Below are 62454 nucleotides of genomic sequence, written 5' to 3' on the forward strand. Positions count from 1 at the left end.
GCTTTCAGCTCCCAGGTCACAGCAGATAGCAGCGTGGCTCCTTGGGTGATGATCCTGCAACTTATTCAGGAGATTAAAGGGACAAGCCCACTCCAGCACTGAACCATGTAATCTGTGGTGATACGTTCAGTACAGTACTGAATGAATGTCACAACTATCATAACTGATGTCTTTTATATTGTGAATTTAACTTGAATTGATTTAGCTTTATTGTCACATGTACTCGCACATGAGTACGGTGAAAGGTTTACAAGTCACTACCATCTGAGGTACGCCATATCTCTGGGGAAATGGAAAAGATTCCATGGTACTGTTCATTATGGTCAATGCTATCCCTAAACCAGTATCAATAAAACAGAATACCTCATAAATCATCCCAAATTGTGGGATTGTGATGCTTTGAAATTGGACACTGCATTTTCTTCATTACAACACCAATGATACCTTAAAAGTGCTCCACAAAAAAAGGTGCTGTTTTATGGCACACTGGTAGTGTCCCTTGCCCTGAACTAGGTGGCCTGGATTCAAGTACTACCTGCCTGGAGGTATGTAATAACATCACTGAACAGTTTGGAAGATAAGAAATAGGTGCAGGAGTACATCATCTGGCCGTTCAAGGCTGCTCCATCATCCAATAAGATCAAGGCTGAATCTTTTCATGGATTCGCCTCCACTTACCCACCTGCTCACCATAACCCTTTACTGTTCAAAAATCTATCTTTGACTTAAAAACATTCAACGAGGTAGCCTCAACTGCTTCACTGGGCAGGGAATTCCACAGATTCACAATCCTCTGGTGGAGAAGTTCCTCCTAAATTCAGTCCTGAAATCCTTGTAGAGGGAGGAAGAGAGCTTCTTCAAGGAAGGCATCCTTGCAAGAGGATTCACAGTAGGTTAAAATATTCGAGTAAAAAGTGAGGTCTGCAGATGCTGGAGATCAGAGCTGAAAATGTGTTGCTGGTTAAAGCACAGCAGGTCAGGTAGCATCCAAGGAACAGGAAATTCGACGTTTCGGGCCAGAGCCCTTTCTGATGAAGGGCTCTGGCCCGAAACGTCGAATTTCCTGTTCCTTGGAAAGGGCTCTGGCCCGAAACGTTGAATTTCCTGTTCCTTGGATGCTGCCTGACCTGCTGTGCTTTAACCAGTAACACATTTTCAGCTCTGATCTCCAGTATCTGCAGACCTCACTTTTTACTCGAAGATTTTAACCTACTGCAAATCCTTTTGCAAGGATGCCTTCCTTGAAGAAGCTCTCTTCCTCCCTCTACAAGGATTTCAGTGAGCCTCTCTCTCACTGCACCCCCCAGGTCATCTCCTCTGCACAGAAGCTCTTCAGCCACGTTCTCAAACAGACTCGTTACCACAGCCACATCTCCTTCCTCAGCACCTGCCTACGGAACCGACTGATCCCACACAGACTCTGAACTACATTCCAACCAACAAAATTTGGACCCAACCAGGACAACCTGTACTTACAACAAATCCAAAGCCTCCAGCAACAGACTTCCCTCCAGATCCTCCGCTCCACCCTTGCAGCCATGCGTCGCTACCTACATTCCCTGCAATCAGCCCTACCCCAGCTCAGGACAACACTCTCACAGGCCTGCAAAGGACCTCTGCTGTTCTTCATCTACAGAAGAATCCACAGTCGATTCCCTTGAACTCAGCACCGCCCTCCTAACCTGCAATCCTCTTCCTGACCTCTCCGCCCCCACCCCACTCCGGCCTATCACCCTCACCTTGACCTCCTTCCACCTATCACATCTCCATCGCCCCTCCCCCGAGTCCCTCCTCCCTACCTTTTATCTTAGCCTGCCTGGCACCCTCTCCTCATTCCTGATGAAGGGCTCTGGCCCGAAACGTCGAATTTCCTGTTCCTTGGATGCTGCCTGACCTGCTGTGCTTTAACCAGCAACACATTTTCAGCTTCATTCCTGGATTTTGACCCAGCGTCACTGAATGTTATGGTGGCAAATGTAGCAAAATCACGCAAGAGGTCCAGCCAGGCCAATCTCAATGCCTGGAGAAACTCAGTTCCTGTTCCTGCAAGTCCCGTGTGTTGAGGGGAGATTCTCACTCAGCAGCTGTGAATTGGCAATTAAAGGGGGCTATTGCTTGCTAATAACTTTAATAACCTCCCTCGTTAATATGCAACTCCCTAACTTACCACCCTGTCAAGCAATCTAAATGGCTGAACTTCTTGACATGGAAGTCAGAGCAGGTATCTAGTGACTTCAGCTGTTACTTGCTTCAAATGAAATTCATGTTGGACACCAGGCATCAACATCTTAGGGCATGCGCCATGGACACGAGATACAAGAACCCCACATCCATGCAAATTGGCATACCACAAGTGCTAGCCTCTAAGTATGTTCAAGGTGTCTCTGCTCTGCCTTATCTTGCTTTGTTGTTCCTTGTCCCTCAGCCAGGAGCTCTCAAGAACAAGTATGTCCCTGCAGATGTATCTTATTCTAACCAGTTGTGTTAGTATACCTACAAATAATGACAGACTTGTAAAAGCTCTCGACATACTGTCAACCTATCCAAAAAAGTTTGATCTCCTGGGAGTCACAGATTTATATAATATGGAAACAGACTCTTCAGCCCAATACGTCCATGCCAACCAAGTTTCTTAAACTGAACTAGTCCAATTTGCCTGCTTTTGGCCTATATCCTTTTAAACATTTATGATTCATGTACCCGTCCAAGTACCTTGTCAATGTTGTAGGTTCTATTGCACAAGGCATGTGCTAGGTAAGATCAACGTTAGCAAGATCAGTCTTATTTGAGGACAGAGAGTTCATTCATCAGTCTAATAATGGTCAGGGAGAAGCTGTTCCTGAACCTGCTGGAATGTGTGTTCAGGCTTCTGAATCTTCTTCATGATCTGTCTAAGGCTCTTTCATCTGTATATCTTTGCTTACTGTGATCTGTCTGCACTGCTCACAAACAAAGCTTTTCACTGTACTTCAGTACATGGAACAATAAATCAATTAATCAATCATTCGATTGTATCCACCTCGACCATTTCTTCACACTTCTGTGTGAAGAAGTTGCCCCTCAGGTCCTAGTTAAATCTTTCCCCTCTCACCTTAAACCTATGCCCTCTAGTTTTGGACTCCTACGTTGAGAAAAAGACCTTGAGCTATTTACCTTATCCATGCGCCTTTTGATTTTATAAACTTCTATAAGGTCACACCCCCAGCCTCTGACATTCCCGGGAGAAAAAGTCCCAGCCTATCCAGCCTCTCCTTTTAACTCAGACCCTTCATTGAAGCTCAGACCTTTTTAAGGATGGTAAGAACACTGTGGTACAATTAAACTGGGAATAGAATTTAGTTCACATTCTCTCAGATCTGGGGAAAATCTTACCACATAAGCACACTTAAAAATATCCAAAGAAAGACAGAACTGGAATAGATAAAGAAATTAATCAATTGGTTACAACTTAAGTGCAAAACGGCCAAGAGAATCTCACCTTATCCACGTCTATGTTTTTTTTCAGAGGGAGGTCAATATTGGAGTCAGCAATCTGGAATTCCTTTGCGATCCCTGCATTGATTGGATAGCCAGCTATTCAAGAGCTTCTTCTATTCAAAAAGCTTCTGGGGTGCTTTTGCTTAAATGTGACTTCTACTTCATTGTTTTGATGAAAGGAGATTTCTTTTCACAGACAGTGCATTAATGCAAGTCATCGGCTACTTTTCTCTTTGCCTCCTCTTTTGAATACCTTTTTCTCCAGACCCAAAAGACCTTGTGTTTTAAAAGGAACTAATTTAGCCAGGTCTTCTTGAGTTAACAAAGGGTGAATTTATCAATGATTACATGTGAGAAGAATTAGTAATGCAACACATGTACACACAGATTAGAAATAAGAGCTGAGTTCATGAAGATAAAAGTTCAAGAAAACAGATAAATATGGATTGTCCTTTGAATTGTGTTCAAGAACCAGATAGTTGTATGTTCTTTCTGTTGCTCTTGAACTTCCTGTCTACATTTCAAAAACAACACCTTTTGGATTAACTATATAAAAAGTCTTAAATGTTTTGGATTCTAGAACAGTGGTAATAGCTTTGGGTTAGTAATCCAGGAACCCAGCCTAATGTTCTGGAGATGTGGGTTTGAATCCCAACATAGCAAATGGGGAAAGTTAAATTTAATTAAAACCTGGAGTAAAAACAAGCAATTGGCAAAATATGTATGTATTTTTGTACACAGTGAGGTGTTGAGATCTGAATTACACCAAAAGGATTTAAATTTTATGTACAAAATATTCGAGGAATTCCATAATACCGTCGACCATAAGACCATAAGGGAGGCACTGTGGCTCAGTGGTTAGCACTGTTGCCTCACAGCACCAGGGACCAGTTATCAATTCCAGCCTTGGGCAACAGTCTGTGTGGAGCTTGCACATTCTCCCTGTGTCTGCATGGGTTTCCTCTGATGGTCCAGTTTCCTCACACAATCTAAAGATGTGAATTGGTCATGCTAAATTGCCCATAGTATTCAGGGATGTGTAGGCTATGCATTAGTCAGAGGTAAATGTAGACTAATAGGGTAAGGGATTGGTTCTGTGTGGGTTACTCTTCAGTGGGTCAGTGTGGACTTGTTTGGCCGAATGGCTGGTTTCTGTACTGTTGGGATTCTATGGCCTATGTATCTGCTCCACCATTCAATCATGGCTGATATGTATCTCAACTCCATCCTTCTCCCTGTAACCCTTGATTCCCTTACTAATCAAGTACCTATCAATCTCTGTCCTAAATGCACACACTGACTTGGCCTTCACTGCCCTCCATGGTACTGAGTTTCACAGATCAACCACTCTCAGGCTGAAGATATTCTCCTTACCTCAGTTCTCAAGGGTCATCCCTCACTCAGAGATTGTGTCTTCGGATCCTAATCTTTCCTCCATAGCACAAACATCTTCTCCAAGTCTATTATATCCAGCCCCCTCAGTATTCTGTAAGTTTCAATTTGATTATCCCTCATTCTTCTATTCTCCATTGAGATCCAACCCAGAATCCTGAACCGCTCCACATATGACAAGTCCTTCATTCGGGGATCATTCTTGTAAACCTCCTCCAAAACCAGCACATCTTTCCTTAGTTAGAGGCCCACTCTACTCACAATATTCCAAATCAACTCTGATCAGAGCCTTATATAACCTCAGCAAAACATATCTGTACTTGTAGTCTAGCCCACTTGAACTAAATGCTGTCATTGCATGTTAGTTGTGGGAACCGTGGGCAAGATTCAGCAGAAGTCTTTACTGTATCAGTTGGTGTGTTAGGGAACGTAGAACATCACAGCGCAGCATAGGCCCTTTGGCCCTCAATGTTGTGCTGACCATTTGAAACCAATCTTAAGCCCATCTAACCTACACTATTCCATTCTCGTCCATATGCCTATCCAATGACCACTTAAATGCCCGTAAAGTTGGCGAGTCTACTAATGTTGCAGGAAATGCATTGCACACCCCTACTACTCTCTGAGTAAAGAACTACCTCTGACATCTGTCCTATGATTATCACCCCTCAGTTTAAAACTATGTCCCCTTGTGCTAGCCATCACCTTCCAAGGAGAAAGGGTCTCATCGTCCAAGCTATTTAACCCTCTGATTATCTTAGATGTCTCAATTAAGTCACCTCTAAACCTTCTTCTCTCCAACGAAAACAGCCTCATGTCCCTCAACCTTTCCTCGTAAGACCTTCCCTCCTTACCAGGCTACATCCTAGTAAATGTCTTCTGATCCCTTTCCAAAGCTTCCACATCCTTCCTATATTGGGGTGACCAGAACTGTACGCAATACTCCAAGTGGCTGCACCAGAGGTTTGTACAGCTGCAGCATGATCTCATGGTTCTGAAACTCAATCCCTCTACCAATAAAAACTAACACACCATAGGCCTTCTTAACAACCCCAGCAACCTGGGTGGCAACGTTCAAGGATCTATATACCTGGACACCAAGATTTCTCTGTTCATCTACACGACCAAGAATCTTACCATTAACCCAGTCCTCTGCATTTCTGTTACTCCTTCCAAAGTGAATCGCCTCACACTTTTCCACATTAAACATCATTTGCCACCTCTCAGCCCAGCTCTGCCACTTATCTATGTCTCTCTGTAACCTATAACATTCTTCATCATTATCCACAATTCTACCGACCTTAGTGTCATCCGCAAATTTACTAGCCCATCTTTCTATACACTCATTCAGGTCATTTATAAAAATTACAAACAACAATGGACCCAAAACAAATCCATTTCCACTACACCAGTGAACACCAAAATGAATATTTTCCATCAACCGCCACCCTCTATCTTCTTTCAACTAGCCAATATCAGATCCAAAACACTAAATCGCCCTCAATCCCATGCCTCCATGTTTTATGCAATAGCCTACTGTGGGGAACGTTATTAAACACCTCACTGAAATCCATATACACCACATCAATGTTGTATGATAATTAAATAACATGAGACATTGCAGGCCAGAGAAACAAAAGTGGAGGAGGTGGAGGAGGTGGAGGGCATGGGTGGTGTCCCGAATGTATGTGGGGAGTTCGTGGATGGGGTGGAATAGGTCAGTATCAAGGTATGTGGAGATGAGTTAGGTGGGGCAGGAACAGGCTGAGATGATGGATCAGTTGGGGTAATCAGGTTTGTGGATCTTGGGTAGGATGTAGAAAGCTGAAGGTGGGAGATCCCCTGAGGTGATGAGGTTGTGTATGGTCTGGGAGATCATAGTTTGGTGATGGGAGGTGAGGTCATGGTTGAAGGGCAAATAGGAAGAGGTGACTTTGAGTTGGCACCTGGCTTCAGTGGTGTACAAGTCAGTGTGTCAAACTACCATTGCACCTCCCCCCCACCCAAACTTGTTCACTGGTTTGATGTATCCACCTCTTGAATACACTCAATGTTTTGGCATCAACTGCTTCCTGAATTCCACAGGCTCACCTTTCTTTGGGTGAACAAATGTCTCCTCATCTCCGTCCTAAATGGTCCACCCCAAACCCTCAGACTGTGACCCCTGATTCTGAATGCACCCACCATCAGGAACATCCTCCCTGTCTGTCTAGTCCCGTTAGATTTTTATAAGTCTCGATGGGATTTCACCCCTCACTCAACTAAACTCAAGTGAAAATGATCCTAACCTGATCAATCTCTCCTCATCTATCAGTCCCGCCATCCTTGGGATCAGCCTGGCAAACCTTCGCTGTACTCCCTCGAGAGCAAGAGCATCCTTCCTCAGAAAATGAGGCCAAAACTGAACACAATATTCTAGGTGTGGTCTCACCAAGGCCCTGTATAACTGCAACAACATATCCCTGCTCCTGTATTCGAAACCTCTCACAATGAAGGCCAACATACCATTTGCCTACTTTACCACCTGGTGCACCTGCATGCTTACCTTCAGCGACTGGTGCACAAGGACACCCAGGTCCCGCTGCACACTCCCCTCTCCCAATTTACAGCCAATCAGGTAGCAATATTCCTTCTTGTTTTTGTTTCCAAAGTGAATATCCTCACATTTATCCAAATTATACTGCATCTGCCATTGATTTGCCCACTCACCCTTTCCAGATCATGCTGAGGGATCTCTGCATCCTCGTCATATTCTCCCTCCAACCCAACTTGATATCATCTGCAAAATTTGAGATGTTACATTTTGTTCCCTCACCCAAATCATTCATATATATTGTGACTAGCTGGGGACTCAGCAACAATCCCTATGGCTCCCCACTTGTTTCTGCCCGCCAATTTGAAAAGGACCCATTAATTTCTACTCTTTATTTCCTCTCTGCCAACCAGTTTTCTATCCATCTCAATACACTTTCCCAATTCCATATACTTTAATCTTGTGCAATAATCGCTTATGTAGGGTGCTTTCTAGAAGTTGAAATGTACCACATCAACTAGTTCCCCTTGCCAACTCTACTAGTTACATCTTCATATAACTCCAACATGGTTAATAAGGTTAGATCACTTGGAATCCAGGGAGATCCAGCCAAATGAATACAAAATTGGCTTGATGATAGGAGACAGAGGCCAGTGATAAAGGATTGTTGATGACCAGCGATGTGTCGCAAGGATCGATGCTGAGTCCACTGTTGTTTGTAAATTATATAAATGATTTGGAAGAGAATATAGAAGACATGGTTAGTTAGTTTGAGGAACAAACCAAAATTGGTGGGTTAGTGGACAGTGAAGAAGATTATTTAAGAGTACAGTGGGATTTTGATCAACTGGGCCAGTGGGCCAAGGAATGACAGGTGGAGTTTAATTTAATTAAATGTGAGGCACTGCATTTTGGTAAGATAAACTAGTGCAAGATGTACACAGTTAATGGTCAGGCCCTAGTGGATGTTTTGTCAAACAGACAGACCAAGGGATGCAGGTACATAGTTCCTTGAAGGTGGCATCACATGTGGTCAGGCTGGTGAAGAAGACTAGGAGAAAGTGAGGACTGCAGATGCTGGAGATCAGAGCTGAAAATGTGTTGCTGTAAAAGTGCAGCAGGTCAGGCAGCATCCAAGGAGCAGGAGAGTCGACGTTTCGGGCATGAGCCCTTCTAGCTGAAAATGTGTTGCTGGAAAAGGCTCATGCCCGAAACTTCAACTCTCCTGCTCCTTGGATGCTGCCTGACCTGCTACACTTTTCCAGCAACACATTTTCGGTGCTGGTGAAGAAGATGTTTGGAATGCATGTCTTCATTGGTCAAAGCATTGAATAGCTGAAAATGTGTTGCTGGAAAAGTGCAGCAGGTCAGGCAGCATCCAAGGAACAGGAAATTCGATGTTTTGGGCATAAGCCCTTCATCCTGATGAAGGGCTTATGCCCGAAACATCGATTCTCCTGCTCCTTGGATGCTGCCTGACCTGCTGCGCTTTTCCAGCAACACATTTTCAGCTCTGATCTCCAGCATCTGCAGACCTCACTTTCTCCTCAAAGCATTGAATATCAGAGTTGGAACATCATGTAAGAGCTATAAAATACATCGGTAAGGCTATATTTGGAGTACTGTATGCAATTTTGGTCACACCGCTATTGGAAGGATGGTATTAAACTGGAAAGAGTGAAAAAAAATTACAAAGTTGTTACCAAGACCGGAGGTTTTGAGTTATAAGGAGAGGCCAGATAGGTGGGGCCTTTCTTCCCAGGAATGTAAGAGATTGAGGGGTGACCTTAAGAGGTTTATATAATTTTGGGAGGCATAGATAAGGTGAATAAGCAAGGTTTTTTTTCCCCAGCGTAGGGGAGACCAAAACTAGAGGGCATAGGTTTAAAGTGAGAGGACAAAGATTTAAATGGGACCTGAAGAGTAACATTTTCACATAGAGGGTGGTGCGTGTATGGAACAAGCTGCCAGAGGAAGTGGTGGAAGCTGGTACAATTACAACAGTTAAAAGACATTTATACAAGTACATGAATAGGAAAGGTTTAGGGAGGTCTAGGCTAAATGAAGGCAAATGGAACCAGTTTACATTTTGAAACCTGGTTGGTATGGACCAGTTCAGCTGAAGGGTCTGTTCCTGTGCTGTGTGACTCTCTGACTGGGCTTGTTTTTCTCTGCTCAATAGCTCAATAATCCCATTCTCTTCTAGTAAATTTTTCAAACAACTTCTAATTATCTTTCAAAAGAATATGCAATTATCTTTTAAAATAATAAAACAATCATTATCCAGAGGTTTCTCCTTTTAACATCTTAATTTTTCTTATGATTATACCTTAAAACACATGCCTTCTCAGAATCATCTTACAGACCACCAGAAACAATTTCTAATTATTCATATTTATTTACTTGCATTCTTATATTCTTGAAGAACAACAGTGAGGGTATTCTATTAATAGGCTATTAAAAGGCTGTAACATTTTTTGGTGTCCTGCCTTCGTGAAAGCACTATAGAAACGCCACTCAACTTGCTTTCCTTCATTATCTGTCCATTATGTTTGATTACACATGTGATACGTGAGCAACTTGAATAAACAGGTCATTAACATGTTCTATTGGTAGAAGATTATAGCTCGTAAGAATTGAATGTTATAATTCATGAAATTAATACGTTACCCATAATCTAAAAGCAGGCAAGCTTTCTTCCCCACCTGCTTTGTTTTCATTTGTAAAAGTTGTGTAGAAAATGAATAAGGCACAATTAACATTAATTACCTAGCCCAGTCCTCAAGGCCTAGAAATTGGATCAGACCGGCATTGTTAATCGAGAGCTGGCAGGATTTAACGTGATCGTATTATTCAGGGCACCCAGAATAACACACAGAGCATGTTGAACATTAATCAGTTTCCAGCAGTCAGGAGGTGGAAGAAGCTGAACTCTAGTCACTCACTTATCCCTCACTCACAAGGCATTTCAACGCCAAATCTTAAGACAGAGTCACTTGATTATAATTAGATGTATGGCTTATGACATACTAGGAAGGACAAACGATTTTTTTTTAAGTTGGAGAAAAGGTAATCAATAAAAAATGTAAAGGCTGACCAGGTTAAGGCTCTACATCCAGAAAAGAGAATACCGAGGGGTGACCTGATTAGAACTCTTTAATATGATAATGTACTTTGCTAGGTTAAATGGGAAGAAGATGTGTCCACTTGTACAGGGGAGAACAAAGCCAGGGGCCACAAAACTAAAATAGCCACTTTGAATTCAATAAGAAATTCAGAAAAAACTCCTTTGCTTAGAGTGGGGAGCATTGCAACTCAGTACCACATGGAGCAGTCAAGACATATATTGATGTAGATAAAGGGGTGCTGAATACATTTATTTTTGTTCATTCACAGGATAAGGGTGAAATTAACTAGGCCAGCATTTATTGCTTATCATTAAGTGCCCTTGAGAAGTTGCTGGTGAGCAGCCTTCTTGAGCTGCTGCAGTTCTTATGGTGTGGGAATACTCACTGCACTGTGAGGGAGGGAGTTCCAGAATTTTGATCCAGCGATAGACAAGGAATGGGGATATATTTTCTAATCAGGATGGTGTGTGGCTTGGTGACATTTTACTGTATCTGCTGTCTATATCTTTCTGGATGGCATAAATTGTACAAACATATGTCACAGAAGTAGGCCATTCAGCCCCTTGAGCCTGCTCTACCATTCAATAAGATCATAGCTCAAATCCACATTCCCACCTATCCGAGATAACCTTTCAACCCCCTATGTTGACAAGAATCCATTCAGCTCTACCTTAAAAAAAATTCAAAGACTCTATTTAAATCATTTTTCAGGAAGAGAGATCCAAAGACCTGTGTTCTTCCAAGAAAGAAAATTCAATTTTTTTTTGTTTTAAATAGGCAGCCCCTGATTTTTAATTAGTGTCCCCACGTTTAGGACTCTCCAACATGAAAAACATGCTCTCCACGTCAACCCTTTCAGGATTTCAGTTCAGGATTTTATGTTTCAACCAAGCTGCAAGTGTGGCAGGTTCTGGGCAGGGGGGATGACAGACAGGGTCAGGGATTGACAGATGAGGGGACGGGTCATAGAGTCATAAATGGGGAGAAGGGACCAGGGATCTATGATTAACAAATGAAGGGGCAGATGTGGGAGAACGAAAGATGGGGACAGTGATTAACAGGTGAGGCAGGGTGGGGGTGGGGGGGCAGGTGGGGAGGAAGGTGGGGAGGAAGGTGGGACAAGGTCAGTGATTGAAAAGTGAGGAGGCAGATGTGGGAGAGGGAAAATGGGGATAATGATTGCCAGGTGAGGGGTCAAATGGGGGGGAGGTAGGGGAGACAGGGAGAGATTTGTAGGTTAGGAGCAGGTGTGAGGAGGGGACATGGGAGTCAGTGATTGACAGGTGGGGGAGCAGGTGTAGGAGAGGGGGAATGGGAACTGTGATTGACAGATGGGGGGTGAACAGGTGTGGGAGAGGGTGGCAGGGGACAGTGATTGGCAGGTGCGGACTGAGCCGATGGAGGGGAGATGGGGGCAACGGTTGACAGTGAGGAACAGGTGTGGGGGAGGGGAGATGGGGCAATGATTGAGAAGTGTGAGCAGGTTTGACGGGAGGGGGGAGATGGGGCAATGACTGACAAGTGAAAGGAAGCAGGTGTGGAGGAGGGGAGATGGTGTCAGTCATTGACAACTGCGGCGGTGAGCAGGTTTGGGGTTGAAGAGATGGGGACAATGATTGACATATAGGGATGAGCAGATGTGGTGGAGGGGAAATTGGAACAGTGATTGGCAGGTGGGGTGAGTAGGTGTGGGAGTGAGGGGAGACTGGAACAGTGATTGGCAGGTCGGGGTGAGTAGGTGTGGGAGTGAGGGGAGGCTGAAACAGTGATTGGCAGGTGGGGGTGAGTAGGTGTGGGAGTGAGGGGAGACTGGAACAGTGATTGGCAGGTCGGGGTGAGTAGGTGTGGGAGTGAGGGGAGACTGGAACAGTGATTGGCAGGTGGGGGTGAGTAGGTGTGGGAGTGAGGGGAGACTGAAACAGTAATTGGCAGGTGGGGGTGAGTAGGTGTGGGAGTGAAGGGAGGCTGGAACAGTGACTGGCAGGTGGGGGTGAGTAGGTGTGGGAGTGAGGGGAGGCTGGAACAGTGATTGGCAGGTGGGGGTGAGTAGGTGTGGGAGTGAGGGGAGGCTGGAACAGTGATTGGCAGGTGGGGGTGAGTAGGTGTGGGAGTGAGGGGAGGCTGGAACAGTGATTGGCAGGTGGGGGTGAGTAGGTGTGGGAGTGAGGGGAGGCTGGGACAGTGATTGGCAGGTGGGGGTGAGTAGGTGTGGGAGTGAGGGGAGGCTGGGACAGTGATTGGCAGGTGGGGGTGAGTAGGTGTGGGAGTGAGGGGAGGCTGGGACAGTGATTGGCTTGTGGGGGTGAGTAGGTGTGGGAGTGAGGGGAGGCTGGGACAGTGATTGGCAGGTGGGGGTGAGTAGGTGTGGGAGTGAGGGGAGGCTGGGACAGTGATTGGCAGGTGGGGGTGAGTAGGTGTGGGAGTGAGGCGAGGCTGGGACAGTGATTGGCAGGTGGGGGTGAGTAGGTGTGGGAGTGAGGGGAGGCTGGGACAGTGATTGGCTTGTGGGGGTGAGTAGGTGTGGGAGTGAGGGGAGGCTGGGACAGTGATTGGCAGGTGGGGGTGAGTAGGTGTGGGAGTGAGGGGAGGCTGGGACAGTGATTGGCAGGTGGGGGTGAGTAGGTGTGGGAGTGAGGCGAGGCTGGGACAGTGATTGGCAGGTGGGGGTGAGTAGGTGTGGGAGTGAGGGGAGGCTGGGACAGTGATTGGCAGGTGGGGGTGAGTAGGTGTGGGAGTGAGGCGAGGCTGGGACAGTGATTGGCAGGTGGGGGTGAGTAGGTGTGGGAGTGAGGGGAGGCTGGGACAGTGATTGGCAGGTGGGGGTGAGTAGGTGTGGGAGTGAGGGGAGGCTGGGACAGTGATTGGCAGGTGGGGGTGAGTAGGTGTGGGAGTGAGGGGAGGCTGGGACAGTGATTGGCAGGTGGGGGTGAGTAGGTGTGGGAGTGAGGGGAGGCTGGGACAGTGATTGGCAGGTGGGGGTGAGTAGGTGTGGGAGTGAGGGGAGGCTGGGACAGTGATTGGCAGGTGTATGGGGCTGGTGACTAGGGATAGAATCTGATGCGGCCAGCGTTGCCGGGGAGACGTTGTGATTGACAGGAGGCGGGAATGCACAGGTGCAGCTGAAAGTAACCATCGGGCTGCAGTGACGTCAGCGGGTATCCCCACCACTTGCCCAACCGCAGTGACGGCACTGCAGCCGCTCGGCTTGTTTCATCCTCTTCCTCCCCATAGGTCAGAGCAGGAAAGGCTACAGCTGACGCTGCTTTTCCAAATTCAGCAGCCAGTAAACAACCTTGGGCATTTGCAAGCAGCAGCAGCAGCAACAACAACAACATACCTTTGCAATGGCTTCAGGGTTGCTGGTAAGCATCTTTTCTCAATTTGCGCAGTGCTTCTGCATCAACCGGCTTGTTTGCTTCTGGTAGGTTCATCTTCAACAGCATTCGTACAGCGTTGACTGTTTGTACTGCCATTGAGTGTATTTGTATGGTACAGTTGTTTTTTTTACGATGTGCCAACACTGCACTGTTCGGTTTCTGTATTGAGTATTTATTTGAATCGCACATGGTCAGTATTCCTTTTGTCTTTACATTTTTTTTTCCCGAAAGGTCTTTTGGTATAGTGTTGAGTGACATTCCTAACATTTGCGAAAACATTATTCCACGACTGGTTCGCCATCCTGTTAAATTGCCAGTTATGCGTGGTGTGTAAATGCATTTTGAATTTTCACGTTTTAAGTGTGTGTGTTTTAAACAGTACAAAGTTTCAGTTTTCCCTTTCCCTCCTGTTCATAATTTCTTGGGGAGGGGGCGGGAGAATCCAACACTGGTTTCACGGTCCCAGCTCCGAATATTGTGACTGAGTCAGTGATTTGTATTAGTAGGTTTGACTCCACTTGGTAAATAACTTTTTCATGCCCTTAGTGATTTAGGGCAACATGGTGCAATTTGCCTCACTGTAGAATGATTCAGACGTGGACTTGCATTTAAAAATAGTTGGGAACTTCTGAAGGCAAGTTATGCTGCAATAATTGGCAGTATCAAAGGAGCATGTTTGACTTTACAATGTTGAACGGTCTTAGTTGAGCATGATGGCTCAGTGGTTAGCACTGCTGCCTCACAGTGCCAGGGTCTCTGGCAACTGTCTTTTTGGAGTGTGCACATTTTTCCCTGTGTCGGAGTGTGTTTCCTCCCACAATCCAAACATGCAGGTTAGGTTAGGCCATGCTAAATTGTCCACAGTGTTCAGGGATGTGTAGGTTAAGTGCAATCGTCAGGGGCAAACATAGTATACTAAGGTGAGGGAATAGGTCTTGGTGGGTTACTCTTCGGAGGGTCATTATGAACTTGTTGGGCCGAAGAGCCTGTTTCCACACTGTAGGGATTCTATAATAACAAGCATCTATGTTCTTGAGGTAATTTTAGAACTAGGTGTTTTGAGCCCTAAAATCAGACCTAGTTGCATTATGAGACACATCATTGAATCCCAATGTGCAGAAAGAGGCCATTTGGCCGATTTGACTGTGCACCAACCCTCTAAAGAGAAACCTATTCATTAGCAACCCAACCCAACCCCACCCCACCCTCCTGTAACCCTTCCTTTTCCATGGCCAATCCACCTAAGCCTGGAGACTACAGGACAATTTCCCATGGCCCAACCACACGTCTTTGGACTGTGGGAGGAAACTGGAGCACCCAGAAGAAACCAGCACAGACACTGGGAGAGTGTGTAAACTCTACAGTCAGCCAAGGCTGGAATCAAACCCTGTTCCATGATGCAGTGAGGCAGCTAACCACTGCCACCATGCTGCCATGTAGTTGTTGTAATATCTCATCAGGACCAATAGAACAATGTGTAATTTTTCCTTAAACAGCATTTCTTTTTATGTTGTGATTGAAAGCATACTGGAGTGACCATTGATCAAGGTACCCTAACACATTAACTCCAGTTTTCCTACTTCTCAGCTGAGATGTATTTTGTGTTATGAGGGATCTCTGGATAATGTTGAGTTGACATGTGAGAATTCAGGCCTCTTCCCATTCACGTTTGTCCCCCTCCTCTTTGAGAGCCCAAATTGACAACGCCATAATCTTTGCTCACTGCAAGTCAGAACATGATCATGGATATCAAAATATCTTCAGGGAGAGCTAACTGAATGAACCATGAAATAAACAGAAGTAGAACTCAATCAGATCCCGATCCCTAACCCTACTGATGAATCAGCCATTTATCACAAAAATCTGTTGTCTTCTGGATTAAAATTAATCAATTCACCAAATAATTGATAGGAAAAAGACACTTTGTTAAAGCTATTCATTTTAAAATCATCTGGTCAATTCATGACTTAATCAAATCAAGGAAAAAAGTAACTTATGCAGTATGTAATGAGTGCTGGTTGGATGGCAAGTGTACTGTGGTGAAGTTGTTGCCGTGGCGAATGTGGAGTTGATAAAGAATCAACTCTCTCTCTCTTATTCCTGATGAAGGGCTTATGCTCGAAACGTCGAATTCTCTATTCCTGAGATGCTGCCTGGCCTGCTGTGCTTTGACCAGCAACACATTTGCAGCAGTTGATAAAGAATCAGCCATGATTCTATTGATTGGCAGAGCAAACTCAAAGGGCCCATTAATAATGACTGACAGTCAGACTTTGTTTAAATTTTAAACCAGGCAGGTTGACTCTGATCAGAGCACTGCCCTAAAAAATGTACCAAGAAAAGCTGACTGTCATCTAGTTTAAGTTGACGTAGTTATACTGTGTATACAAGTTCCTTCTGTTTGCAACACAAATGGTATTCTTGAAAATTGATGGGAGCAAGATGAACAGCTTCGTCAAGAAGTTTTTTTTTAAATTCTCCAGTCCTGTACAACCAAACTTGTGTGTAGACAATTTTAGTTTTGATAGGCTTCTATCTTGAGATGGTGGTTTATGCTAACTGAGTTAAGTTCATCTAGTGTGACTCTGGAATCCTTCACTGCCATAACTGTCTTTTGTGTCTCTGCATCCAGAGGGTGGTCAACCTGTGGAGTTTGTTACCGCAGAATGCAATGAAGGCCAGGTCAGAGAATATGTTCAAGAAAAGAGATTTTTTTAATATACTAAAAGCTTCAATGAGTCTGTTGAGAAAGTGGGAATGTAGTGTTGAAATAAAGAATCAACCATAATAATATTGATTGTGAAGGCCCATATGGCCTTCCTTTTTTTCGTCATTTATGGGATGAGGGCAAGAACCAATTTACGCTGTGTGTCTGGAGTCAAATATAGGCCAGACCGCATAAGGATAGCAATTTCCTTCCTTGAAGAGCACTAGTGAATAATTGTCAATGGATTTATGGTCTTCATTTGAGATTTTGGTTTTTATTGTATTCAAATTCCACATTCTACTGTGGCAGATTTGAACCCAAGTCCCCAGAACATTTCCTGGGTCTCTGGATCACTGCTTCCTGGTTTGTGTTTCAGTGCTGAGGAGGATGGCATGTTGAGAAGGTGCCTGGCACAATATACTTCTGTTTTCTGAATCCTCCTCCTGGCCAGCTGTGGTTTTCATTTCAGCTTGCCACTTCTAATGGTCCTCAAACATTCATCACTGCAGAAGTCATCAGCTGTCTGGCAATTATCAGTGTCAATATCTGTTATCTTGGTATTTCGGGGGAAGATGTCCTTGCAGTGGAAAATGGACATCCAGAGGATCACAATCTAGTTGACAGTTTATTGCTCTCCAAAGGGTTGGTGCAGACTCTATGGGCCAAATGGCCTCCATCTGCACTGCAAGGATTCTATGATTCTAAGTGATTACAGCTGCAGATATAAGCTGGACCTTTTTTATTGTTTAATCCTGGAATGTGGATGTAATATGTTAGACCAGCATTTATTATCCATCTTCAATGTTCTTCAGGGGATGTTGACTATCTCTTAAGCCACTGTTGTCACTGGTGTAAAGGCAATCCACAGTGCTGTTGGGAGGGAGTTCAGGAATTTGTCAGTGACAGTAAAGGAACAATAATCTGTATGATGTGTGGTTTGGAGGAGAATTTGTGGGCAACGGGTGTTCCCATGTTATGGCTGCTCTTGTCTTTGTAGATAATTCTGGTGCGTTTGGGAGATTCTACCTAAAGAGCCGTAGTACATTTCTGAAGTGCATCATGTTGATGGTACACATTGTTGCTATTGTGCATTGATGGTGGAAGCAGTAACCAGTCAAATTCTCTTTTTTTTTTGTTGAAGGGTTTGTCGATTTTTATTTTAAGGGATTGTGTGACAAGCATCCAAACTCTGGGCTTCAAACCTACAGATGAAAAGTTTTTGGCACTGTACTGCTCGAGTTAGCTGACCTCAAAAAAAAAGTGCATTGCTGGGACTTGAACTCTGCCTCCAGTTTTCAAGACGAATTCTTTAACCCATTAACCTTGGTCAAGGATTTGAGGCTATGTTGTAGTAGCTCTCTTCTGAAATAGTTCCACTCGCCCCCATATTAGAAAGGCGTTTAAAAAGTTGCTATAAAGATGGTGTGCCTATGTCCAAGTCTGACTGGGAAACAGCACCTGCAAGAGCTGCAGTCAGGACTCTGAAACAAACAAGTTAAATCTTGAAATATCTGGTCATGAATGGATATCTCTGAATGACTTGATGAATGAGCAGTAACAATAATTGTGAGGTTCAATACTCTTGACATAGCTACCATTAGCAAGCAGATTAAGGACATGTTAAAGAACATGAAGGTTTGTTTTTCTGGAATGTGAAACCTTAAGGAAGTGGTAAATTTCATGGAGTTAGCTTTGCTATTAAAAACAAACATGTAAGAGACTCCATGAACCTCTAACTGGGTTCAGTGACTGGCTTGAAACACTCTAACTGTCACCTGCATCTGTACTTGTTCCCCCACCTTGAACTCCAAAGGCAAAGTGAAAGAAAGCTCAATTATTCTAAACTAGATGCAACTTTGGCATTGATACCATCCAGTCAAAGTTTGGACTTTGGTGATTTCATTGTCTGGGTAGGGGGAAACCAGTCCCTTAGTTTGAGAAGTGCCTGCAGGAAAACAAGATATGGAGTGCGATGTCCCATTCCAGTGGTGTGTGCCACCTTTCTCTGTATCTTGGGCTTGATCTTGTCATCACTAATGCACTTTATTGGCAACGAAACATGTTTTGAGATAGCTTGACATACTGGACAAAGAAGATTGGGGATTATATGTGCTATGCTTATGGCTAATGACTGTTGGATAGACAGCCAAATCATTTTTTCAGAATTGATGCTGGAGGTGGTCTCCAGGTCTTATGCCCGAAACGTCGATTCTCCTGCTCCTCGAAGGCTACCTAGCCTGCTATGCTTTTCCAGCATCACACTCTCCACTCTGATCTCGAGCTTCTGCAGACCTCATTTTCTCCTGGAGGTGATCCAACAGCTGTGACAAGCCAGAGACATTAAATTTTCTCCGCTTCTATCAAAAAAAAACTCCGAGGAATTTTGAAATCAAATCACAGTTCAGGGACAATGCTTCCACAAATCATCAATATCCAAAATAGATTGCAGTGATTTTTTTCAGTTATCACCTTATATGGCAAGAAATCCTCTGACACATGACAAAGTCACGAAATTGTTTTGTTTAAAGTGATACAAATAGTTGGACACAATTATATACAGACAGCCTTCCAAACCCAATAACAGCCACAGCTGAAGTTTCAAATTTGACAAATGGTGGGCAGAGAAGGCTGAGGAAGTTAAATCCTGACTAACATGCATGATACTAACAAGAAATCTCTGGGCTTTTAACGTGCAGGCCAATAATAAAGATCCAACATCGTACATCTATCTTCGAGACAAAAGCTGTCTCGACTCCCTCTTAAAAGTGCATTTTATAGAATTACTGTATAGTGGAATGAACATGCTGGGGAAATGTCCCACAGTGTGCAATGATCCAAAGATCAGCAAATTTTTTAACTGCAATCATGGAAAAACTAACTCTTTTATGATTTGACAGCCCCAAATGAAGATTGTTGTTTTTGGAGAATTGATGATGGATCCTTGGATCCATGCTGTACTTGTAAAATGCTGGCAAATTGGAGTTTCTTCAATATGTCTTCAGTACTTAGCCACAGTCCAGAAAGATTCATGGGCATCTCTCTTCACTAGAGTAACAATTGGTTGCTTATAGCATGGGAGGCACCATTGTACAAGTGTGGGACAAGGCAAGGAAGCAGACTTCCATGATCTGATAGGGATTGAACCCACATTGTTGGCATCAGCCTACACCACGTTGTATCTTGCCAACTGAGCAAACTGAACCTCCAACCTCACTCTGACGTACCCTCGGAGATGTGGTGATAATCGCAATTTAAAGAATGCGGTAAATTGCCATGTGATTGCTGCAATTCATAGTATTGCCCTTAATTGCTGGCAAAGTCTACAATAGGTCACTTGTTAATAGCCACTCACCAATTGCACACTCCCAGTGTGGTTTCTGCCCTGTTAGGGGGGCAACTGACACGATCCTCATTTGCACGACAACATAAGGGATTGTGCAAAGAACCAAACATCCTTTTGGAAATTGCAGTCATATAGCTCAAATGTTTTTGACTTAGTAAATCAAGCTGCTTCTTGGAATTTACAGATGACCAACTAAGTTTACAAGCACCATCCTTCCTGCATGCTACCTAAATAATTGTACACAATCATAGAATCCCTACAGTGTGGAAACTGGCCCTTTTGGCCCAACAAGTCCACACCGACCCTCCGAAGAGTAACCCATCCAGACTCCTTCCTCTTTTCCTATTTACCCCTGATTTAATGGACCTAACCTATACATCCTGGGCAATTTAGCATGGCCATTTCACCTAACCTGCACAAGTTTGGATTGAGAGGAAACCGCAGCACCTGGAGGAAACCCACGCAGACACTGGGAGAATGTGCAACCCCTACACAGGCAGTCACCACAGGCTGGAATCAAACCCAGGTCCCTGGTGCTGTGAGGCAGCAGTGATGACCACTGAGCCACCCCAATGGATCATCCAGAGCCCTCCTTTTTCAAACCAGGGTTCAAATGCTGGTGTAATTCCAACACTATCGCCAATCCTTATAGCAGCAATGCTGTAACTTAGTACTGAGAGTGTGTGAGCTTGGAAAAGCACAGCAGGTCAGGCAGCATCCAAGGAGCAGGAGAATTGACATTTTGGGCATAAGCCCTTCATCAGGAATCCTAATGAAGGGCTTATGCCCGAAACATCAATTCTCCTGCTCCTTGGATGCTATATGACCCGCTGTGCTTTTCCAGCACCACACCCTCGACTCTGATCTCCAGCATCTGCTGTCCTCACTTCTTCTTACCTGTAATTTAGTAGTGGAGCTTGCCATTACCTGTTGTGGTAATAACCTTTTAATCAGGTGAAGGCCAAAACTAAGGCAGCGAACACCTCTGTAAATGACATCAGATAGTTAACATATTCTGCAAAGGCTAAAAGCACATGGAACTATCCCAGAGCACCAGAAAGATCAGAATCCTTTGCCAAAGCATGACGAATGTATCCAGTCTCATGCTTTCATTTGATATGGGGGAGTGTTGGAAAAATTCTTCCTTTCAGACTATCTTTTTTGGATTAACTGGTGTACCTCTTCAGTGTGCCAGTTCCACTTGTGGTATATGTACTTGAGCTTTCAGCAATTATAACTTTCTACTGTGCAGCCCTCCCCCTTCCCCTGCACTGCCATTTCTCTATGGTACTAAAGCTTGGCCAACTTGCGGATGCCATATCGAGGCCCCAGCATAACCATTCTCAGTGCTGGCTTTAGAAAGATGTTGTGAAATCAAATGAGAAGCGACAAAGAAATATGAAGATCACTCAAAAAACACAGGTACAAACGCTGAGGTGGATAGGACATGTCAGAATCCTGACTTGGAAATATCTTATTGTTCCTCTGTGTCACTGGGATTCCTTCCTGAATGACAACATTGATCTACCTGGAGCAAGTGAGCGGCAGTGGTTCAAGAAAGCAGCTCCCTACCTGCTGAAGAGAAACTAGGGATGTCTAATAAATGCTGGCCAGCCAGTGGAGCTGACATCCCATGGGTGAATCAGGGGAAGAAAACAATTCTTCAAGACTATCCAAGAACTCCTATTTAGCTACTCCCAGGGATCCCATTCACATGGGCTCATTCAGTGTTGAATAGTTCCAAATCTCAAAACCTCTAGAAAGTTCTGCTCTTTTAATACCAACACAAAAAGCAGTTACCCAATTGTGACTAAAATGCCAATAAATCACCAGAAATGGTGTTGGGGCTTTTCCACCAGTGAGATAGATGAGGCAGCTGCTCAAACTAACAATTTGATTGCCACCATTCTCTATGGATCAGTAATGTCCTCCATGTGACCGCCAAGAAGACTGAGATAGGGCTTGTAAACCATCCATTAAGGAAGCTAATACTGTTGATATTATTGACTTCTTAGGGAGTAATGCAATGCATTGTAACTGCACCTCAGCAGAATTTTCCTAGTTCATTCTGCTGGAGAGTAGCACTATTGCTCCATTGAACACACCTTGGAGTGAGTCTCTCCCAAGACTTCCTCATCTTTGAAAACTCCCATTTAGAAAGGTGTCTTCAAAACTTAATCACCTGGGGATTTCCCAGGGTGGTGATTGTCACAACACCTTGGAGACAGCGAGGTCTGCAGATGCTAGAGATCAGAGTTGTGTGTTGCTGGAAAAACACAGTAGGTCAGGCATCATCCAAGGAGCAGGAAAATCAATGTTTTGGACCAGAGCCCTTCATCAGGTGTGAGCCTGCTCCTTGGGTGATGCCTGACCTGCTGTGCTTTCCCAGTAACACCCTCAACATTTGTCACAACACCTGCTATTCAAGCAATAGATGTTTCTTTTTAATCTTTCTTCAGACATTATACTCTGAGTGAATTATTTTTCCCAGATGTAAATTGTTTTTGAGGACTGAAGCCACCAGTGACGATGGTTGGATGTCACGGTGATGTTGAGTGACTTCATGTCTTTTAACCTACCCTGTTTAAACACTGACTTGCTTTATTGTCCCATTACAGCAGTGTTAAAGGTGGAATAGGAATGTAGCTCAAAGTTGACTTATTTTGAAAGTACATGGGGAACCATAGTACCAGAAAAGATAGTCTGGTTGGTTGATCTGAGAGCTGGAAAGTTTTAGAATAAACATGAACACAATGTTTTTAAAAATAAACAATGATATAGGCACTTGCCTGTGGTTTAGTTGGTAGCACTCTGCCTTTAGCCACAAGGTCAAGTCCCACTCTAAGGTTTTGAGTGCACAAAACAACACAAGGCTAATATTCCAGTGCAGTTCTGAGAGAATTGAGATGCTGCTTTTCAGATGAAACAAAGGCCCCCATTATCCTGCTTTTAAGTAGATGCACTCCTGGCACAATTTGAAAGAACCACTGGGAATTTATCCATCAATCAATTTTTCATATTATCTGATCATTATCACATTTTCTCAAGACAAATGTGTTTGAATAAACTTAGACTTTATTATCACCTGTACTCAAGTACAGGAGTGTAGTGAAAAGTGTATAATGTTGCCACACATGATGCCATCTTAGGTACCAAATCACCTAGTTCTAAAAAAAATTTAGATACAAAGTAAGAGGAAATGAGAGTTTAAAAGTTAAGCATTATTCCATAAAATGGTAGGAAAATAATTAGGGTAGTAGTTATCATTTAAAGTCTGTCATTGTATCATAGTCAGCATCATTTGAAGCAGAAACCAAAGTGAAAACTTTTTTTTTATTAGCTGATATCTGCTCTAACCTCCAACAATGTGTCTTTACCTCAAACCTAAATGAGGACCTTCTGCAGCATCTTATTTCTGAGGGCCACTGAGTAAGATCAGTTACCTGACACTGCATGGCTTACGTACGCTAAGGATTTCTGATGTATACCTGCAGCTAATTCATCCAGGGCCTTTTATTGAACAGGAATGTGTTATTATAAAATGCTAAGTTACCCATAGTTTTCAGGGATGTGTAGGTGAGGTGCATTAGTTAGGGATCCATGTAGAATAATAGGGTAAGAGAATGGATCTGGGTAGGTTACTCTTCGGAGATTCGGTGTGGACTTGATGGGCCAAATGGCCCGTTTCCACACTGTAGGGATTCGATGAAAGTGGATGTTTATTCCACACTCGCTGTTAGTAGGACAAGGAATAGTTTTGACAAAGCAAGCATTATAAATTAGTGAGCGCAGTGCACTGTAATTGAAGCATTATGAATGCCATAGAAACATTTAGTGATTGAATGGAGAAAAAAAACAAAGGTTGTTATTAGGACTTAATATGTCCTTCCCCGAAGGCAAAATTGAATTCCAGTCGGTTGTGGTTCTCTTACTGTGGCCTCTGACCGTACAGTTAGCAGACTGCATTCTTTTGTCATAACATGTTTGTTAATGCGGAACCAGAACACTTCAGAACTTTGGCATTGACATGATGTACAAGATTGAACAACTAGATTCAGCCATTAGTGTAACCACAGGTATGTCCTCCCTGGACACTTGCTCAACACCAGGAACAGGGACTTTCAGGCTTCTGGCCACAGACTCTTGCTGGTGACGAAGTGTCTGAAAACGAACCTTCCAGCTCAGCGAGCAAATCTACATCCAGAATCGCAACCTGAGCTACAAGTCTTCTCAAAACTCGCTAACAGACCCTTGCTGGATATTGGGAGAAAGCATGCTTCTATTCAAAGATGTAAGAATGGTACGATTGACCATTCTTGAACATGACCACATGTCGTGAGCAGATAATAAAAATGGAAAGCGCTGGAAATATGTGCTAGGAGAGGAATAGCACTTATGCATCAAATATGGGCCTTAGGGTGGGTTTTGAGTTGGGTACTTGCATGGCAACACAAGCATTGCAAATGCAATGAGCACCTTCTGCAGCATCAGGTTTCTGATTGGCACATAGATTAAATTAATTCCAGATTTATTCTTTTGTGATTTCTGCAGATCAGTGACAATGAAAGTGGTTACGATCCTGAGATGTTTTGTATCCCTAAACACTACATAGATGACCTGGAAAGAGTTTTCATTCCTCATGGCCTTATCATGGACCGGTAAGAAATAACCCTTCGTATTTTGTATTGGGCATCCTCCATTGTTCTCAAATTGATGTCCAATGTTTCAGTTTGATAGTGACTTTAAGAAAGTTACTGATTCAGTTTACATCTTCTACTCAAATATGATCTGCCTTTTGTTTTGTTCGCAGACGGGAGGTCAAGCTAAGGCTAATCAATGACCGGATTCTTCCTTTTTTTTTTAAGAAACAGCGACTCAGCATGTAAACAAAACAAGGAAGCTATACAAAATATCTTAAGAATCACTGGTTGACCCCCAGTTAGGTGATTAGGTTCACATTTTGTTAATGCATTTTTAGAAAGGATATCAAGGCCTTTGAAAAGAATATTGTTAAAGTCCCCCTTCTCTGGTGTCATTAAGCTTAGACATAAATATGAAATTGGCTGAGTGGAAGGAAGTAGAGACAAGTGACTTTCTCGTTCAGTCTCTGGCTTGAGGGATGATACTAATGGGATAACTGTTGGCATTGTATCATATCAAACTTCTGTGAATCATCTTAACTTGCGAGTCCATCTCAAAATTTGCAAATGACTTGAAACTTAAAAGAATTACAAACTGAGGAGCAAAGTAATCCTCTTCAAGATGACAAAAAAAATCAGCAGATGAAGTTTTATGCAGATGTGGAGTGATGCATTTTGATAGAAAAACAAGATAAAACATTTAATAAAGGATGAAATTCTAAAGGTGGGGTGTGGAGGAGCCGAGGGATCTGGTTATACAGTTACGTGGTTGCAGAGGACCACGATAGGGTTAAGGTTCCAGTCTGGTGCTGGTGGTTTAACCTGAGGGTACTGTGCGTCAGGCAAGGGAGAAGTTGAGAAGGAAAGTCCTTCATAGTAACAACAACTGTTGCAGGAATTGAACCAACACTCGGCATTACTGTGCTTCACGAACCAGCTGTACAGCAACCTAAGTCAACCAACAGATGCGCAAATAGCTGAGGGCAGGTTAGGTTGAGACAAACACAGGATACTCTGCTTTACAAATAAAAATAACACATCCAAAGCGGGGAACTTGTGATACACCTTTACAAAACATTGCACCCACTTGGAGTATTGTGCTCAGAATTGGACACCGCAAGTCAGGAAACATGTGAAGTCATTGGAGGGAGGGAGGGCCAGAATGGTTTTTTTAATGGGTTAAATGACTCCAGTTACATGGATTGATTGGCTAGAGCTACTTTCTTCATGGAAAAAGAGGTAGTTGAGGATATTTGATTGACATGCTCAAAATCATGAGTGATCTAACAACAAACCGTTGGTGGAAAGATTGAGAACCTGAGTGTACTGATTTAATGTGCTTGACAAAATGACCAAAAGTGGTGTGAGAGAAAACACTGAAACATGGTGGGTAGTTAGAATCTGCCTTAATGTTGGAGACAAAAAACTACAGATGCTGGAATTCAAAATAGACAAATAGGAGGCTAGAAGAACAGAGCAGATCAGGCAGCATCAGGAGGTGGAGAAGTTGACATTTCAGATGTAACCCTTCTTCAGGGCTGGAGTCCTGAAATATTGACCTCTCCAACTCCCTGATGCTGTCTGGCCTGCTGTGTTTTTCCATCCTCTATTGTGAGTCGATTGTGAATTTCAAACAAGAATCTGATCATCAGAAGAGTTTGGAAAATGTAGAGTGGGGACCAGTTGAGCAGCTGTGGCCAAGGACAGAGCCCCAACGCTCTTAGCTGGCAATGCACTTAAGCCAAAGGTCTGAGTCAAGAGAAACACTGCAACTTGAGTTCTGTCCTCACGCCTAGCCAGAACAGACCTGATTGATCAAATAGCTTCTGTCCACATTATTACTACTCTGTAACTCTATTGTCTGACTGGAGTTGCTGAGATGTTCCCTTGGAGTAGAGAAAGGCATGTGGTGATTTAATAGAAATTTTGCAACCATTTGATAGAGTATTTTGATAAAATTGATTCCATTGCCAGAAAATTTGATGAGTCATCAATTCAAAGTAACTGGGAAAGAACCTGAGGTGAAATGAGAATGTTTTAAGCAATGAGAGATTCTGATTCGCGAAAGTGTAACCTGCAAGGGTTGGTTGTTGAAGCCTCCAGAGTCAGGGACAGAAATCACTGGTTAGGAACTCTAGCTTTTGACCATTTTAACCTGAGGAAAATGAGCCCCTCAGATTTCCCCCAAGCCCCAGTTATTTAGGCCTTTAACTGCCCTGCCCACCAAGGTCCTGGAGGAAGCAGATTTCGGAGTAACTTTCAAAAGGAAATTTTATACGTCCTTCAAATAGAAATTGCACAAGTCAACTTGGGTCCATAGGCCTTCTGGATGTCTTTTTTCAAAGAATTGGTGTAAGGCCTCTGTGCTGGATGTATCTTTTTACAATTCTGTGACTTTCCATACAAACATGCTGCTAATTGTTCATTGTCTGTGTGTCTATTTGTTTGGTTTTTCTTCCTTTTTTCCCTCTGACTACCAAGAACACTTGCTACTTTATAGAGCTGTCTTAGACTTATCAGCTTTCCAATTTGACTGCCAGCTCAAGTTTGCTTTGAAGTATGTGAAGAGCTATATCACCTTGCCTAACACCAAACCGGCCATGCCATTTGAATGTTGAATTTTTGCTCATAGCAAGTGACTTCAGAAGTCCAACATTTTTTGACTTCAAAAATAGCTCAATAGTTTTAAATGATGAGAATCTCTAAATGCTGAGAAGCTGTGGGAAGAACAAACAATAATTTCTCAAAGGCTTTAGGAGTGGGAGTTTTGCCAAATGATGAAGAGTGTCAAGGTCTTACCCCTCATGCTTTAAGAAAGAAAAGGCATAACAAAATGTTCCAGACACCACAATTCCTGTTCAGTTGGAAAATGTGGGAACTCAACAGTTCAGAAAAAAAAAAGGGGGGGGGGGTGGCGGGGGTTGGCGTGAGATAGTTGGAAATTGGCCATTAGGCTGCACCATGCCCCCTACTGTGATTTTGAGTGACATGGGAGGGAGAGTTGGTTTGATGTCAGGCAGGTTGTCCTCCTGTGACCCAGTTGAGACTCATTTTTAAAGAGAGCAGTTAGGGCCTGTTAAAGACATGCCACTCCAATGTAAAGGACCATTTGGAGGGGCATATGCTTGACTTGGAGCCTGGCAGATTTAACCCTGTGGGCAGCTGGCTGGTTAGCTGGGGGGAGGTGGGGTTGTGGGAGTAAGTGCCTGCAGCCATGTTGCTGGTGGCAGTTGGGGCTCCCTGCATCCACTCTCTCCATCCCCATCGCACCTCCAAAATATCTGCAACCCCACCCCACACTGCCCAAGCGCTCTCTAACTTGGCCAGCCTATAGTACCAGCAGTGGCTCCCACTCCTAGTTCTATTGATGTCCAATTCACAACATGACTCCTGGAGCTGCAGCGAAGTCTAGCTTTAAAGAGCCATTGCTCAGAAGGTTAAAGTGGTGAACCAGCCAAGTGGAAACTGCTTGGTCTCTAGCCTTTACGTGACCTTAGTCCGTGATTAAGAAAGCGAATGCAATGTTGTCACTTATCTCAAGAGGGTTGGAATATAAAAGCTCCGTTGTGCTACTGAGACTTTATAAAGCTCTAGTTAGGCCCCATTTGGAGTACTGTGTCCAGTTTTGGTCCCCACACCTCAGGAAGGACATACTGGCACTGGAACGTGTCCAGCGGAGATTCACATGGATGATCCCTGGAATGGTTGGTCTAACATATGAGGAACGGCTGAGGATCCTGGGATTGTATTCATTGGAGATTAGAGGATTAAGGGGAGACTTAATAGAGACGTACAAGATAATACATGGCTTGGAAAGGGTGGACGCTAGGAAGTTGTTTCCGTTAGGTGAGGAGACTAGGGCCCGTGGACTCCACCTTAAAATTAGAGGTGGTAAATTCAGAACAGAAATGCGGAGACATTTCTTCAGCCAGAGAGTGGTGGGCCTGTGGAATTCATTGCTGCAGAGTGCATTGGAGGCTGGGACACTAAATGTCTTCAAGGCAGAGATCGATAGATTCTTGTTGTCTCGAGGAATTAAGGGCTATGGGGAGAATGCGGGTAAGTGTAGTTGAAATGCCCATCAGCCATGATTGAATGGCGGAGTGGACTTGGGCCGAATGGCCTTACTTCCACTCCTATATCTTATGGTCTTAGTGATGTTGTCACTGAGCTTGTAATCCAGAGAGCCAGGTAATATTGTTTGGGCGGCACGGTGGCACAGTGGTTAGCACTGCTGCCTCACAGCACCTGAGACCTGGGTTCAATTCCTGACTCAGGTGACTGTGTGGAGTTTGCACGTTCTCCCCATGTCTGCGTGGGTTTCCTCCGGATGCTCTGGTTTCCTCCCACAGTCCAAAGATGTGCGGGTCAGGTGAATTGGCCATGCTAAATTCCCCATAGTGTTAGGTAAAGGGTAAATGTAGGGGTATGGGTGGGTGGCGCTTCGGCGGGTCGGTGTGGACTTGTTGGGCTGAAGGGCCTGTTTCCACAATAAGTAATCTAGTCTAATCTATGGGTACTCCAGCTTGAATCCCACCACAGCAGACGATAGAATTCAGTAAAAATGTGTACAGTATTTAAAAGTCTAGCAATGACCATGAAACCATTGTCAACAATTTTAAAAATCCATCTGGTTCACTAATTGCTTTAGGGAAATGTGCCAACCTTGGTCTGACGTAGGTATGGCAACACCAGAGAGTTGTCAAGGCTGAAGCACTAGAACTATTTAAACAGGAGATGGTTAGAATTTCTGAAATATCAGATGACTGAGGCTTAAGAGAAGCTCAGGCGAAAGAAAAACTTTGAAGTCTAGGGCAGACCTGCCAAGATCTTCGAGAATGGCAGGGCAGTATTTCAGAACCGAATGTCCTGCTCCTGTTGTTTACGTAGACAGACTCAAATAATATCTTTGTATGAATATATTGTTACTAATGCAGTACTGTTTTGTACAGTAGCATGTCAAGCAAGCAAACAAACAAATATTTGAGTTTACTCTGTTGAAACAACCAAAGGCATCTCTTACAAGACTATATTTACATGCATTGAGACACTAGGCAGGTCTGAGAACTCTCGCAAGAAAACCTCAGGCCACACCTTGGCAGTAACTGCCCCCAGCACGTAGTCCTGGACCTTGGAATGTGCCAGTCTGCAACATTTGGCCAAAGTCACCTCCTTGTTCTGGAAGACCAACAAGTTTCAGGCAGACCAAAGAACATTTTTCACTGAGTTGATGTTCCCCCAGGCGCAGTCTCTGTGCGTCCTGGATAACGGAGAGCACAGAGTCCCATGTCAGAGAGCTGCTCAAGGTGAACCTCGATACAAAACAACTGCATTTGTCTCCAGGCTTCCTTTGCAAAGGCATAGTCCAGAAGATGTGCGTCCGTCTCAATTGTCATTCCTACCCCACCGCCCCAGCACCTGCTTCAAAGGCAGCATGCAGTGGTGCAAACCAACCAGGTGTACAAGAATTCTCCCAGGTGGTGCCCTTCCCATTACCAAAATGCTGATGAAGAGGAAGTTCCAGAATTTTGACCCAGTGACAGTGCAAGAGCCAGTGAATCGAGGAACTTGCCAGTGGTGGTGTTCTCCTTCTCTAGATGTGGGCTTGAAAAGTGTGAGGTTTAAACCAGCACAGTTCGGATCTGAACAGAACAAACCATACAGACTACAGATTCAAAAACACCAGTAAAGGTTCTCTTTCAAGGTCCTCCGCTCCACGTTCGCAGCAATGCACCGGCACCTAACCTCTCTGCAGTCAGCCCTGCCTCAGCTGAGCACCACACTCTCTCAGAATTGCAAAGGACCCCTCCTTTACTGAATCCTCAGGAGAATTCATACACTCAACAAACAGTATTGCAACACTGTCTCAAACATCAAAAACTGGAAGTACAACAAACTATTATCTACCCACCTCCATAACCAGCACTCTTCGAACATTCCAGTAGATTCCCCTGGCCTCTGGAACTTGGACGCCATTAGCTTTGCGGCTGGTGAAGCTCCCATCCACACGGTGATCAATGATGACACTTCTGCCCCCATCATGGTTGTTTCCACAGCCACTTGCGCCCCTCACAATTCCTCCGTACCACACATGACATCCCTTCTGCCCCTCACCTCATCACTGATGTCACACGCTCATTGACTTCTGCCCCCCATCACTTCCGTCCCCACCAATGCCACTCACCTGCATTCAGTTGACATGCCCCCCCACAGTCACCATCCCTGACCCCCAGAACCCTGAGAGGAACACCACCCCTGCTCATGACTCTACCACCATACCCACTCCAGTTACAGGCTCTGCCCCCACGCTCCACACCCACATCAGGTCCTAGCTCACAGCCCTGCTGAGTTTTCACCATTCACCCCGACCTCCCCCTCACTGAGGACGAACAATCGGTCCTCAGCAAAGGACTCCCTTTCATCCCCTCCACCCATGCATCAATGAATTTAAAACACGCCGTGACGTCGAACACTTCTTCGCCTCCAAGCTTGCTTTTACAATCAGGACTCCCGCCCACCTTCCGAGGACCCCTTCGCCTGCCTCCAACACCCCGTGCTCGCCCATTACCTGCCCTCAACCTCTTCATTTCCAACTGCCATTGGGACATTAACCACCTCAACCTGTCTACCCCGCTCCGACCTTTCGCCCTCACAATGCGCTGCCCTCCACTCCCTCTGGTCCAATCCTGACCTCCCCATCAAACCAGCAGATAAAGGGGGTTCAGTGGTAGTCTGGCGCACTGACCTCTATCCTGCTGAAGCCAGACACCAACTCGAGGCTGCCTCCTCCAACCACCCCCTCGCCTATGATCATCACCAAATCATCATCGCCCAGAACATATAGAATCTCATCACCTCAGGAAATCTTCCAACCTCATTGTCCGGGAACCCCGCACTTGCCGGTTCTACCTCCTTCCCAAGATCCACAAGCCTGACCACCCTGGCCGACCCATTGTCTCAGCACGCTCCTGCCCCACTGAACTCATCTCTACCTACCTCGATATTGTCCTATCCCCACTACTCCAGGAACTCCCCACATATGTTTGAGACACCACCCATGCCCCCCTCCGCCTCCAAAACTTGTTTCCCCGGTCCCCAACGCCTCATCATCATGGATATCTAATCCCTCTATACCTCCATCCACCATGACTAGAGCCACCAAGTCTTCATTTCTTCCTCTCCCGACATCCCCAAGAGTACCCTTCCACCAACACACTCATTCATTCATTCATTTGGCCGAACTGGTCCTCCCCCTTAACAATTTCTCCTTCGAATCCTCCCACTTCCTCCAGACCAAAGGGTAGCCATGGGCCCCAGCTATGCCTGTCTCTTTGTTGGCTACGTAGAACAGTCCATCTTCTGTAGTTACACCAGCACCACTCCCCACCTCTTCCTCCGCTACATTGACTGCATCGGTGCCACCTCATGCTCCCGCGAGGAGGTTGAGCAATTCATCAACTTCACCAACACATTCCACCCTGACCTCATTCACCTGGACCATCTCTGACACCTCCCTCCCCTTTCTGGACCTCTCCATCTCCTTTAATGACGACCGACTTGACACCACCATTTTTTTTTTCAAACCCACCGACTCCCACGGCCACCTGCATTACACCTCTTCCCACCCTCCCTCTTGCAAAAATGCTTTCCAGTATTCCCAATTCCTCTGCCTCCACCTTATCTGCTCCAGGAGGACCAGTTCCATCACACAACACACCAGATGGCCTCCTCCTTTAGGGATCGCAATTTCCCTTCTCACGTGGTTAAAGATGCCCTCCAATACATTTCATCCTCATCCTCATCCTCATCCTCATCCACATCCCGCATTTCCACCCTCCGACCTTATCCCTCCACCTTCGCTGCTCCCTCACCACCAGACGCCTGGAGAAAGAATGCCTCATCTTCCGATTTGGAACACTTCAAACTCAGGGCATCAATGTGGACTTCACCAGTTTCCTCATTTTCCCTTTCTCCCCCCCATCCCCACCTCATCCCAGTTCCAAACTCCTATCACCTTCATCTCACCCCCATTCACCTATTGTACTGTATGCTACTTTCTCCCTATCCCCACCCTCTTCTCACTTATCTCTCCACCCTTCAGGCACTCTGCCTCTATTCCTGATGAAGGGCTTTTGGCTGAAACGTCGATTTTCCTGCTCCTCGGATGCTGCCTGATCTGTGCTTTTCCAGCACCACTCTAATCCAGCAGTTTGAAAGGGGGCTGGCAGCCAAATGATTGTAACTGTCCTCGGCATGAAATTGAAATATTTTTTAACTTGAAAATGGTCTGGAGTAGGTACGCTCAATGTTGGGCTACCTCCCTCCAGTCCTTGACTTTGATCAGAATGCTAATTTATACTTTGTTTTGGACTAAGAATGAAGTAACACTGCTTTTAATAGGATTTGTTGTCTTACTGGATAATGTTTTAGCATTCAGACTAAGACCACTGGGGTGGGAAAAGAAAAACCTGAAGAAAAGTGGGAATGAGGTTTGAATCTGCTCTATTAAGATAGATCATTGAGAATCCTGGATTTAAATCCCTGAAAGAATATTTAATGGAGGTGAGGCTTTCGAAACACTTATGCTCTTGATTACTAGCACAGTCCATTGGACTACATCCAGCTGTGTGCATATGTATCATTTAAGGTTTTTTTTTAGCAGCAGGGTTGAGGGTGTGGTTGAAATTTCTCTTATTTTGGGCACTCACTCACTGTGAATAAATGGAAATTTGGCAAGTCTGGGACATGGATTTGATTTCAGGACAGAATGTGCAGCTACTTTGTTCAGGGAGAGACGTTCAGTACAAAATGAATGTCAACAATGTCAGTGCAGCGTGTAGTGAAAGAGGTCCCACTGCACTGAACTCTGAGAGGCTGTAGCTCTGAAACTACAACAGGGAGGGGGTCTTTGGTGTTCATCTGAGCTGGGAGTATTTGACACTGCCTGAAGTAAGATGTTCCATTTCTCAGCACTTTATGTATTTTTTTTAAGAAACCCTCACTAAAGCAGTTTGGTTCTACAGAGTGCCTTATGAAGAAACAAACAAGCATTGGAGTTTGATTGTATCTACCAAACAAACCAAAGGCATTTCTCACTTGTACATGACTATATGTAAATATTTGAGCAGTGGGATGCCTGATAACTGAATGAACCTCCATGTAACTTCAGAAAGACATGAGATGGTGGTCTCTCCCCACTGCCTCAGTGACAGTTGCCCCAAGCTTTATTGCACCCCTCAGCACATAGGCTGGGATCTTGGAATATTTGATTTCTCAACCCTTTGTGTCCCACAACTGTGTGAGTAAATGCCTTTTCAAATGAGCAGGGGAATGTTGACAATGAACTGGCTCAGGACTGATGGACACTTTGAACATTAAGAAAAACATATATATAGTTTAAAGTGGCAACAGTGGAAAAGCTCTTCACTATTTTACTGTTTTTCTCACTCTAAATTACACGTAATAATAAAACATGTATTCAAATTAAGAAAATGATCGCTTTCTGGTAGCTGAGTGAATGTTTGTCATCGAGTCATAGGCATGGAAACAGATCCTTCAGTCCAGCCCGTCCATGCCGACCAGAGAGAGGCGGCACGGTGGCACCGTGGTTAGCACTGCTGCCTCACCGCCAGAGACCCGGGTTCAATTCCTGCCTCGGGTGACTGTGCAAACTCCACACAGTCATTCTCCCAGTGTCCTGTGTGGGTTTCCTGCAGGTGCTCCGGTTTCCTCCCACAGTCCAGAAATGTGCAGGTTAGATGAATTGGCCACGCTAAATTGCCTGGAGTGTTAGGTGCAGGGGTAAATGTAGGGGAATGGGTCTGGGTGGGTGCGCTTCGGCGGGTTGGTGTGGACTTGTTGGGCCGAAGGGCCTGTTTCCACACTGTAAGTAATCTAAGTAATATCTCAACCCACCTACCAGCACTTGCCCCATATCCCTCTAAACCCTTCTTATTCATATACCCATCCAAATGCCTCTTAAATGTTGCAATTGTATTAGCCTCCATCACTTCCTCTGGCAGCTCATTCCATACACGTACCACCCTCTGTGTGAAAAAGTTGTCCCTCCGATCTCTTTTATATCTTTCCCCTCTCACCATAAACCTATGCCCTCTAGTTCTGGACTGCACCCCCCACAAAAAAAAAACAGGAAGAAGACTTTGTCTATTTACCCTATCCCTGCCCCTCATGATTCTATAAACCTCTATATAAGGTCACCCCTCAGCCTCCAACTATTGAACCTCTCCCTGTAGCTCAAATCCCCAAATCCTGGCAACATCCTTGTAAATCTTTTCTTAACCCTTTCAAGTTTCACAACATTCTTCTGATATGAAGGAGACCAGAATTGCACACAGTATTCCAACAGTGGCCTAACCAATGACCTGTACAGCTGTAACATGATCTCCCAACTCCTGTACTCCATACTCTGAACAATAAGGGAAAGCATATCAAACGCCTTCTTCACTGTCCTATCTACCTGCGACTCCACTTTCAAGGAGCTATGAACATGCACTCCAAGGTCTCTTTGTTCAGCAACACTCCATAGGACCTTACCGTTAAATGTATAAATCCTGCTGAGACTTGCTTTACCAAAATGCAGCATCTCACATTTATCTGAATTAAACTCCATCTGCCAGTTCTTAGCTCATTGGCCCATCTGATCAATATCCTGTTGTAGTCTGAGGTAACCTTCTTCACTGTCCACTACACCTCCAATTTTGGTGTCATTTGCAAACTTACTAACTGTACCTCTTTATTCTCGCATCCAAATCATTTATATAAATGACAACAAGTAGAGGGCCCAGCACCAATCCTTGTGGCACTCCACTGGTCACAGGCCTCCAGTCTGAAAAACAACCCTCTACCACCACCCTCTGTCTTCTACCTTTCCAGCCAGCTCTGTATCCAGATGGCTAGTTCTCCCTTTAGTCCATGAGATCTAACCTTGCTAACCAGTCTCCTATGTTGAACGTCTTACTGAAGTCCATAGATCACATTCACCGCTCTGCACTCATCAATTCCCTTTCGTTAGTGCAAAAAAACTCTGGGATATTCCTGGAAATACATCCGAGGAAATTATTTGGGTTGAACTGAGAAATAAGGTGATCACTCTTTCCTTATTGGGATTCTATTATAGACCCCTTTAATAGTCAGAGGGAATTTGAGAAACGAGTTTGTAAGGAGATCTGTTATCTGTAAGAATAATAGGATGGTTATGGTCGAGGATTTTAACTTTCCAAACATAGACTGGGACTGCCGTAGTGTTAAGGGTTTGGATGAAGAGGAATTTGTGTCCAAGAAAATATTCTGATTCAGTATGTGGATGTACTTAGAGCAAAACTTGACCTACTCTTGGGAAATAAGGCAGGGCAGGTGACTGAGGTGTCAGTGGGGGAGCACTTTGGGGCCAGCAACCATAATTCTATTAGATTTAATGTAGTGAAGGAAAAGGATCGACCAGATCTAAAAGTTGAAGTTCTAAATTGGAGGAAGGCCATTTTTTGACAGTATTAGGCAAGAGCTTTCAAAAGCTGATTGGGGGCAGATGTTTGCAGGTAAAAGGATGGCTGGAAACTGAGAAGCCTTCAGAAATGAGATAACGAAAGTACAGAGACAGTATATACCTATTAGAGTGAAAGGAAAGGCTGGTAGGTATAGGGATTGCTGGATGACTAAAGAAATTGAAGGTTTGTTGTTGTGGTTCTGTTCGTCGAGCTGGGAATTTGTGTTGCAGACGTTTCATCCCCTATCTCGGTGACATCCTCAGTGCTTGGGAGCCTCCTGTGAAGCGCTTCTGTGATGTTTCCCTGGCATTTATAGTGGTTTGTATCTGCCACTTCCAGTTGTGAGTTCCAGCTGTCCGCTGCAGTGGCCGGTATACTGGGTCCAGATTGACGTGCTTATTGATTTGAATCTGTGGATGAGTGCCATGCCTCTAGGAATTCCCTGGCTGTTCTCTGTTTTGGTTTGCCCTATAATAGTGGTGTTGTCCCAGTCGAACTCATGTTGCTTGTCATTTGAGTGTGTGGCTACTAAAGATAGCTGGTCATGTCATTTCGTGGCTAGTTGGTGTTCATGGACAGCTGGAACTGACAACCGGAAGTGGCGGAGACAAATCACTATAAATGCCGGAGGAAACATCACACAAGCGCTTCACAGGAGGCTCCCAAGCACTGAGGATGTCACATAGACAGGGGATGAAATGTCTGCAACACACATTCTCAGCTCCACGAACAGAACCACAACAACGAGCACCTGAGCTATAAATCTTCTCTCAAACTTTGAAAAATTGAGAGTTTGTTTAAGAAAAAGTTGGAAGCTTATGTCAGGTGTAGGCAAGATAGATTGAGTGAATCCTTAGAGTAAAAGACAGTAGGTGTATACTTTGACTGAAATCAGGAGGGCAAAAAAGGGGACATGAGTTAGTTTTGGCAAATAGAGATACGACGACTCCAAAGAGGTTTTTCAAATGCATTTAGGACAAAAGGGTAACTATGGACACAATAGGGCTCCTCAAAGATCAGCACGGTTGATCAGCATGGAGATGTAGGAGACGCTAAACGAGTATTTTGCATCCGTGTTTATTGTGGAAAATGATATAGAAGATATAGAATAAAGAGAAATAAATGGTGACATCTTAAAATCTCCATATTACAGGGGAGGAAGTGCCAGATGTCTTGAGATGCATAAAAGTTGAGCTTTGTACTTTTTTTTAAAGCTAACCACAGGTGTAAAGAGAGCACAGGTGGTGATGGAGATTTATTAACTGCATGACATTAGAACTGGAAAATCAACCTTTTGCTTTGGCCTATTAATGTTACAGTTTGGAGAAGTGCAGCAAAGCAGCTCCAGGATTCCAGCAGTCTGCGCAGAGATGACTGGTTGAATGGCTTCTTTCTGTGCCATGACCTTTCCTAAGGTTTCATTCTGGATTCTGATGATGCTGTAGGTATTATTTGCTTTCTCAGGACAGAACGCATGGCCAGAGATATAATGAAGCAGATGGGAGGTGATCACATTGTTGTCCTTTGCGTACTGAAGGGAGGTTACAAGTTCTTCGCAGACCTTTTGGACTACATCAAGGCTCTAAATAGAAACCAGGACGAGTCGCTGCCAATGACCATTGACTTCATCAGATTGAAAAGCTACTGTGTAAGTATGTCCTTGTCAGCTGTAGAAGATGGCCCAAATGGGCTGTTTGAGTTACGTATTGCAGTTAGAGGACAAAATAATGTAGTGAAACGAACTGGAGACAGAACCAATATGTTATGATTTTGGGGGCAGGAACAGAGTTGTTTCGTACCATCAATTCTGATGATTTAAAGTGGGATTTTCAAGTTGATGGGGGAAAAGCTGATTCGGAATAGGTGGGATTCATGTCAGGATAGGTATCGGTGCTGTGGCATTTTTTTCAAAGCAGGACACCATTGTAATGGACGGGCATGGATGTTTTTTGTGTGGGATCTGCTACACTCCAAGGACTGGTTTATTGCTTACTGCTTGGGAATTTAGTTGTGAACAGTGATAGCTGCATGTTTAATTTTTAAGCTTTGTGGATGCACCCGGAATTCGGAAACAGGGATGTTGTGGAGGGATTTGGGTGGTCGCTGAGGTGACATTCCTATCATGGGAAGGTAAACAGATTAACCTATGGACAGAGGATACATATGCTTACAAGTGCCACTGTGGGGAAAGTAGGCACATTAAATTTCTCTCTAGCATTCTTTACCTCACTCATAAATGCTGGGTTTTCCGAGTGTTGGGATGCTTCGCTGCTCAAGGTTAAATTCATAATGGAGATGAAATTTGAGGCATGCACCCTCATTGAAATGGATAAATAAGCAATCTACCTCCTGGGGAGCAGTTTGCGTGGTCACCCTCTGTTGACACCAGAAGTGGGTGGGTTGGTTTGGTTTTGTGATTTCTATCACCCACCCCATCCAAATTCACTTCTAATAACTTCAACATCCCACTCCTGCCAGAGTCAGCACCCTCCAGAAACCTTCATGTGTAAGCCTAGACCTTGAATATTGGAAGGCTGTGCAACCATGAGGTCTGGCAGAACTGAGCTCAAGTCAGTGCTGGATCCAAGCGACACAGGTACTTTTAACAGCAAAAGGTGACGTGAATAACATTCATCACTTGGATGTGTAATCTCTTTTTCATTTCCCTTACTACTAACCTAAAGGCATTTAAAGCCCATCATATTACCTCTAATGGTTCCTTTTTAGTGAAATCTCCTGAATCATTAGGCTGGGATTGAACTGGGCCTTGCTGCTGGGGTTATAGCTTTGTGGGAGGGAGAGGGGGTTGGAGTGGGGTGGGATGCAGTGAGGAGGAGAGAGAGATAACAAGGGGTTGCTGGCAGTGGGATGTGTGCAGCTGGCCCCTCAAGCATTGATGCATACTAGAGGATTAATAATGGTCCAATTCTCAGTTAATTAAATGCTCGCACACCAAGCTCCCTACATAATTGTGATCCTTTCCCACCAAACCGGAGGGACTCCAGCAACAAGTGTCTGTATGAAACGTAGAAATGTGAAGTGCAACAAAGCAGTGAATAGTGAAATTGCAATGTAAACACAAACAGGAAAGTCCACAATGGATTCAAATCCACAGTAGGTTTCAATAACTTATAACAAGGAACTGAGTTAATTCCTGGTGACGTCCAAGTGAATGCTTCGGGTGTATTGATCTTCCATCTGTTACTCCTGCAAAATTACTACACCCTTTTCTCTATCTTTTGTAAAGAATGACCAGACAGTAGAGGAGGTGAAAGTTATTGGAGGGGATGACCTGTGCACGTTGGCTGGAAAGGTTAGTATACTACTCACTCTCTCTCTGGTGCCATAACAATTTAACTATATTTAAGTGTATAGAGTGTGCATGTGCATACAGCTGACTGTTGTGCATGGCATGACATGCTGCGAATCCCAGAGTAGCACCCAAAATACCACTCCCCATCAAGCAGATAATGCTATTGTTTTCAACTTTCAACAGCCAAACATACAAATGAGCGTGAGTATGTGGCACAGCCCCTTGAACTGTCTCTTCCAAATGTGGTTTATCTGATAACTCTATATTCCTACCCTTTATCCTTCCACCCCCTTGCTTGTGAAGAATCTATCTGCTGGATTGCCTTTTTTTTTAAAAAATGCTGTTCCTAGATTTTTTGTGAACCGTGGAGGGGGAGAAAGTTAATGGTCTTGGATGTTTCCACGATCTGTCCTGAGTATAAACCTCTTGTTCTAGTATTGATCCAGGGTTTTGCAGTTACCTGTTGTCTGATGCTGTTCCAGATGGTTTGTCTGACCTTGTGTTTTTGTTGAAAAGAAAATGCTTCATAGAAGTAATCGCCACCCATATGCCACTTATTTAAAACCCAAACACCAAAAAATGATATTTCCACCTTTCTTCACAATCTTTCCATCATTGATTTAGATTACAGTGTAGAAACAGGCCCTTCGGCCCAACAAGTCCACACTGACCCGTTGAAGCACAACACACCCATACCCCTACATTTACCCCTTACCTAACACTACGGGCAATTTAGCCAATTCACCTTACCTGCACATCTTTGGACTGTGGGAGGAAACCGAAGCACCCGGAGGAAATCCACGCAGACACTGGGAGAACGAGCAAACTCCACACAGTCAGTCGCCTGAGCCAGGAATTGAACCTGGGTCTCTGGCGCTGTAAGGCAGCAGCACTAACCAATGTGCCATCGCCACCCACAATGCTACCCACATCGTGACATCTGACATTGCTTTTAAGTTCCCCAGCCTGGTAGCTCCTCCTCTACGTACTTTATCCCTTTGATTCTAGCATTGTGTACTTGCCCTCCACTCTCACCTCCAGGGATTTCAGAACCTTTTTATAGCTGACCAGCCCAGTTGGACTCAGGTGAATTTTGGCTTCTGGTTCTACTTTTCGAGCCTTGCCTTTTTTCTTCAATTCATTTGAATAAAGCAGTGTGCATCAGTGGGTAGGTAGCTGAACATTTAATTCTCAATTTTGATAGTGTTATACAGCACAAAAACAGACTCTTTGGACCACTGCCAACTTTAATCCCAAACTAAACTAGCCCTACCTGCCTGCACTTAGCGCATATCCTTCTAATATCCTTATCCGAATGTCTTTTAAACATCTGTCACTTCCTCTGGAAGTTCATTCTGGAAGCACATTACTGTTTTATTTTAAAAATGTTGCCCTCCTATCTTTTTCAAATCTTTCTGCCCCTCACCTTAACATTATGCCACTAGTGTTGAAATCCCCCACCCTAGGAAAAAGGCACGTGCCATTCATTTTATCTATACCCCACATGATCTTGTAAACCTCTATAACGTCATCCATCAACCTCTGAAGGTCCAGTGGGGGCAAAAATGTCCCAGCCTATACAGCCTCTCCTTATAACTCAAACCCTTCATTCCTGGCAATTTTTCATTAAATTTCATGTCTCCTGTAACTTTTTAAACAAGCATTTAATTATTTATTCATGACCACCTTCACTTCCTGGCCCAAATGTTTGAGGTGGCAGGATTCCCAGGACTGGGATTGAATATGGTACACAGAGTGGCTTTGGTGGCCAGTGGAACTGCTGCCATAGATTATGGGCAGCAGCAAATTCAGTGATCTGCTTCTGGAGTGGCTACCCTTATTAAGAATTGTAGTTCAACACCAAGAGCTGCCACTCGATCGGAGGAATGACAGCTCAGCACCTCCAGCGATGGGCGTTGCTGGGATTGCAGCAAGAGAATGAGGGTGCCTCAGAGGTTGGGAGCACTCTGGTAAGTGGGGCAGATGATAGCTTACAACCTGCTAGGAAGACCTCAACTAGTGTGGGTGACGAAGCACACTTGGGCTGTCCGTACCCTTGGGGTTCTGCTTGGCATCACAGTGTCCTTCAGTTTTTCACCCTGCCATCTGACGGTGCTGGGCACGTTTCTGTGGAGGATGCAGGGGATGAGTGGTCTCCTTATCGGGCTTCAGACGACTCTGCTATCCTTCAGCCCCCCCTCTCCCAACAAAATGGGTAGCTAATCTACTAACTTACCCACCAATATTGCAATGGAATTCAGTGCCGAGGGGGAGATGTGCTTTTTGCTTGCTCTTTTTTTTTTGGGTTCATTGTTGTAAAGTTTTTTTTTCCAGAATAAATTGGGACCCAACATGAGAGAAATAATTATGTCACAGGAAGACTAAGATGATTGGTAATGGCTATTAATTTGACTATTAAAGGTTACTTTCAGGTTGAAGGAAAGATAATGGAAATATTGACTGGTTACGAACTAAAAGGCCAGTAGGAAATTAAGAGCTGAGGAAATAAAATAGAGATGCAGGGCCAGATGTGTTTTACCTGTATGATGTGATTGGTGGTGCTCCCCCATTATGGTTTGTAATTACCACACCTGTAGCAAGTGTTGGTTGATGAGACATTCCTCAAACAGAGTTGATGATCTGGAGTCTGAGCATCAAACACTGTGACACATCAGGGAGGGGGAGAGAGTTACCTGGATGCTGTTTCAGGAGGCATTCACATCCTTTAGATTAACTACCTCCAAATTTGGTGTGACTATGAGCAAGGTAGGTAGAGGGATTCAGGAGGTAGAGCTGAAGGAGCCTCTATAAGCTTGAGCTTGACTACCAGGTTTGAGATTCTTGTTTCTTCTGTGGATGAGAGTCAGGATGATAAGCAAACTGACCATGGCACCATGATACAGGAAGCCATCCAAGAGGGTGAGAAAAGAGAAATGTAGTTGTAATTGAGGATAGTATTATCAAGGGAATAGACAGTGTTCTCTGTAGCCAGGATAGAGTGTTCCAAAGACTATGTTGCCTGCTTGGTGCCTGTGTTCAAGATATCCCATCTGGGCTGCAGAGGAACTTGGAGTTGGGGGAAAGATTCGGTTGTCGTGGTCCATGTCGATACCAACAATATAGGTAGGAAGAGGAAAGAGGTTCAGCTAGGGGATAAATTTAAAAGTCCGAACCAACGAGGTTATACTCTCCAGATGACTACCTTTTTACCATGAGAATATTTGCACAGGTCAAACAGATTAAAGAGTGGCTCAAAGTTTGTGAGAGAAATGGGTTCCATTTTGTGGGACATTTGTGCCAGTACTAGGAAGGAAGGAGCTCTTCCAATGGGATGGGCTCCACCTGAATCATGGTGGGACCAGAGTCGTGGTGAATTGCATAACAAGAGCTATGGGTAGAGACTTAAACAATAATGGTGGGGCTGTTCAGTTGATGGAAAATTATGGAAAAACCTGAAAGCTGGGGAGGGTTCAGCAGTGGTCCAAGTTTCCAGAACAAGGAATAGATCAGAGTACAGAATGTATAGGAATGATAGGATGTTGTAGATATCGCGTGGCTGCAAGAGTATCTGGGATGGGAACTTAATATCCAAGGATATATGTCCTATTGAAAAGAAAGGCAGATGGGCAGAGGGGGTGGGTTGCCTTGTTCGTAAGAAATAAAGTGAAATTGATAGCAAGAAGTAACATTCCCCCACCACCACCGATGGTGAGAGTTGTGCACAGGCCTCCTAGCGGGATGGGGAAACAAAAATAAATTGAATGTGCCTTTCTTAAATGCCTTTTCTATTACAATAATCACGGGAGAGCTTCAAGGTGCAAATGAACCGGGAATCATGTTGATCCTGAGGAAAGGGATTTGTGGCTTATCCACAGAATGTTTTGAGGGCAGCTTGTTGTGGAGCGCACTAGGGAACTGACAGTTCTGGATTGGGTGATGTATAATGAAGCAGAGTTGATCAGTGAGCTTAAGGTGAAGGAACGCTAAGATAGAATTCACACTGCAGCTTGGGAGGGAACAGCTGGAATCGGATAGAATAGTGCTAAAATTTAGTAAAGGTAACTACTAAGACTGGAGGGAAGAGCTGGCCAAAGTTGATTGGAAGAGGACACTAGCAGGGAAGATGGTGGAGCAGCAGTGGCAGGAGTTTGAGGGTAATTTCGGAGGCACAGCAGGAAGAAGCAATGTATTAAGGGAGGATGAGGTAACTGTGGCTGACCAGAGAAGTCAGGGACAGCGTAAAAGAAAAAGCATACAATATGACCAAGATTAGTGCAAAGCCAAAGGATTGGAAATCCTTTTAAAAACCGGCAGAGGGTAACTTAAAGGAAATGAGGGGGAGATGATTAAGATTAGATTACTTACAGTGTGGAAACAGGCCCTTCGGCCCAACAAGTCCACACCGACCCGCCGAAGCACAACCCACCCATACCCCTACATTTACCCCTTACCTAACACTATGGGCAATTTAGCATGGCCAATTCACCTGACCCGCACATCTTTGGACTGTGGGAGGAAACCGGAGCACCCGGAGGAAACCCACGCAGACACGGGGAGAACGTGCAAACTCCACACAGTCAGTCGCCTGAGGCGGGAAATTAAATATTAAAGATTGCAAGACTTTTTTAAAAGGGAAGAAAGGCAATAGTGATATTGGACTGTTAGAAAGTGAGACTGGAGAGATTGTCATTTCTGTGTTACACATTACTGAATAGCTGAATAAGTACTTTTGCATCGATCTTCACAATGGAAGCTACCAGCAGTGTACCAGAACTTGAGACTCAATGGGCACAGGTGAGTATCGTGGCTGACACTAAGATGATGATGCTGGGGAAGCTGAAGATAAAGAAATCAGTCTGACCATAGAACATAAAACATGACAGTACAGTACAAGCCCTTCGGCTGTCGGTGTTGCACTGACCTGAGGAACCACTCTGAAGCCATCTATCCTAAGCTATTCCATTTTCATCCATATGTTTATCCAATGACCACTTAATACCCTTAAACTAGGCAAGTCTACTACTGTTGTAGGCAGTGCATTCCATGTCCCTAAATGACCAGATGGACTACACCCCAGAGTTCTGAAGGAGATGGCTGAGGAGATTGTGGAGGATTGGTGGTGATCTTACAGGAATCACTGGAGTCAGGGAGGGTCCTGGAGCCCTGGGAATAGTTCATGTAAAACCCCTGTTTAAGAAGGGAGGAATTAGGAAGACCTTAAACTGAAGGGCTTAGCCTGACCTTAGTTGGTAAGATTTTGGAATCCATTATTAACAATGAGATTACAGAGTGCTTGGAAGTGCATAGTAAAATAAGGCTGAGGTTATGCCTGACAAATCTGTTAGAATTCTTTTGAGGAGATAATGAGTAAGTTAAACTAAGGAGAGCCAGTGGACGTCATCCAAAAGACTTTGACAAGGTGTCACACAAGAGGCTGCTGAATAAGAGACCAATGTGTTGGGGAAAGGTACTAGCATGAAGAGAAGATTGGCTGATTGGTCGAAGGCTGAGAGTGAGCATAAGAGGTCTGTTTCACGATGGCAGCCAGCTACTAGTGGAGTTCTGTAAGGATCAGTGTTGGGATTACAACAATTCACGTTACACATTAACAATCTAGATAAAGGAACTGAGGGCATTGGCAAACTTAGCAACAATGACAGAAAGGTTGGAAGGATAGGTGGTATTGAGGAACTGGGGAAACTCTAGAAGGACTTGGACACTTCAGAGGAGTGGGCAAAGTGGCATATCGAATTCAATATGGGAAAGTGTGAAGGCTTCAAGAAGGCTAGAATATGCAAGCAGAGATTATTGTAAGGCTCTGGTCAGACTGCATGTAGAATATCGTGTGCAGTTTTGGGGTTGTTGAAAGGGGGGGGGGGGTCCGGGGTGATAATGTCTGGATGTAAGTTTGCTCACTGAGCTGGAAGGTAGCCGCTCAGCCAGCAAACTTAGATCCTGAACCTGAGCTACATATCTTCTCAAAACTTAGAAGAAAAGATTTTTTTTGATTTGGATGTTGTAAATCAATATGGTGGGAGGCAGCCTTGACAACAGCCATTTTATGTTAAAGAAGAGAAGAGGGAGAAGGACTGAAAAGATTGATCAATTAAAGCTGGATTTGGTTGGAGTCAACTAAGCTAAAGCCAAAACTATCGCACTCTTCACAAGCTACTAGATCTTCTAACAATGTACAATTTGATTACAGATCATTTACTGTAAAGTTGATTGAAATCAAATTCTTTTAATCTCTTGTTTTTTCTTCCCTGTCTATTGCTACATGATCTAGAATGTTCTAATAGTTGAGGTAAGTCAGTTATGTTCTCATTTCCTAATGTCTGGCATATGTTGTATGACTTCTAAAATGCAATGGGTCTCCTGGTTTATGAAAATAGACTTTCATGTGCTATCAATTTAAAACATGAGTCTTTAATTTCGAATCCCCTTACTATTTTGGTAAACTATTTTAAATCTCACAATAGGGGTCCGGACAGAGTACTTAGAGAGAAACTGTTTCTGCTTATAAAAGGATCGAGAACCAGAAGGGACAATTTTAAAGTGTTTTGCAAAAGATGCCAGTGGGAAGTAGAAGAGCACTTTCACAGTCGTTCAGGATTGGAATGCACTGTTGTGAATTGTGGGTGAAAGCAGCTTCATCAGAGTTAGGAGTAGGGCAATTAAGCCTGCTCCATCGTTTGATACGACCACGGCTGGTCTCATCTTGGCCTCCAATCCACTTGCCTGCCTACTCTCCATAACCCTTCAACCCATTACTAATTTTAAAAAAACTTCCTTCTTAAATGTCCCGGCAATCTCTGCACTCTGCGAGTTCAGTTAAAGCATTCAAGAGGGCATTGGATGATTTGTTTCTCTCTGAACTTGTTATTGGGTCAAAGTGGATGATTGGCACCAAGTCAAAATACCCAGCGAGCCAGTGCAGGAATATTGGGCTGAATGGCCTCCTTTTGCACCGTAACAATTCTGTGATTCATGTCTGAGCTCACCCAACTTCAATCTCTTGCTCCTTCTCATTAGAGGCAATCCCTATAGTTTCTCAGGCCCTCAGCCCTGGGGTTCCCTCCCCAAACCTGCAAAATGTGCAGCTAAATTTGAGTTAATGGTGAACTAATGTTTTTCCAATTTCATTTTATTGCTGGGTATTAAAACTCAAAGGATGTGGAAATCTGGGAGAGAAAACCAGCCTTCCAGTTTTTTGCTATTACAAATTCATCCTCCTTTCTCCCCACACCCCCCTCCCCCAACTGAAAAGCTGTTTCCTGAAATGCAGTCCACTTGTGTATTCCTTCACGTGGTTTTATATGTTTTACTAAACTTTTAATGGACTTTAACCAGGAAAAAAAAGACACCAGATTCTATGGAGACTTGACAGGTTTGATGTGGACAGGCTGTTTCCTTATGGGAAGATCTAGGATCTGATAGTATGATCTCCAGAGTAAAGGTGTTGCCCATTTAAGACGGGCAAAGTGGCCTGCCTTCTCTCTCTGGATCTGGGGGATTCTTTACCACAGAAGACTGTTGAAACATGGCTGTTAAGAATTCTTCAAGACTGAGATAGACAGATGTTTAAAAAGTAACGGTAATGAGGATAATGCAGGAAAGAGCAGTGGATTATCCAATCAGTCAAACCTGAGGAGCAAAGCTGATGGATTGAATGGCATACTTATACTCCAATGTGCTATGGTGTAAGATGACATTATTAATTAGTACCAGTCTACAGCAATATCCTTCTCAACTGGCACTTGCATATCCCAAGAGTGAAAGAACTTTCCCATATATTCACAATGATATTTCAGAACCTCTGGTTCCTTCTACAACAACACAAACTTTTATTGATATAGACCCTTTAGCCCAGTAACAGATTCCAAGGTGTTTCTGTGGCATGCAATCAAAGTTGGCACAATCTGAGATAAAGTTATGTTTTTAACATTCCTTCAAGCAAGGGAGAGATTGTGATGTTTAGCAAAGCCAGTCCAAAGCATATTGCACAGATGACTGAACGTTATGCTGGCATTTATAGAATCTCTACAGTGCAGATAGAGGCCATTTGGCCCATTCAGTCTACACTAGCCCTCTGTAGGGCTTCCTACCCTATCACCATAACCCTGCAATTACCATAGGTAATCCACCTAGCCTGCACATGACTGGGCAATTTAGCATAGCCAATCCATCTAACCTGCACATCTCTGGACTGTGGAAGGAAACCCAAGCATCTGGAGGAAACTCCCAGAGACAGTCGGCGAAGGGTGGAATTGAACCCAGGATCCTGATGTTGAGACGAAGCAGTGCTAATCACTGAGCTGTGGGGTAACACCCTAATCAAGAAAGAAAGCAAATTTGGGTTCTGCCCCGTCCAAAACGGAGACATGTTGAGGGTTGTAGGATTTGGAGGAAGTGAAAAAGATGAGCTTGGGGTGATTGGTAAGCCAGGATGAGAATTTCAAAACTGAAACAAGATAGGGATTATGAGAGCAATGGATGAATGAGTTAGTACATTGGAAAGGCTTCCTGAACAGAGATTCAACCTGTGACTGAGTGGTTGGCCTTGCAAGATGCATGAAAAACCCAACCTTATGTTAAGTGAGTACATCTAAGAAATGTGACAATATTTCCTGCCACATTACAGTCATCATTGTGTTAGGCCCAGGACATACAATCCCTTGAACCCACCATCCTGTCTCGGACCTTGCTGATTATAAATAAATCTCAAAGACCTCTTTGCCACATTTTAAGATTTCTTGCCATGATATCTTTTGTTTGCAGTTTTTTTTTCTTTTGAAAATGGTACTTCTCTGCTCTGTTCACCCCTCAACAAGGTGATTAAATTTAATCCAGAGGACAATGGGACTGAATGATTTAGATAAGTCACAATAGTTGTCTAAGTCAATGAGATATCAACAAAATAAAGACAGTTTAGCATTCTTCAAATATCATCATAATTGTGTGTTGGTGTATATATTTGAGATCAGGTTTTTTTGTTTGGTTCTTTCATGGGTTGTGCATGTTACTGGCAAGGCAGGATTTGTTATACATCCCTAACTGAGTGGCTTGCTAGGCCATTTCAGAGGGACATCTAGAGCCAGCCATATTGCTGTGGTTTTGGAGTCTCATGCAGGCCAGACCAGATAAGGATGGCAGATTTCCCTAAAGTACATTTTATGAACCTAATGCATTTTCACATTAATCAATGATATTTGTTGTGGTCACCATAATTTGAGACCAGCACTTAACTTATTAAAATTAAATTCCACTAATAGCTTTACATGGGATATGAAAACTCACCCTCTGATCTCATGGTCTGGATTTCTAGTCCAGTAGTATTACCAGAACATCACCATCTCATTTATGTTAGTTTCTATGACAATTGAACTATAAGGAGGCAGGAGTAAGTCATTTGAGCTCTCAAACCTGCTGTACCATTTAATGGGATCATTCCTCACCTGACGTTCCTCACATCCACTTTCCTGCCTTTTGCCTGTAACCCTTTATTCCCTGACTAATCAAAGATCTACCTGTCTCGTCCTTAAAATATACTCAGGGCAAAGCTCTTTGTGGCAAGGGGTTCTAAAGATTCTCAACCCTCAGAAGAAGATCCTTCTACGTTGTCTTTAAATTGGTACTCCTTCTGAGACTATGCCCTCTGATCCTAGACTCTCCCATAAAGGGAAACAGCCTCTGCATATTTACCCTGTCAAGCCCCTTTAACAATCCTATTTTTCAATGAGATCGCGCCTCAATCTCAAACTCCCAGTAAGTAGAGTCCCAACCTGTTTAGTCTTTGCTCAAAGACTATCCCTCTATACCAGAGATCATCCTTGTGAACATTGTCTGAACTGCCTCCAACAATTCTGTCTTTGGCTTGGTTACACACCGCATGGTCAGTTTTAAAAATTATTTTAATTATTCTTATCACCGCTTTCTTCATTTAAAATTAACATCTGTCACAACCGGGACTAAACGGTCTTGGTTTTGCAATTAACTATTTGTTTCAAGCAGAATACAAACATTATAGCTGATTGAAATAATGTATGGATTATTAATTTAGGGTCTTTCAAGCAAAAACTAACATTGTATTTTACAGTTGACTGGAGAAGTAGAATGGGAGACCGAGACCATCAGGCCCCACTGTCAGAACCATTAAGTCAACAGTGACACCCATACAATTAAATTGAGGGATTGAAGGGATGCTGGGGGTATTGTTAGTTTATCATTGTGGAAAGATGATTGATCTGGGTATAATGTACTGCTATTTATTGCCAGTAATGTTAGTTTTATGTAGTACTACTTTAATTTTCTTCCATCCCGCCACCCACCGCGTTTGACTGGTTGAATTCCGTTATCTGGTTATAATTCAGTGCCTCGTGTTGCTTCCCTCTCCAGGACATTGTCGAAACTGGGAGAACTATGAGGAAACTTCTCACACTCCTAGAAAAATACAAGCCACAAATGGTCAAAGTAGCAAGGTAGAGTGCACTTCTGTTGGCCATTTGGCACTTTGACCCCTGTACAACATCAACTCTGACCTTTTGGGTGACTAGGGGGTGATGAATCGAGCTGCCAGAGGAAATGGAAGCGGGTACAGTTAAACATTTAAAAAAAAAAGTCTGGATGAGTACGTGAACACAGAGGATTAGAGAGAGATGGGACAAAAGCTGGCAAATGGGACTAGGTCAGATTGGAATGTCTGGTTGGCACTGACAAGTTGGACCCAAGGGTCTGTATCTCGCTGTATGACACTGTCTTTATAATTCTCTTGTGCAGCAGTGAGGGAGTACTATATTTTGAGAATCTGCTGTACTCTTAGGTGAATCTAAAATATCCTATAGCTCTATTTTGAAGAGGAGCAGAGGAGTGCTTCCCAGTGCCCTTTCAATATCTGTCCTTCAATCAACAGCACTATAAAACAGATTATCAATAGTCTGTGGTGCAGTACTAGTGTCCCTACAGGTTGATTTAAAAACTTTTTTTTGGTCATTTATCTAATCATTCACACTTCCTGTTTGTGGGATTTTGCTGAGAAAAAAATTGACTGCTGCATTTATGTGGAAACCTAGAAAATAGGGTCCTCTGGGTCGATGATCTTGATTTGACCATCCAGCTCGGTGCCCTGTTCCCATTTTCTCCCCCATACCCTTTGTTTTGACCTTTGACTGTTTCTGTAGTAAAGAATTCCACAAGCTCACTACTGTCTGGGTGAAGACACTTCTACCCAGCTCAGTCTGAAATGGACTACCACAGATCCTTGTTCCTGTATTGTCTACATTAGAGCCAATGAGAAACTTCTGTGTTGTGTTAGATGTTGGGATGCCCAAACTCTTCAATGGCTTATCAGAAATGAGGGTTTTTTCCCCTTGTTATCTCAATCATAACATCATTAGCAATGACAACATCTGACAATACGGTATGTCAATTTAAGGCAGATACTTGCATTTCTGAAGTAGAATGTCAATTAACATTCAAAAATGCACATAATCACATGAGCTGAACTAACAAGTTGTGACGCATTGTTGGATCAAGGAGTCCACTGTGATTGTACATTCCATTACAATTTAGTGTAGTGACCTTGAATATTCTGCCCTATGCCCCATTCCCTTCATGGTACATGACCAGTTTTTCACTGTGTTGGTTTAGGAAGTCACTATATTGATTTTATTTTGTTTTTATTTTAATTCATGGGATGCTGGGGTCAGGCCAGAATTTATTGTCCATCCCTAATTACCCCAGTGAAAATGGTCATGAGCCACGGCCTTCAACCACTACAGTCCGTTGGGTGCTGTTAGTAAGGGAGTTCCCAGACTTTGATCCACTGACTGTAAAGGGACAGTGATTTAAGTTCTAGTTTGGGATAATGTTTGGCTTGGAAGGGACCTTGGAAAACCACTACTTGCAGTGTGTCTACTGCCCATGATCATCTAGGCAGTAAGGGTCATGGATTGTGAAGGTGCTGCTGAATGGGCCCATGTTAAATGACTTTGTTTCTCTTTTGAATCGACTTGCAGCTTGTTGTTGAAAAGGACCCCTCGAAGTTCAGGATATAGACCAGATTGTAAGTACTGCACTCCGTTTACTTGATGAATGTCCGAGAAAGAAGGTTGAGCCCCAGCACTAATCTCCTGACTGGGAGTTAGCAGTTACACCCAGTGACTGGAGGCTGTAAAACAGCCTGCTGTTACAAAATCAAAAATATTATTTTTTTTGAGATATTTTGGGACAAAAGTCTCCAACTTTATATCCAAGAAATATAAAGATATCCAAGAGACCCAATGGCTTCTCAATCTTTGTGCTTGGTGTTGAGCAGTACAAACTAACCACAGTATTTTGCATTTTGTTGTACCTTTTTCAGTGTTGTAAAATGTATGCTGTACAGCAGCACTCACAAACCAACGTTGACCCCAAAGCGCAAAGGATATTTACGTAGATGATCAAGGCTTTAAGAATAAGTTAGGTTTTAAGGCACTCTTAAAGGGGGAGAGAATCTGAGAGGCATAGGGACAGAACTTGAGAGCTTGGGTCCTCACTGCTTAGTCACGGCTACCAATGGTTGAGCCATTGAAATTGGAACTTTTAAAAATAGATTATTTTCTGGAATATGGGCTCATCACTGATCTTGAATTAACCTCAAACTGAGTGGCTTGGTAGGCCATTTCATAGAATTAAGAGGCAACCGCATTCCTATGGATCTGAAATTGCATGTAGGCCAGACAGGGTAAAGACAGTAGATAACCTTTCCAAAAGGACCTATGTGAACCAGATGGGCTTTTAAATGACAATAGATGCCTTCAAAGTCACAATTGCTGAAGCTAACTTTCTATTTCAGATTTATTAATTGAACTATAATTCTACCAGTCGCTGTAGTGGGATTTGAGCTCATGTTCCAGAGCATTACTCCCATATTTCTGGATTACTAGTCCATTGATGTCACCATTAGGACACCACCATCTTGTAAATGCACAAGAGGGCAGTGTTTGAGGAGGACTGAAATGGGAAGGTTATGCAATTAAAGATGTAACAGTGAGAAGGGATAAGGCAAGGGTGGGATTTGAAATCCGAAGTGAAATTTGAAATGGTCATTGCTGGACGAGGGGCCAGTATCAGTCAGAGAGAACCGTGATGATGGGTGAAGAGGACTTTGTGTTAGGATGTTTGGTGTTTGGGTTTTTTGGTGAGTGCATGTTTATGGGAGGACAGTCAGGAACCATTGCTGAGATGCAAAGGTGACATTTTAAATCATTATACTGAATTCACATAATTTGTTTATCACTTCAGCTTTGTTCAGGGTGTGGGTTATCCCAAAGTAACCAAATGTAGTTATTGGATTTAGGCTGCAAAATGCACATAATGCTTGCTAGTGAGAAATAATCCAGCAATCCAGACTGTAATCCCTAGAATTTCTTTCCTAAAACTCTCCAAATCTCTGTCAGTCTTAAGGTAACCCTTTTAAAAGCCACCTTGACCAAACACTTGGACATCTTTTGCAATGTCTGTTTTGTTGACTCCGATGTTAATTGTTACAGTGAGGTTTCATTCACTGGAGGTAGGTTTCACTGGCTGGGTCAGTATCTATTACTGAGTACTGGATAAATTGCAGCAGCTTGTGAAGTTCTGTCAAAGGTGCTATATAAATACAAGTTGCTTTTGCTTCACTCCTCATTTAGTAGAACTGCGGAAGGGGAGATGACAAATAGATTGCCCTGCAATCAGGAATTCAAAAGGACCCTCCATAATTGTAACTTCATTGCCTCTAAAACTATGGTCCCCTCAAAGGGAGGCTGCGAAAAATTGTTTTAAGCAAGTTTACGCTCTTGATTTTAGTATCTGAAAGAATGGCAAAAGCTGATTTCAATAGTGACATTCCAAAGGAAATTGGATATAGCAGATAGCAGGACTCTGGGGAATGGGATTAACTGATGTCCTCTTTCAAAGAACTAGCACAAGGCCTCATCAGCTGAATGGCCTCCTCCTCACCATTGATTCCAGTGAGGCCAGTTCATGGATTGAATTGATGTACCAAATGGTTGGAGGCTGTAATTGGAAGACAGGAAACATTCAGTAAGGTTGCAATCAAAGGGACTAAACAAAGTTTTATCTAGGGACATTGCAGTTACCAGTGGTTATGGTGCTAACATTTAATGCCTTGTTTTTTCAGTTGTAGGATTTGAAATCCCAGATAAGTTTGTGGTGGGATATGCCCTGGATTACAACGAGTATTTCCGAGACTTGAATGTAAGTATGCATTGCTACAAGTTTTATTTGCAACATGAATTTTTTTAAATGATGCCTTTTAGACTCTGAAGCTTCCACACAAGTTGCAAATGAGGGTTCTTTTTCACGTTGCTTTACTTGTGCAGTCATTAATGGCTTGTCCCAATTCCTCATCCATTAACTCCAAGGTTTTGTGTTGCCCAGCTTTATTAGATCTTGCGAATGCATGATCCAGTTCTGCTCCCCTCTCTCATTATCTTTCATGTACAGTCTAATGATATGCCTGTCACATTGTCCCCTCTCCTCACTCAGTACAATAGCGGTAGCCATTTGGAGTGGAACTCCACAGCCTTCTGGACTCCATATTGGGTCCAACAATTCTGGGACTTGAGGCATCTTCCCCTATGTCCTTGTCCTTATCCCAAACCCCACACAACCCATTGACCCCCATTAGTAGCTATTCAATCTCCTATGCTGATCATTATCCACTCCTTTATCTATTCAACTGTTCTTCTCTCCACATATCATTTACTCCTTAACCCTCTTCCCCTACTTAACTTGTACATTTAATAAAACAACCTTTTCCTAGCTACCATCGATTCTGAAGAAGGGTCACTGGACCTAAAAGGTTAACTGATTTCTTTCCACAGATGCTGACAGGCCTGCTGAGCTTTTCCAGCAACTTTTGGTTTTTGTTTGATTTCCAACATGTTCAGTTTTTCAGGTTTTTATGGAATGTGATCTCTTCTGGGTTCTGACACTCGGGCCAATAAAATCTTGTTTCCTTGTTCAGATTCAATGTCCATATTTCTGGGCGGAGGCAGTGTTGCTTTTCCAGCATCACTCTAATCTCAATATATCACTGTAATAAAGACCCAGACTAATGCTCTGGGCACCCGTGTTCAAATCCCATCACAGCAGTTGGTGTAGGTTAATCTCTATTAATAAATCAAGAATTGAAAGCGAGTCTCTGTGATGTTGAATATGACAATACCACTAACTATTGTGAAAAGCTGTGGTTCATCTAAAGCTTTCATCTCGGGAAGAGCATCTGCTGTTACCTGATCAGGCCCACCTGTGACTCCAGACTCTCAACCATGTGGTTGACTCTTAACTAACTTCTGAAATGGTTGAATGAGTGACTCCGTTCAGTGCAATTCAAAATGGGCAACAAATGAAATCCCTTCACAGGAGGGTAATCAAACAAAATTCCATTCCAACCGACATTAGGATATTTTGGAATGGGTGAGCCTGGTTGGAAGGTACTCTCTAAAGGAGAAGTAGTTTCCCCTTCCAACTCCATTTTCTTGCTGCACTGCCCCTGGGAGGTAGTGCTTGTAATTTGTTAATTATTTAACCAGTGACACCGATGATCTGGTGATGAATAAAAAATTATTCCACCTTTTCTCATTTATTTGTTGAATTTAGAGAATGGTGTCCACAGATTATAACCCAAGCATTTGAAGACTTAATCACCAGTAGCTCGAAGCAAGAGTAGGCCATTTGGCTCTTCAAAATCCTGCTCCACTGTGTTGATTTAAAATGAGGTTGGCCAGTTGGATCTCATTGAGTATGTGGGACAGTCAGGAAGCCCTAGCTGACATATAAATAGGAGTCTGAGTCTCCTGACTTCTCACCTGTTGGGACGGGCTCTGAGCTGACCAGAGTCCGTATACTGTGCACATGTAAATAAATGGGACTTGATGACTGGATACCACCCTCTATACTGTTACTTCATCCACCATTCAGCATAATCATGGCTAATCATCCAACTCAATACCCTGTTCTTGTTTTCATCCCATTCACTTTGTTCCCTTGAACATTATCTATTCCTTCCTTGAAAGCAGTGGTAGAGTGATTAAAATTAAAGACACGCCAGCTGTCAAAAACAGCTTCTTTTGTAGCTTGTGTTCTACGCGGGGCTCTCTTGTTTGTATTGTCTCACCATTGAGTCAGTTTGCAGGTTGAGGGGATTTAAAAAAAACCAATGAACTGAGGATGTTGGAAGCGGAAACAAAAATAGAAATTGCTGAAACAAGGAGGTCTGGCAGCATCTGTAGGGAGAAAGCAGAGTTAACCTTTCCAGTGGCCCTCCCTTCCTGTGGGGCTCAGGTCTTGTTCCTGAGACTTCAGCAAACCCTGGGTTGGAGCTCCGGTGCAGCACAGGAAGTGATTCACTGTAGGCTATAGTATCTCAGGTGAGATGTTAAACGGAGGCCTGGCCTACCCTGTCAGTTACACCTCGAAGGTCCCACAGGAAGAGCTGGGAAGTTGTCCCTAGTGCTTGACCCTCCCTGAACATTCGGCAGCGTACAGGTGATGTGGGAAGTTGAATAGCCTGCCTAACCTGTAATCCCCTTTTATAATGTTGCAGTTAGACTGTAATCAATGATGCAGTAAGTCAGCAGCTTGGCTATATCTGTGAGTAGAAACATCTGGGGGTAAGGGGAGGGTGCCTCCTGAAGGAAAGTTAGCAGCTGACTGACAGATTGTGAAGAGGTGTGCATGCAGTTGTGTCACACTGGGTGGCTAAATCAGTGCAGAGTAGGTCAATATCTCTCCACCCATTCCCAGTGAAAGGAAGTAGGTCTGATCTTCTGGACCTGTTGTCAACACGATTGACTGGCAGTAGCAGCAGCACTCCATAGTGGAGGTTACCCAGAATTGCAGGCTTCATTGTACCCATGGAACCAGGCAAGTGAGGGGCAACAGGCAGTGGTGACCTGCCCACATGGTGGGGGATTGGTGTTGGGTGTGGGACAGAGAGACGAGGGTGGTAGCATTTTGGTTTCTAAATTTTTTTTTAGAGGGAGGAAGGAGGAGATATACTATTGTCTGAGTTGTGACCCCCTAATCTGCAAAGGGGCAGCCTCCAAACATAGTGACTCCTTCCTTTCTACACTCTTCAGACTTTGCAAACAAAATAAAAACAGGGAGGGCTTTTTACTCTCTCGTTCCCATTAATTATGGGCTGGACAGGGAAATCTTGCAGTCAGGTTAAGCGTTTAAAAAACTCTGATCTGACACAATTTAATTGCAAATTCTGGGTGAGCTGTTGATTTCAGTGTTTATCCACCCGCTGGATGTGTGTGTGGGAAGCTGATGGGCTGGGTGTCCACTGTTTTATGTGAAGAGGGGGACACAAAACTCCTCCAACTGGAGCATGCAGTATTCAGGATATAGCTACAAATCACATAGTCATATAGCACGAAGCACATCGTTTGGCCTAACTCGTCATGCCAACCTGGTTTCCTGAACTGAACTACTGCTTTTGGCCAGCATTTGGCACATAGCCCTCTAAACCTTTCCTATCCATGTACCAATGCAAATGTGTTTTGTGTTATAATTTTACCCACCTCTACTATTTCCTCTGGCAGGTCTTTCCATACGTGCACCACCCTCTGTGTGAAAAGGTTTCCCCTTGGGTTCCTTTTAAATCTTTCCACCCTCACCTTAAATCTATGCCCTCTAGTTTTGCACTCCCATACCCTTGGGAAAAAGTCATTAGCTATTCACCCTATCCATGCCCCTCATGATTTTATTAACTGAGGTCATCCCTCAGCCTCCTACACTCCAGGGAAGTAGGTCCCAGTCTCTCCTATAAGTCCCACTCCAGAATCTTGACCTTGGATGGGAAGATGAATTACTAGAATTCTTTTTGACAGTCATTAGCTGCTGCTCAGTCACTCAGAAGGCGTGACCCTACTCTGCTCTGCACCCATCACCTCTTCTCCCCCTCCACCTGCTGGGAATGACAGCTTCTGTCAGCTGGAGTTCTTACTGAGGCAGCCGCTTGCGAAACCAAGACCATCCTTGCAATCCAGCAGAAAACACATCATTGCTGCTGCTGCTGCTTTTTGGCTCCAACTCTGAGGCATAGTGGATTTTCATTGGCCTTTCCCTCAATCTGCCCCTCAGCGGGTGGGAGGTTATCGCAGCAACTCAGACAGGAAATGGGCTATCGCTGTGACACATGGTGTGTGGCTGAGGCTGATCTGGATCCAGTCTCTGTCTAATTGAGATGAGTCACCATCATTATTCAACAGTTTTGTTTTCCTGTCTCGTTCCAGTAGATCTTTTGTAATTGAGAAGATTCTGTTTTACTTTTACAGGTTTAAAAGGTAGGCTGAATGGTACAATCTTCAGAGAAGATTCATTTGGACAGTAACCCTATCCCCCAGAAGATAGTACTGCAAGTATCTTGGAGATATTTTTCAGGTAGTGGTGAAAAATGGGTAGGAAAAACAAGGGTAGGGCTTATCAATTAATGGTAAGGGCTTGGGTAGTGTTGTATAAGAGAGGGACCTCATGATGCAGGTACATAAGTCTTTTTAAAGTTTGCATCGCATACAGACACTTGCCTTCATTGCTCAGTCCTTTGAGGATAGGAGTTGGGAAGTCATGTTGAGGTTGTGCAGTGAGGCCACTTCTGGAAGACTGTGCTTCATTCTGGTTGCCCAGTTATAGGAAGGATATTATTAAGCTAAAGAGGGTTCAGAAGAGACTTACGAGGGTGTTGCCATGTATGGAAGGTTTGAGCTATAAAGACTGGATTGGATGGGACTTTTTTCACTGGAGTGTAGGAGGCTGAAAGGCAATCTGATAGAAGTTTCTATGAAACAATGAGAGGTATAGAGTTAACGGCATTTGTCTTTTCTGTAGGATGGAGGATTAAGGTGAGTGGAGAGAGATTCAAAAAAGACATGACAAGCCAAGTTTTGTTTTGTTTTCAGAGGGTGGTTCATGTGTGGAATGAACTTCCTAAGGAAGTGTTGGATGCAGGTACATCCAACAATATTTAAAAGACATTTGCGTAGCTACATGCTGAACGTAATTCCAAACTAAACCAGTCCAACTTGCCTGCTGTTGGCCCATGTCCCTCTAAACCTTTCCTATTCATGTTTCCATCCAAACGTCTTTAAAACGTAATTGTACCCACATCCACCATGTCCTCAGAAATTTCATTCCACACCCGAAACTGTTTTTTTAAAAAAAATTGCCTTTTGTTAAGTTTCCCTCCTCTCGCCTTACAAATATCACCCCCCCCCCCCCCCACCCCCCGAGTCTCGCAATCCCCAATCCTAGTGAGAAAACTCTGTACCCTTCATTATTTTAGAAACCATTGTCACTTTACTGCTTGTGGGGATTTGTGCACTGATTTGATGATTTCATCCTTCATAAAAGTAACCACACTTCTAAACTACTTTCTTTCTAGTTACACCTGTTCACCAAAACATTAAAACGGTTGAGTGTAATGGTGAATATAAACAAAAAGATTAATGTTGACTTTTTTTAATTAGTAAAACTGTGCCTGTGTCACTTTAAACTTTCTTTTCTTTCAAAGCATATATGTGTGATCAGCGAAAGAGGAAGACAAAAGTACAAGGTGTGAAGATGCAGAGGACGTGTTTGCGATAATGTGAATATTCTGACCAGGAACAAATCATTGTAGATGCTGAAACATCTCTACCCCTTCGATCAGTTGTTTTATATAGAAAATAGGCAATGGAATGTGTGCAGAAAGGAATGTACATAGCTGCACATATGTCAGATTATTTACTATTTTTGTATTGTCTGATGGAAAGGGTTAATTTTTTATATTTGAAATGTGCTGTAAAGTTATAATTTGCCCTCCTGGAAACATTTGAGAGCAAACAGAAATATTTTTGTATTCAGCTGTTTTGTTTATATATGTGCAAATGAGCATAAGGCAGTATCAGAATCAAATCTGCAGCATCTGTGCTCCATGTTTCACACCAGGCAGTGGTGAACAGTTGGAGAGTCAATGGCCCAATCTTGTAAAACTGGACAGCACTACTCGTGAATAAGCATTGTCAGAGTAGGCAGGTGGGCTCCATTTGCCAAGCCTACCCAACAAAGTTGGAGATGGGTTGATGGGATTGAGAGTGTACTGAGCGAGGGCCAGTTGCTTTAAATAGGGCTTCACCAGCGATAAATCCAGAATGATTGGTGGGCCACCAAAGCCAGTAGTTGAAAACATCAACCAATTCGTCCAAAGGCTGGGGGTGTTAAAAACTAGTGGCAAGAAATGTATTCATAGCAAATCCAATTCCTATTGACTTCAATGGGGCAGTGCACCAGACTGAATAGAAAATGACTGACAGATTCACGACGAAGCTGTTTTCATCTGTTGGTGCAGGCCAGTTATAAGGTGTCCATTATTTGGGATTCTGTTTTGTGAGCAATAAGTGGGTGTCCTTCTCCCTCCCTTAGGGCCATGTCCCTCTGCAAAGGTGCACATCCCAGTCCCATGGTGCTGTGGCTTAGTGATATTTCTAATGACCAGGTCAAGGGGAGTTCTGGGGGTGGAAAGGCAAAGACACTACAAGGCAGCAGAGCCTTCTGAATAACAGATTGAGGTGCTATTTTGGCAAATTTCTTTTTTTTTTATCCCATCGCTTGATAGAAAATAGGAACCCATCTACACCAATTTTCTTCTGCCAAAGTAGCAACAAGAAATGAAGAATTCTAAACCCCCTTCTGATTGAAATCCTATCTCATTTTATTTCTATCCATCTACCATTAGTGGGCTTTTCCCTGCTTTTATGTGGCTTGGTCATTGTGGCTATCATCTGATGAGCATGTAAATGTGTTGGCATGCTCTGTGTGCAGTGTTGCCAGATTGGCTTCCCACCAACATTTTAACATTAGGGAATGTGGTGCTTGCATCTTTGCCCTGTAAACATTGCATTTAAGAGCACAAGCTAGAGATCTCAGAGCTGAGTGCATGGTGTGGGATATACTTTTCAGTACATTTGCCATTTCAATGTCGCCTATACATTAATAACCAAATGGTATCTTTCTCTTTATTTATTTTTCTGTGAATGTAAGATATGGATGTATTAGCAATAAACCAAACTTGGCAAGATACCTGACTGGCTCAAAGGGTTGTCTGCAATGACCAACATTGCTTTGGAGACACTATATTTTTATTCATACACTGGATGTGGGCATCACTGACTATGCCAGCCTTTTAACTTAAAAGGTGTTAGTGAAACAGATGGCTTTTACAACAAAGGGCCAGCTCTTTATTCCAGATTTTACTGAATTCCAATTTCACCATCTGCCCTGGTGGGATTTGAACCCAATTCCCCAGAGCATTGGCCTGGAACATTAGTTCAGTGACACTGGCGCAAGGGGAGGCAGTGGTATATCGGTAATCAACCGGTGTGGCTACTAAAGGCACAGAGTGCCTGACTATCTTTGGTACTGTGGTCGTTCTAATAATCCTGGGTATTAGATTGGTGGTTCTGACTGAGCAGTGTTCGAGACAGAGAAATATGGAATGGCATCTGATCCACTTTTATTTTAAATCTGAAAGAATCAAAATTGTGTGGTCAATGTTTATCGGCTTATGGGGAGCTGATAAATCTGCAAGTGAACACAAGTCAGCAAAAAACTGGAAACTTCAAAAATCGGAGCAGGAGTAGGCCATTCAACTCTGAGGTACTCCACCATTTAATGTGATCATGGCTGATCACCTTACTCAATATATTTTTGAATTATCTGCAAACCTGCTGATTGTACCATCTACACTCCCATCCCTGACATTAATGTACATAACAATGTCCCAGCACAGATCACTGAGGTACAATGTTGGTCACAGGCTTCCAATCTCAAACACCACCTCCATCATTATCCTTTACCTCCTATTTCTAAGTCAGTTTTGGAATTAGTTTGTCAAATTACCTTTGACCCCATTACCTTTCGGACAGCTTTCCATGGGGGATCTTGTCAAAGGCCTTTCTGAAGTCCACGTAAACCACATCTACTGCACTATTGAGTCACCTTTCTTTTAGAAAAAACTCAATTAGAGACAGGATGTCCATTCAACAAATCCATGCTGACTATCACTGATCAATCCCTAACCTTGCAGAATTTTTTCAATGATTTTCCCCATCACTGACATCAAACAGCTGGTTATTTCCTGGCCTATCCCTGCAGTACTTTTTGAATAAAGAAACCACATCAGCTAATGTCCAGACAGTTGGCACATCACCTGTGACCAATGAAGTATTAACTAGCCCCACCAACACCCCATAAATCTCTCCTCTTGCCTCCCATAGCAGACTGGGATATATTTCATCAGGTCCGGTGGCATCTGTGGAGAGAAATTGGAGTTAACATTTCTGGTCCAGTCACCCTTCCTCAGAACGGAGTTTGAGGAAGGATCGCTGGACCTGAAATGCAAACTCTGATTTCTCTCCACAGATGACCAACCTACTGAGTTTTTGCAGTAATTTCATTTTTTTTTGCTTCTGATTTCCAGCATCTGCAGTTCTTTTGGTGTTTACATCTTATCGAACCTACGGTTTTATGTACTTTTTCTGTCTGCTTAAGACATCTAATACCACCTCCTTATTAATCTTTTTTTTTTTTTTTTTAAGATATTTTTATTAGAAATTTAATATTTTGACAGATTTACAAAAATAAACAGAACTTTCAAGCACAAACATTAATATAAAAATAGATCTTAAATATATAATCATCAAAATTCAAAGGAATGATACTAAAGAAGAAAGAAAAACAATGAAACTCAGTTAACTACTAATCTAATCCACAATTATCCAGAGTGTATAGTTGAGTCACTTACATCCTTCAAACAAGAAAAAATGTTCTCTAATACACTCATAACAGTATAATAAAAAGGAAACTATTTCCAAACAATAAGAACAAAAAAAAACATGTTTGAATGGAGATCCTCCCCCTTATTCTCAGGAGGCCTTACTTCCTTTCTAAAGGTCCACCATATCCTCTCCCAAACAGTGTCCCACCCTTGACCCGGGCGCTCCTTAATAGGAT

General features: G+C 43.5%; 1 protein-coding gene across 1 annotated transcript; it reads left to right on the forward strand.

Moving 5' to 3' along the window:
- The first annotated feature begins 13749 nt into the window (after positions 1-13749).
- hprt1l (hypoxanthine phosphoribosyltransferase 1, like) lies at positions 13750-60506 on the forward strand. Its single transcript, XM_060837574.1, has 9 exons — positions 13750-13892; positions 24509-24615; positions 37566-37749; positions 39349-39414; positions 45701-45718; positions 49810-49892; positions 51429-51475; positions 53576-53652; positions 58976-60506. Exons 1-9 carry the CDS (start codon positions 13875-13877, stop codon positions 59021-59023), a joined length of 648 nt encoding a protein of 215 aa, XP_060693557.1. The 5' UTR covers positions 13750-13874; the 3' UTR covers positions 59024-60506.
- The last annotated feature ends 1948 nt before the right edge of the window (positions 60507-62454 follow it).

The sequence above is a fragment of the Hemiscyllium ocellatum genome, chromosome 17, assembly GCF_020745735.1.
Source record: "Hemiscyllium ocellatum isolate sHemOce1 chromosome 17, sHemOce1.pat.X.cur, whole genome shotgun sequence".
NCBI lineage: Eukaryota > Metazoa > Chordata > Chondrichthyes > Orectolobiformes > Hemiscylliidae > Hemiscyllium > Hemiscyllium ocellatum.

Coding starts and splice junctions, on each gene's coding strand:
- hprt1l (XM_060837574.1), top strand. Junction 37,750..39,348: donor TCAGATTGAAAAGCTACTGT/GTAAGTATGTCC, acceptor TCTTTTGTAAAG/AATGACCAGACAGTAGAGGA. Junction 51,476..53,575: donor TTCAGGATATAGACCAGATT/GTAAGTACTGCA, acceptor TTGTTTTTTCAG/TTGTAGGATTTGAAATCCCA.